Raw genomic sequence first — 72,089 nt, 5'->3', positions numbered from 1 at the left:
CCCTATTATTCACCCCTGAGGATATTGTGCCTTTTAGATAGACGGGTGGTTTCACAGGAACTGCATGGGTTATCTTGCTACAGTGTAACCACAGTGCCAACCACAAAGAAAATATTTCCGCCCGCATGAATATTTAATGCAAGCGTTTTCTTCATGTGGAAGGAAGGATAGCAGGGACCCCTGTGAGACTATCCTGAACCACACCAACTACAGCAGTACCACTTCACTCCAGTAAACGCTGTCCATAGCTGATATCTCTCAGAGGCAAGACTTATCAATGTAAGTTTTATAACCTCATTCAGGGTGAGTTTACTGAAGTCAGAAATTAAATATAAGGACTCCTATTAGTGTGACCTCTCCACATTTTGGGTCAGATACCAGTGAAAAAAAATGCTCTCCCTTTTCAGTCATAAATTATGTGCTTAATTATCCAAATGTCAAACTGTGTTCGCAAATACTAGGAAGGTCAGATCAGAGTGAGAAAGACCTTTGAAAGCCAGTTTGAGGAGCCAGCCCTTTCCACAGCAGACGTGAGTACATTTCAGTTAGAACTCACTGACACTTCTTGCAAGTTGCTTCTACAAGGGCCATGAGCAAGGAAAGAACTTCTCCTCCCATCTGGAAATGTTAAGGAGCCTGGGATACCAGGGTGTGTTCTATGCACTTGCAGGTAGACAGGATTTCAGTACCAGCAGTCTCCTATGTGAGCATGTAACATATGGAGCAGGAGGTAATCAACTGTCTCCCATTATGGAGAGCTGTTCAGACTCCTCATCACTAAATACCTTTCACACTCAGGACAATCTCAAGGGGAATAAACCCAAAAGAGTGTGGAACCAAGGATGGGTTAAGGTACTGAGTGTTTTGTTTGAAGTACCGGTCACAGCAGGAAACTAATAAATCAATATTGAACTGCAAAGGCTCCACACAGGGACCATGGGCCAAATTATCATGGCTGTAAGAAGAGACATAAATAAAATTCTTAAGGGGAGTAAGTATTAGAGCTCAGGGGAGACTCACCCTGAATTTTGCTCTTCATTGGTTTTTTTTATTGACTGTAAACAGGCTGGGTCCATCTTCACAGACTCAAAAGAATGCCGCAGGTTCCAGTATGATTTGGATGGAGGCCAAAATGTTTGTAGAGAACATGAACCTTCAACAGACAAACACACACATTCCCTACTTCTCCTTTCGGCATGATGTACCTGGAAGCAGCTCAGATGGAAACCACTGGTGAGACTCATTGGCCTTGGCAGCAGGCAGACAGCCATGGTCACCACCCTGCTGTAATCCTGGGGAATCAGGACTGCTCCATACACTGGCATCCAGCACAGCTGAACCAAGGAGCATCTGGGCAACCAATGAGGCAGAGATCACATTCACTGTCTGGCAGGGCTGCCAAAAAAGCCCCAGATCTTCCACACACCAATTGCACATTTGTTTTGCCAGGTATGCCAGACCTAAACAAACACTGAAGCCCATCAGGCAGTAAGAGGAAGGCTACAATAAAAAGCTTCCCAGCCTAGATGTCACTGGAAGATGCCAACTTCCTTGCCTGGGTAAAATCAAGCCAACAGGCCTAGCAGCAAACTGCTTTACATCTTCAGAAAACACAGATGCAATTGTTTTTCCACCCAATACTGTTCTTGCTCTCTTTTCTCATCGTGGGGAGGCAGCACTCCTGGTTGTTATTCCATCTGCATGAGTTTTTTCTGCTCTCTCCCAAAGTAGGTCACTGCATAATGTTCTCTACATCTTGAATCATTCACTAATTTTCTGTATAACTCTCCTATTCTCTCCAGCCTGTTTTTTGCCACACTGAACTCAAAACCCGCCCTCTTTGATAGCAAGAGTAGCAGCAGGCCCCAGATGTGCCAACCTCTCAGTATTCATAAAGAAGTAACCCTTGAGCTCTGCATGCCACCACACAGAGGTGCAGAGGTTCCTTCTGCAGAGCAGAATTGGCACCCTGAACAGGACTGTGCCTGTGCCATCTTTCCTCCAGCATCAGCTCAACTTATCCCCACGCAGAAAGAGCAAATGCGGTCTCAGTGAATCCAGATCAAACATCCCATTTCCCAGGTACTTTAAGGGACCACATGATTGACTGAAGGGATTTAATTGTGGCTGAAAGGAAGAATAACATCCCTTTGCCAAGGAAAAGGCACTGCCTTCAACCACTTCATGTGTAAATAGTTGCTGCCTGTGCTTTCACTAAACCTCCAAGCTCATTAGAGCTTAAATGCTAACTCATGAGAAAAGCCCAGAACACAGAAACATGGCAAGGAGACATCACAGCTTTAATCCTTCATAGGATTAGGTTGTTTAAATTTGATGAGATAGAAGGAAAAATAAAGGATACACATGAAAAGACACCTGGTTATATCACCTCAGCAGTTCCATAAGTGTCTTTTCTTGTACTATTTTCTTCCTTTTTTTTCAACATTCCTAGGGATCTCAAGTGAGTCAAAATGTCCTTTACTCTCACGCACAAGAGGAGCTGCAAAACATGTCACAGACGTTGTATCTTTGAAGAGCCAGGCACAAAAACCAGATTCTGCTCTAGCATTAAACTTAAATTACACAGCACAAACCCTGAGCTTTCACCTAGTGCTGGCACCTTTCTTTTCTTGTTTCCAAACCTGCAAGCACTGCTTGGATGTGTTTTGTGCACCTGTCATCCATTCTCTAGAGATAGAAAAAAAAACCCTGGGGCACAAAGGTTCATTTAACAGCTGAACAGAGAGAAGGAACTGGGTGAGAAATGCTGGTGTCAGATGTGGACAAATGAGAAGCCAAAAGGGAAGTATTTTGCAAAGTGTTTTGAGAGGCTGGGAGTGGTCAAAGAAAGTTGTGCAAGACTAGAAGGCAGGAAGAAACATGTGGTCTCTACACATCCATGTAGTGGGAGAGGAAACAGATGATCGCCAAACACACAAACATTCGTCAAATAGAACAACTTGAACTCCTCATTTTTTTTTTTTATATATATAACTTTTAGTTTCCCCTCCCCACCATGAGTTTCTCTATGTGCCTGCCTGTATCACTCAGTCCAAAACCAGAGTGCTTACACCTCACATTTATCTATGTGACCCTTTTCTCATGGATGTTGGGCATACAACTTTCTCTAAAGACAGGCAGTAGATATTCACTATTTGTAACCATTGCTTTTCCAACTAAACTGAATGTAAGTGTTCATCTCTGAAAATTTAACCTAGAGGCTTTCATTCCACTCCCCACCAATAAAATACATATAAGGAAGAGGTTCTTCAGGGATGAGTACAACAGTGAGCTAAAAAATAGCTGGATTTATCATATCCTTCTTCTCTTTTTAATTAGGCAATAATTAGAAGAAAGACACTGGAAGCAAAATCAATTTGCTGCTCTTGATTTGCCTTTTTTTAGTGACAATTTGACTCCTAGGACCAAATTATCTCTGGGGAAATAATTTCTCTTACTTGAAGGCAATTTCTCCAATAGACAAGATGCTTACCTTTCTTTCTTGTGTCAGTGTGATTCCCTCCTTTTTTCTCTGAAATATCTCTAATTTCAGGGCATTTCTCCATTGGCCCTTCAAAGGAGATCTTCAAAGTAAGGAGTATTTGCTCTATACAACTAGGCTTCTCTTCATACCTATAATTTTAAAGCAAATTAGAAATTACTTTGTCAGCAAAACACAAGGGAAAATACATTTTTTGATTATGCAGCATTCCAATTAGAAGAAAGAGCACAGTGACTGATTTGAAGTCTATGTCACAGAAAAAGAATGACCTTCCATCAGACCCATAATTCATTATTATAGTTCCCCCCTTCATCTGGAAGCCAGTCATATTGCTAGAAATATTGTACATCAGCACAACCATTTAAGTATTCTTAATCCAAATAATGATCAAAAAATCATAATTTATTTCTGATTTTTTTCCTTTACCCTACAAGATCTTTAAGTTTATTGGAAACTTATGTCAAAATAAATTTTGAAGACTGTGGGTTTAGTTGAATCCAAGCTGTTTGGAATTTATGTTCTGCTTCTCATTTTTAGCCCTGGCATTCCTCTACAAGATTTGCCACTGGGAACTAACCAAGAAACCATTGCTGGTTTGTTCTTTTTTTGTTTTGTTTTTTTGGGTTTTTTTGGGGCGTGGGGGGAGGGGGTAGGCGTTGAGGATCTTAAAAGTCATGTAAGAAAGAAGAAATGACCATCAATAGTTCCCAAGGGGAAGACTGGAAATAGATCTTAGTGCATCAGCTTTTCCCACACATTCAAAACCCACATGAAAATGGGAACCCACGCAGTAAAAGCCCTTATGAGCTTGTGCACCACTTAAAAATTTAAACAGTCCTCTAATGGAAAAAGATAACCTATTAAAGGCAAGAGTGCCCATCCAACAATGTAATGTTCACACTGCTCAGACTGTTGCACCTCTCTATTTTCCTGTTAAAGTCCTTTTTACTTTTTTCTTTCTGAGTACCAGCAAGTGAGAAGCCTAACAAAGGTGTTGTTTCCTAGGAGATACCTCAGTTCCCTTGCCTGCCTGTACCTAGGGAACTGGGAGGCACACAGTTGTGACTGCGAGGCCATGGAGATGAAGTGCTAGCAGCCTGGCAAAACTAACGGGATCTGATCCACTGGCATTGCGTTTCATAACTCTTCAGTCCTTTGTCATTTGCACATACTAATCCAGCTTTCCACTTCCAGTGTGGGCAGCTCTCTTCTGCAAACTTTGCTCTGATTAGCATCACCTGAAGGCTAACCATGGACCAACCACTATAAAGAAACTTCTGGAAGGACAAAATCCACACCTCTTTTTATCCTGAGAATCTCCTGAAGGAATGCAGTCCACAGCAAGGGAATAAACTGCTGCTAGAGAGTAGTTGCCCTCATTCTGGTGAAATGTGGCTTGAGAGACAGTGGGAACGCTCATCCCAGCTGAACATTCAGGAGAGGATTTCTATGTGAGCACATCCACCTTTCATTCTGGAGGCAGGCTGAGAGGTCGCAAACGGTGAGTTATTGTAGTTCAAGTGACAAGTGACTCCATCTTGGTGGAGAACCAGCACAGGGTGACTGAGCCCATCCAATATTTCTCTGCCGCTGTTGAAACATGGGAATCCCACAGTCCCTACATCACTCCTAGACGCACTGTCTTGTGTACCACCAGATGTGATGCTTGTTAGGAGCTCCTGGGAAATGATACAATCCCGAAATCCAGCAGCAAATTATATCAGAAAAATCAATCTTGTTTTCTTCCAAGACAGAGACAAAGTTGCTTCAGTAAAAAGTTTTAGGAGCTGCAGACTCAGCATGAGACTGCACAGCTGAAAGCAAGAGCAGGAGTAGGGAGAACAAGGAGGAAGAGAATCTCTCCCTTTCAATAGATATAAGTTGTTTGTAAGACTCAGACAAGACATGGAACTTCACCTTTGGCATCATAGATGTTTCCTCCCATCACTAGGACAGAATTCAAGCAGCGTGGTGATGAAGGAAGGGTAAAAATTCTTTGGAATACTCTCACAGAAAAAGAGAAATGTGTATGAACAAAGTTGTCCAAACATTTTTGTGGAAGAAAATTGCAGGGTGAGTATTTTAGTAAAAAAGATATTTTAATCCTTTTCTCATTTTTTGGTCTTTTTTTAAAAATATCTGTTTACCATTAATCACAAACAAACATTTGGCACAAAGAGTTGCCTTGTTAATGATTCAGTGCCTTGATTCTTCCAGTGATAGGAAGTACTGAAATTCAGTGTTTACAGTCTGGATAACAAGCTGTCGAACAGTAGCTGGGAAAACTCCTAACCTTTCAAGGGAGGAATAAAAAAGAGAAAGGGGAGGGGGAAAAAGAAGAGAAATAAATAGATCATTATACAGCACGAAAACAGATCACAAACCTCATTCTTTTTCAGTTCTTTGCAGGTTCCCTTTCAAATAAAAGAAGTGAGTTTTAAAGGCCTGAAGAAGCACAGCTTTGCACTTCTCATAAAGACTTCTAAAAGACATTAAATTCCATGTGGCCCACAGCCTTTTCCTATGGCGAAGACATGAAATGGCTGTTGTGTTAGTGAGCACGGCTCTCACAACCAAAATCTCCCCCTGTAACCAGGCACAGCTGGGTGTTTGCCCAGGAGCAGTGCCCCAGGCCTCCTTTTACCAGTGCCATTGGTGAGGTATCGAAAAGAAACAGCTGCTACCACCACAGCAGTGAAGTCCTCAGCCCTCCTACCTGGGAAACAGGCCTATAAGGGTAGAAATTGCACCACCCAACAGTATATAGCTTCCCATACTCAGGGAAAAAAATCATCACAATGCAAGTCAGAATCAGAGATGGGCAGCCAAGAGTTTCTTTCTGCGGACCTACTACATCATTGTATGATTTCCTCCTCTCATGGACCAAAGACAAGCTATGCAGCAGCACTCAAAGTGTCCATGGTGGCCAGCAGGTATTTATTATTTACTGCAGTCTCAGGAGGTCCACACTAAAAGCAGCCTGGGGAAGCAGGCTATGTTTTATCCACCACATGACCCACTTTCCAGCAGCTCTGTCAAGCACTTCTGTCACCAGCGACCGGGGTGACTAATGTTCAGTGAAGTAGGTGATGAGTTACGTGGAAGCAGCTTCCAGAGGAAATTAATTTCCACAGAGAGGCTCTGGCTACTTGAACTTTGTTTCAAAAAGGCTGTGCTTTGTTGCAGTCTAAGTTAATGAAGAAAGGTAGCTGTCAGGCTGCTGCACTCTCAGTGTTATCTCCCAACCATCTTTCTTGCAGCAGCAGAAGCAGTGGAATGTGAACAACCACTGAAATGAACTTCCATTTGCACTCATTTTAATGTTTATCTTCCTACTGCCACATCTACTGCACTACTATTACCATGGGAAATAATCAAACCTACTTTTAATACAATGCTGTGCATATGGCATCTCTGCCAAGACCATTCTCGAGCAGAGGAACAGATTGCAAAAAGTACCACATGCTCAGCCTTCTGCCTGGGAACTTAGGTAGGAGATAACATCTATATAATGCTCAGCACTCCTTAGGAGCACTCAATCTCAAAAAAACCTTCTTTTTTCCTGCTTTTTTTCTGCCAGACTACAATGAATCTCCCTCGGGGATTTCCATGTCTCTTTGCTCTGTGCTTAACCTAGTCCTTGCATGCTGGAAGATTTTGGAGGTCCTCAGTTGCAACCTTAGTCCAGAGAGCAAGATAAAGATAGTATTAAGTGTATCAATCTGAAGAATGTGTTCTCCATGTAACATCAATACCACAAAATGTATCCTAAAATTTAGGATAAATTACTTTGTGCACACCTGCCTACCTCAAGCCCTGCATTCACACCCAGGTAGGTTAGTACTTCTTAATAGCAATTACCTCAAACATCTCAATTACAACCTCTATTGGTTCTCAACATGTTCAAAAGTATGACTTTCTCTATTTCAGTCATGTGGGATAATGTGGGAAAAATGCAAAAATAATCTTTTACTGTGCAGTGGCTGTTATTCCACACTGTTAATCTTGGCACAGAAAACCAGGCACACACAGCTCTACTTGGGATCCTTTGCATGAACATTGCTGGAAAACACACTTTGGTGTGATCAGATCCTTCACAGTGGTTCTTCACCAAATGAGTTAAAACACAGCACATGAGTTAAAGTAGACCTTGCAGGATGGAATTTTCTTATGGTATTTTATGTTGTTGTTTCAAAGGAAAAATGATGAAAACTTGAAGGTGCTTTAGTTTACATTAGTTTACATTTAGTTTACATCCCTTTGAGGCCACATGTGTTCACAAAGAATCAGGTAAAAGCAGATACAAATTGTAAAAATAATTTTAAGAAACAATGTTAAAAAATACCAGAAACTGTGACATGTTTAGGCATATGCCCAGTCACAGGCCAGAACAAAAGGACAAAAATCTCCCACCTACCATTTAGCTGGTCTAGGAAATGCTGATACAAGATTAACAACTTCTCAGTCTTTATCTATCTTTACCTGCCTCTTTCATACAGTATTTTAAATGTTTGGCTAGATACCATGGAGATGCACTTCATTATCTGAAAAGCTTCTCAAAAGTGCAATGGCAGGGGTTTCTGCAGTAAAACCCAAACGTGCAGCAGCTTTCCTTAACATTTCAAGATCCTCTTATCAGTATTAAACTCATCAATGTCTGCTTCATTGAAGCACATATCCAGCCTTCTCACCAGTACTCCCAAGCTCTTAGCACTCAAAATTAATGACTCAGTTTCTCATCAGACTGCTGAAGAAATAAATCAGGTTTTTTAAACAATTATAAATTCTTCAAATTTTTCATGTTGATGATTTTTGCTTCTCAAACATTTCTATGGGATTACCAGCACCATTAACTTGCTTTTTAAAAACAGACACTTGAAGGTCACATGAAATAAGATTATTCTAGAAGTCTGTGAAATGTTATCAAATTTTATTTTTTTTTATTTGTTAGCTTCACAAACTTTGTACATAATCTAGAGCAAGTAATCTGGACTGAGCAAAGGCAGTCCTTGTTTATTGGAGGGACAGCAGGTAGTGGTGGGATGAGAGACTGATGGCCTCAGGAGTAGGGAAAGCAGCAGGCAAGAGCAGAACTGTGACTTCACACAAGCAGCCCATGGAGGTGCAGGGGATGAGCTGCACCTTTTGCAGCAGTGGCATGAGGTAAATAAACAATACACATGGTCCCTAAATTTCAACTGCAATTAAACTAAAAGCAAGAGCCAGAAGCCACTAAGTAAGGGACAAAATTTTGATTGTCTTCTTTGAGTCTAAGTGGAGATGTACACACAGACCTAGGTCTTGATGTCTCACAAAACACAGCAGATGCACACATAGTAAAACTCTGCTACAAAAAACTAACTTCAGACCTGGGGAAACCTCAGGCTAGTATTCTTCCAAGACTAAATTTATGACACTTATATTAATAAATTAAGTCATTTATTCCTGCTCTAAACTATTTTGGCTGCTAGAAAGCCAAAGGGCAGGGGAGAGCAGAACTTGTTTTATAAAACAAAGAGAAGTTTTCCTTTTCCTTTCCACTTCTAACTAGAAACATTTGACCAGTGTCACTCAAAATAGGCTGTATTCAGTTCCAAGAAAAAGATCAAGTTAGATTTTCACTGGCAGCATAAATGATCTCAGAAAAATACGTGAATGAAAAAAACAAATTAAAAACCTGAAAAGACACAGAGGACTAGAATCAAAATGCTGATGTCGCTTCAGCCTTCAAAGCTTTTTGCTTTCTTTCTGCAGATGCATCTCAATTTTCTCAGCATTTCACTGCAATTGCCATGAAGGTGGGATTTGTTTGTGGGAGAATGGCGTCATGGAAAAAATTATTCCTAAGAATTTTACATAAGATGGGACAAGAGGTGCTATTCTCCAGGTGTAATGGGCTGTAGTCCTGCTGCCTGCCTTGTCCATCTACAGAACAGTGGTGGTAAGACAGCTCCAAAAAAACAGTGTGATTCCAGCTGGGCACTGTAACTAGGCAGGATGCTACCACAAAACAGCAGCCCGGAGTAGAGGAGGGAATGGAAACTGTGCTCTTACCTAGGGTAGATCAGGGGGCCTTTTGTGTCAGAAGGGGGTGGAAGCCCACTGCATGCAGCCATGTGCATAGCCATCAGAAATGAACGTATGTCCTAAAAATGAATCCCCTGTCATAATGAAACAAAGCAGAAGTTCTCGTGTGTTTCTCTGTGCTTATTTCCATAATCTTAACCACATTGCTGTCTTGTGCATCAACTCTGGTCTGCACAGTGGGGGCAGGTCACACAAATAAAATCCCTGACATTTTGCAGCTCCTTTTGAAAGTCTACATCCATGCAGGGATTGTGACAGCTGCTGGACCAACAAGCCTGAAGCAGCATGCTCCAGCAGGTTGGAGCAGCTGCGGCACAGTGGGCAGTGCTGTGTGTCCCCTCTGTGCCAGCCTGATGCAAAGGGACCACAGCAGGGGGGAGTCAGACTTAGAACCAGTGCTTTAGCTTCTTTGCTGAAGGATGCCAAACTTACAGTCACCAATTAATTTCATTCAGGGTCTCTCACGTGGGGAGGGGCAGGAGTCACCACTTCATGTCACCAGCTGGTGAGCAGGCACAGCAAATTTGTACCAGCAGTCAAGAAGTGCAAAGGCAGATTCTGCTCTCCACTGCATGAGTAGAGGACAGCTCTGATCTGCAAAGCAGCCTCTGCCTGTCCCTCCAATTCAAGTAGTTCAGAGCCTTTTTTCCAAGGAGACAAATGTTTCATTTGCATTTCCCTTTCCCACATCGGGAACTAGGAACAAACTGCTGACGGAAATCACACGAACTGTACATCACACAGCACTTCTGAAATCTCCTTTTGTGTGTTTCACAATAAAAATACTATGAAAATCCACAGTGGCACAGGTCATCCTCTAAGTCACAGTATTTGCTAAGTGAAGAAAAGCAGGCAAGGCCTATGGTTGTGTCATCTGACTGCATGTTGGAAGCTTCCTCAGCACTGTAATTGGTAACACTCAAGTTCTTTTACGAATTACTGAAACTGCAGCTGAAATTAAACACATCTGCTAGCAAATATATAAGCTATTTTTGAAAACTCAGGGTATATTACATATCTAGAACATACCACCACTCTACCCCTGCCCTTCTTTGAAAGGTGAGTAAAGGAAAGGGTCAGACTTCCAGATGTAGCCATATAGTGAAGTCTTAATTTATCATGTACCAATCTTCTATTGCTTGATCTGCCTCCCTCAGCCAGGACCTCAAACATCTCCATGTATGAAACCCTGGATCAATCCCCAAACCTCTCTGCACCCCAGCCCTGCCACAGGTGTCACCCCAGGCGCTGCTTGCTCCTCTGGAAGCAGCCTGCAGCCCCACTTGGCTCTCTCTCACAGAGGACAGCTCCTGTCTGGGCAGAAGAGCTACATGTCAATGATTTGAATTCCCTGGAAGCCCAGAAGTAGCTTCTTGTCCACCTTGTTTGTTTTATAAATGCACAGGTTTGAATCTTGCCATCTTTTCATTTGCTTTCAACTCAAAAATTATCCCATTACTTTGAAACCTAATGGAGAAACAGTGGAAGAGTGCAAATATCATACAACCCCTAACATCACATGTGAGCAGCCAGTTGGAAAGGAATATGAGGAAAAGAGATGTTTTGGGCCTGAGAATCTGTGTCCAAGCAAGCTGTTTCCCAAAGGGCCCTCTGCATGCAAGTTTGAAAGGATGGGGCTGAAAATCAGCATAGGCAAAGGAATCTTTTTGTCAGAATAGTCCTTCAGTTGTGGAGTACTAAACATACACTTTTGTGACTTAATTTTCCTGAATACCATTTCACAGGAGGCCAAGCACCCTGCATTTTTAAAGAGATTTCATAGACCGTTGAGCTTAATATAATCTCCCACAAACGTTTATAGGGAGAGTTTTATTTAATACAGTCTGCAATCTGTATAAACATCACCATGGTTTTAGGCTAACCAAACTCTGAGCTGATCTGGAAGTCGTGTGGGAGCTTTATTTGGTATACTAAAGTAGCACAGTTCAAAGTATGATTTTATTTGCAGTCGAGTGCTGGGAATTAGAGATTAGTCATATGAGGATTTTAAGAGTCGTGTAGTTATTAGAGGTGGAATGAATGGCTTTTGTCTTGTAAAATGTCACCAAACTGTCTTGTTACTTCAAATTACAAGACTAAGTAGTTATATACTTAAATCTCCAAAGAAAGACTTGAATTTTTTGGGATAGGGATGGCAGAATAAAAGCACAGAAGGAGAAAAATCAAAAAGTATCTGCAAACAAAATTCCACACTATTCACTGTTCTTACAAGTAACTAGAAAAAATGGCACTATAGCTTCCAAAAGTAATTTGCTCTCATGACCCTGCGTCAGGTTCATTCAGTTTACAAGTCTATTTCCTATTATTAATTGCCAGCCTTGAAAAGTCCACTTGGGATCCACAAATCAAGTTGCATCTCTTCATGCCTCCTAAATCACCAGTAATGAAGATTCTGCCCTTTGTAATTTACCTGTCAGTGCTTTGGAGATCCAGACTCAAATCCATCTTACTCCTGCAGTGCCTGCATGTGCTGGCTCTGGATCTTTTCTAAGGAAGCACTTTTGTTTCAATGTGGAGGAGACTAAGACAGACATTTCCCAGATTGCCTCACCTTTTTTCCTCTACTCTCTGCAAACAACCTCTATGGGTTTTATGTATATTTCGGGGATGCTCAGAATATTTGCAAAAGATAGATCTTAAAATATTGGAAAAGATAAACTAAGTGAAAAGTGAGGTGTGATTATCTCTTGTGTTTCCCTGATGTATTTCTTGATGATTTCAGTAGAAGGACAGGCAGAGGAGAAAAACAAAAAAGGATGGAGACAACTTGACCACTGTAGCAGAGTTTCAGTACACCCTGCATTCACTAGGTTTTATGTCATGGGCAGACAGGAACACAGGTTTTTGAGACATCAAACTGCTGGACATTTTGCCACCAGTATCAACAGGGAGCACTTGTCCTATTTAGAAGTCCATCCTTCTTCACTTTCTAGACTTGGTGTTGATTTAATTTGCCTGATCATGCAGTTTATTTAAGCTTGTACTTTTAGGAAAGTGATAGTCCTTTAGATTAGGAAGTGTCACTTGGTAGATTCACATATGGCAATTGCATGGTGAGTTGAAAGAGAAGCAATCAAGGGCTGTATGTGGGAGTTTCTGATTTGTGCCTTGGAGTTACTGCCTCTCTGCCAGGTATGAAGGCAGAGACAGAACAAACTCTTCTAGCAAAAATATCACTATTTTTGGCTTATCTCACATAACCAAGATCAGAGACCAATCGTGATATCTTAAGCCAACTCTAGACCCAGCATATTTAGATCTATGTTATTCTGCCTGCACTTCAGTTTCCAGCAGGTAATCCTGCTGACCTAGAATAAATTTCCAGATGGGCAGAGGTAATCCAAGTCCATATAAATTAAAAAGTCCATATAAACTTATTTTTTTTTATCATACCACTTTGGAGGAGGGAAAAATGTCAATGGTCCATGACTTCATTCTATTCATTGATCAAATTATTGGGATGGTGGAGCCAGGAGGAAGAAAACCACCTTGCAGACATTAAACAAGTATGACGGAAAGCTACAACCCGTTGAGAAAAGTTAGCTATATACAACTTCAGCAAATATTAAATGTAGTTTATTCTCTACTGACGCAAGAGTCTCCTTGCAAAACCACTTTCTCCTTAGTATGTTGCTCAAAAGTGAACACTATACATGATATTTAAATAGTTGCAGGACCGAGGCCTCGAATATACTCTTACCATCTTGGCTGTATCTAATTTTTTCCCAGCCCTTATTTCCAATTTACAGGGCTCTAAAATTGCCACTGTACTTGACTAAGTAGAGCAACTACTTGTTACTTGTGTAACTTTAATCTCAGGAATTCCCAAAGCACCTGACTTAAAGAATGCAGGGGAAGTGTGTCAGGACATCAACCTCTGACACACCATGTCAGCTTTCATTTTCTCAGTCTCTTCAAGCAGGTACAGTTATGATGATACTCTTCCTCTGTGATAAAATACACCTCAGCAGTAGTGTTTTGGGTCTACACTGTGTAGAACTTGCAGCCACATATAGAAACATCTTAGTACCTACAATGTCCTTGTGGGTTGACCAGCGATGCCACAACCACTCCTAGAAGCACAAAGGATAATAATCTGTTATTCCTGCTTTGAATAACCCAGTCTTACTTTCTTGATTTCCCTTAATCATTGATAAACAAGCATCAAAGTAACCCATGTCCTTCTTTTAACTCTTTTTAAATTTTTGGACTTGCCCACACACTGTGGCAGTGAGTTCCACAGCTTATCAGGAGGCTTCTGAGAGGAGGCTTCTTCCTTGAAGACTTCCAAACCTATTCCTTCAGGGAATTGCACCTCATCTTCTAACATTGTATCAGCCCTTAGCAGTTCCTTACTCACCTTCTCCATGCTGTTCACAGCAGACCTCCATGGCAGCCCTCCACCATCTCCCCACAGACTGGAGAATGTGACTTACTCTCATGCCATATAATCCACATCTATCATCCTTGCCCTTCCCTGAGCATTTGCCAGTCCTACTGCATCCTATTTGAGATGGTATGATCAGAACTGCATAGATTTGTGTAGGGACATAATAATGCTAGATCTCTATTCCTTCTCTGATCATGTCTAGCCTTCTATCATGAGGTCATGAGGGAACTGAAATGATAGGTTTTAAAATACAAAGGGAGTCTCTTCTGTACCCCAGCTGAAACAGCTTTTGGTTACAGGGGATCCAGGCTCAGATGAATGAGAGGAAGCCACCAATAAAAGCAAAAAAAAAAAAACCATTAGATAAAATTAGGTGTTCAGACTAGAATTTATTTTGAAAGAAAAGATAGTGAGATTTTTTTAAAAAGGAAAATGTATGTAAGCTTTCTTATCTCAGTGTTTTGGAGGGGTGAAAAAAAATCGTAATTTATTTTCAAGCCATGTTTTGAAAAAGCGTCACTGAGGAAACCATAGCAGAAATTTAGGATATGTCTATGCTGCACAATGCTAATTTACCTAGCTGAGCTCTGTGCTAATGCAGCTATATTGCTTACTGTACTTACAGCTAAATAGTTTAGCGCTCTCTTTGAAATCTGTTCATCAAATTGCACTGTGCAAGGGAGAAATACTTTTTTTAGCCTTCACCACTGCAGGGCACCTTGGAAAGCCAGGTGTCACACTACTGTGTCCTTCACACAAGTAGAAGTGTGCTTGTGCTACCCTTGCAGACTTAGCATATTAAACATACCTTGCAGAAAGACCACAGCCAAGACAACTCACATAGCTTAAATGTGCCTAGATGAACCTGCCTACAAATTTCAACAGAGATGCTCTCAGGCACAAGGTTAAATCCAGGAATATGGGTCTTCTGTAGCAGTAGGTCCCAAGACCAGTAACCCCCCCATTTCAATGAAAATCAGCCCTTCAGCAGAGCCTATAGAGAAAGCTGTGCTACTGAGATGACATTGCCACACACAAATGGGTGTTTTACCTTGGATATAGCACCTGCCACACACTTAAATGCACCTTACTCTACACAGGCTCAAAACAGAACAGCTGGACTGTGTCTTACCCAGTCAGAAACTCCCCTAGAGCAGGGAGACCTATGGCTTTAACTCTGCTCTAGAGTTAAAGCTCTTTCTGTCCATAACAACACCAAGTTGTGCAGAGGTTGGTACTTTGGTACTCACTGAGGGCCAAGGTCTTTTTCCAGAGAGGAGTCCCATGCTGTTACAGAGTTGTTGCTGCTTTTACCTACAGCCCTTGGTCACACACAAGCCCATAGGGGCAGCTCCACTGCCTCGTGTACAGATGTCTGGTGTGCCCCCAAGTCCGCAGGGAACAAAAAATCCTCAGGTGCCAAGCCCCCTCTGACAGCATGCAGCAACACTCAGCGGTGCTTGGAAGGGACAGACACAAACAATTCCAAGTAGCTCTTCACTGAAACAGGCACCAAGGAATCTCAGCTCCTGGACACCAGAGTAGCTATCTCCAAGTGCTGCTCTGGGAGAAATGCAGTACTAAATTAGCAGCTACCCATGAAACACGCAGCTCACACGATGCCTGATGTATTTTTGGCCTGATGTCTGTCTGCCAGCACCCTTTAGTGAATTTTCTCCTTAGCTAATTTTAACCAGATTTGAAAGGAGGGCTGGACTATCACTGATAATTATATTTTTATAAGTTTCAGGGATCTGACAGCTGGAGAGAGAGTTAAGACCAAAATTAGTGCTTTCTATCAAGGGAAAGCAGGCAAAATTCAGCCACTATATATTCTAGCAAGTCTGAGACAGCCAACAAACCCATACACGTTTGATGGCAGAGTAGCATTACTGGCATTTGCTCTTTCCAGAACTGGTAGTTTTACAGTAGTGCATGGTTTAGGACACAAACTCTTCAGTGTCCATGTTTAATTATATCTGATATTGTCATAATAGTTTCTATCATTTTGTTGAGGTATTTCTAACAGCAGAGCATCAACTCAAATTAGGTTGATTTGTGAGGGAGCAGTCAAAAATATCTATTTTATTGTAGGGAAAAAATGCAATTACAACACCTCAGAAATTACTTTTATTCCTCTTGAACAGCCTGTTGTTCAACTTTAATCTTGCAGTTACTAGAAAGTAAGATTGGACAGTGAAATCTGTATTTATTAGAAAAGAAGCTCAAAGCATGTCAGGCCAATCTTCAGTTATGTGTCAAATTAAGGGAAATTGTGTTTTGCCTCCAAATTAAAAGAAAAACAATTCTTGGGGAATAAAAATGTCATTGTTCAAGGAACAGTAATAAAGTACGAATGCCTTTCCTTCAGCTGGCTCTCTTTGTAAATGAGCAAGAACACAGAGGTCAATAAATTGTCATTACCCAAGCTTCATAAATCCTCAGTGGCTGGATTTTACCATGTAGTTTAGGTTACAAGACCTTATGAAGGGCCAAGAAAGATTCATTTGGAGTATTTATAGGCAAAGACGAGGTCTCCAAACTTTTGTGGTTGTTACTTGCAGTGTCAACACAGAAAAAGTTGCTTGTCTTGGAAACTGCTGGTTCTAAAACACAGCTCTCTGCACATGAAACCATTAACAGAAGCCTATGGCCACCGGGTAGAATTAGAGCGTTTACATGTTTATTATCAAGCACAGCTTTGCTAGCAGATCAGTTGCAAAAGACAAACTAATTTCCTATTTCTTTTTTGGTTAAAAGTAGGGCCAGGACAGATACAGATAGCAAACATCCCTGAAACCTGAAGCACAACACAGAAAGGAAAAAGCCAGAAAGTTGATTAGAACAGGAAGTAAAATATGACAATCTATGCTCTAATTTGCATGAATCTTACAGGGAGCTACCCGAAGACTGCAAATTGGTTCCTCTCATAAGGATTCAGTCCCTATACCAAAGAACATGTTGAGCTGTAAAGGATATATAGCAGCACAGTTTGAAAGGGGAAAACCAGAAAAAAATCCACCACAGAATGTCTAGCATGCACAACAAAATTAAAAGACTGCTGAAAAGCACTTTCTGCTTTGTGGAAACAAGTCTCAACTTATCTGAATTGTCTTGTAACTAAGGTGTGAAGGAAATGTGTCTATTTGGGTACAACAGCCTGAAAAAATCTGGAAGTGTATGTTCAATTAACTATGAGTAAAATTTGGGCTTCTGCTTACCCTAACCTCCTTAAATTCGAAGCTTGTGTTACTTGCACACTTCAGATGATCTTTACTCCTTCACTCCCTTAGAGTGAAGTAAGCTCAGCATGTCAGGCCCTGTCTGACATGTTTCTTTCTGTACTGATCCCAAAATACAAGCCATATCTTGCCATCCTTCTCCAGCAGGACAAAGAGAGCAGCCTCTGTGGTAGTGTATAAATGTGAGAAAGCCACCATGACTGAGCTCTGAGCCAGACCAGAGGGGGACAAGTGACCATAGGAAAGCTGTTAATTAAGCACTGCTTCTACCATGAATAGGCTGATGGAGGGCATCATTATCAAAAGGAAACATGCATCTCTTCAAACAAGCTGTTTCTTGTCCTTGCTTAGTTAACAAAGAAGCCATTTGAGTATGTCAGGTTAAGATTACTGTACACACTGCAAGTATGGGAAGTCCTTGAAAGCAACAACAACAGACAGCATGTGATAGCATTCAGAGCACAGCTTTTACTGCTCCCATGCCTTTGTGAAGCTCTTGGTGACTTTGGATATTCTGAGCAGGGACACAGGAAGTCTATTAAAAAAGAATTATTAAATATTGATTTATTTTTTTTCCCTGGCAGTGAGTATCAAGATAAATGCCAGAAATTCATCTGTCCTGTTGAAACTGACCCAGAAAAAGTGCTTCCTCAAGTTCAAGTCCATGGAAAAGGAAACAGGGGCAATGATGCAATAAACTTTTCTATCTTACCTTCATAGATCACTCATGAGAACCCATGAAAGTGGCCTGAATATTGAGATTACAACATTTGGCAGAAGGGACTTTGCAAGTGCTCAGGAATTTTGCTGATCCTACTCCTTGCAGTTGTCTGTCTTCCCATAGAGTTCTGGCCATAATCTCTCAACCAGGAATTCCTCGGTTGTACCCAGTAGCCTGTGCCATCTTTCCACTCAGCTGGCATACACCGCCATTTACCCAACTTGCAGCTGCTTCTGCAAAGACTCAAAAGTAAAATATTTGCATCATATCTCAGTCAGAAATCCTGAACTGTCCTCCCTAATAGCTAATAAAGGAGTACCATTCAGCAGTTTGTTTCATTCACACCAAATTAACAAAAACTCCCATGTTTCTTCCAGAGTTCAGCACTGGATTTTAAGGCCAGTGTGACTTTGTCCAGAACTGGAAGAGCTCCAGGGCTGACGACAAGGAGGGTGCCAGCACTAGTGATGGCATTGAAGCTCAGCTGCAACTCGAACTAGGATACAGTCTTGCTGGCACCTCCAGTGCTACCAGATCCACTTTTCGGAGAAGGCTGGAGGACATCTTAATGAGTTATTCAGGCCATAGTCAGGTTGTTCTCTGCTGACAGTGCAACACACTCCTTTGAGCTAGGGCTTCAGCTTACCGGTGTTTTTCCAGAAAATTTGGAACAACTGACCTCTTTGGAAGAGTAGCCCAAGGGGGTTGTGAAGCTTTTGTCCTTGAGGATTTAAGGACCTGACTAAGTAAAACCCTTAGTAACCTGGTCTAACCTCACTCCCCATCCTACTTTCAGCTAGAGATGGGACTACAGATTTCCCAAATTCAATTCCAACCTGAATTGTCCTATAATTTTGGAAAAAACATAGAAAACTTGTGGATAAATAGTCTTCTGCAATTTTTTTCTCACATAGAGTAAGAGATGATATCTTTTTTCAAAACTTAAGTCATAGAAAAAATTCCTGTTTGCCTTGTGTCTTACTCAGAGTTGTTGTTATGGACGAAACAACATTTGGCTAATCCAAAGCATTGATCCTCATTCCAACCTCTTGAAACCTAAGCCAATTTCTCTGTTTCATTTTGAAGGTTGATATAGTGCTCATTGGCAGTCTGTTTAGGCCTGGTGGCCTGAAACTTTAGGGGGGGGGGGGGGAAGAGGAGCTAGCTCATCAATTACATGATGAAAAGAGAAGAACCCTCTCTAACAAATTCCCCTTAGCAACATTTGCCAGAGGGAGAAGCTTTCCATGGGAATCTCTTGAGGGGCACAGAGAGATACCTGTAAAGGTCTTTGGCTGAGGTATGCCTAACTTTTTATGTGTTGTCATGTACATTTCAGTTTCTTCATTAAAGCAGATGTTTTCAGCTGGAGATGGGTCTTAAAACCATTTTCACATACAGGAAGAAAAAGGCAAAACCAAAGTTAATTGTGCATGGGGTGAGAGGTGGAAGTTTGCACAGCTGTGGCAAATGGATCATGGTATGGTGAATATTGAGGAAGTTTTGTTTCTGAAAGGAATAAAAAGACACTTTCTTGGGAGAGTTTCTGATGCCTTACAAAAGCATAAGGATTGTGTAAGACACTTGCTCAAACTCTTGCACAAAATCATGGAATCACAGAATAACAAGTACAAAAGAACTTCTGGAGGTGTTCTAGTCCCACTTCCAAAGATGAGATATCACAGTGTTTCTGAACAACTTCTTCCAGTGTTTGGCCATCTTATCTGTGAACATTTTCTTCCTTACATCCAGCTGTAATTTCCCCTGCTGTGACTTGTGTCTGTTGCCTCTTGTCCTTCCTCTGCTACACCAAAATCTAAACTATATTTGATGGTTCTCACAGTCCAAGCTTCCTTAAGAGATGGACATCAAGAAAAGACATCAGCTGGCAGAACATACAGTAACCGTATCTGGTGACAAAAGTGACTAATGGGTGACACAGAGAGGTGCAGCATCTACTTTTTAAGTAAAAAAGTGAAATCTGCTATATTTATATTCTTTCATGCAAAGTCTGAACTTACTTAACTCATGGCTGAAGTACTGTAAAATCAGTGTGAAATACTGGGAAATGTCAGCTATGCTGTGAGAAAACCTACCCTGAACCAAAATTTAGACACTACCTTAAATAGCAATTTCCATTGTAATTGTCATCCCTTCACCAAGTTGCTCAAGGATGGCAAACATTCCTCTTTGTTCTCCTAGATCCTAATACAAGTTCATTAATTTGCTCTCCACTTTGGAAATTAACCAGGTATTACTAAAAATGACCATTCAGGTACAATTTCTGTCACTTGCATTTGTAGCAAGTCATATTTTGCCCTATGACTAGTCCTGTTTATTTCTGGGTTGACAGAAGTGGCAAATTCTGGCCCATAATATCTGTGTGCCTCAAAAATAGAGAATGGAAGAGAGACAGTGAGAAGAGATTAGAGTACCATGTATGCTCAGTGACCACCCACACATGCCTGCACCCCCACAGAAAAAAAGTCTCACTCTACAGAAAGTTATTAATTGTATTTTAGAGATCGACAGGTTAATTGAGCTGTTTTGGGGAAACTGACTACAGAATCAGTTTCATTCTGTCATTACATTTTGTCAAATTAAAAATCCAAGTATATTTTTTTTAAATCTGTGAGCAAGCCCAATAAAGACTATGATGGAGTCTAGGACACCCTCACATTCTTTTCCACACTGCCTGCTTTCATTGCATATCATGAATATTGGCATCAAGTTCCCATACATCTAACTTCCAGACATTATCCTCCTTTTACAAGCTGGCTTTCACTGAGCACTTTGTATTTTAGGGTATGAGCCTGAAAAAACATGAAGAGATAAGTCAAGTTTAAAGAGAATAAAACACAAACAAAAGCCTTCCAAAACATACTCATAAAAAGTAGAGATGAAGCACAGAGGGGTTTAAAGGGTTTAAAGATTTATTTTCCCAGCCATATTAGTGAAGCGTCTGGCAGAATGGTGATTAAAGTTTGCAGTCACAAAAAGTACATCTTGCCTAACTCTATTTTTTCAGCAAATGCCTTCACTGTGTTTGGGCCCTTTTGAGGGGAAGGAACCAAGCGACAGCTATGACATTGTACCTAGGAGAGCCAGACCTCTCTGGGGGTTCTTCCAAAACATGCAATAATAGAAGGCATACTGTACTTCTATACCTACACAAGCAGATATGAATAGCACAGTGGTGGGCTGTCCATGCTCTACAGACTTCCAGTCCCTACAGACTTCACAAAATCTTGAAAAGAAAAGAACCAAAAAAAAACCCCTAAAGCAAAAAGCCTTCAGATCATTAAAATTAAAGCTAGTTCCAGGTAGTTTGGTGCTGTGGGCTAGTTTATATACCAAGAGTACACAGTAGACCTCTTTGAATAGCAGAGTCTAGACAGTGTCACTAGCACAAAACTCAGTCTCAAAATTTCCTACCTCTGTTCTGCACAGTGTATGGCAAGAGCTTCACACAAAGCAGAGCATTCAGGTTTGTAGGACCTGGCTGCTGCAGTGCAGCATCAGGTGGCCTGTTACATAGGCACACACTGTGCCAGGAAAACTGCAATATTGACATATTAACATCAATATTGATATATTAAGATTGACAAGCTGAGATGAAAGAGTGAAAAGATGAGGAGTCTATCTCATTTTTCACTCAGAGGAATTGTGGAGCTTGGTTCCAAACTACCAGCTTTTCTCCTCTGCATATGTCAAGATGACCCCCTACTTCCCACACAGCTACCAAATTTTGTGTATTCACAACTTCCCTCCTTCACTTTAGCTCAGAAACAGCAGAAAATGATCCTACATTAAATAAAGAGCAGGCAGATTTTGCAGCCCATCCCTCGGGTCTAGGCACCAGAGAGAGGTTTCTGAGTGTACAGAGATGGAGACAGCTTTCAGGTACACCCAGCCTTCTGTATCTGACATGGTCACAATAACCGTTGTTCCTTCAGGCTCCTTCAGACTCACCATCAACAGCACCAAAGGAGAGGGCTGAAGAAGCATGGATGGTTACAAGGCCCTGTTGGCTGGATTGTTTTTTCATTAGTGTAACACAGCACTCTACAGCCCTGGTTATTAGTGTGAGACTTCAACCATCATGAAAGCCACACAATCCAGAAAATCCAGGAGTGCAATACTGTTTTACACTGGTGTAAACACCACCATTACAGAGAATGCCTTCCCACTGGCTTTTCATCAGTCAGCAAGTGAGGAGGGAGGTGTTGCTATCAGCACATCTGCATCATGCAGCTGGGACATTCTGCTGCCACTCCACCATCAACAGAGCAACATTCTCCCTCTCAGCTGCAGGGTAAACTACCTTACACACCCCGCTGCCAACCTTGGTACTCTATCCTAGACTCTGATTTTTTCAGTTGGTTCAGCAATAAAACACCTAATGATGCTGGTGCCTGAATCATCATTGGTCTCTGAGACAAATAGCTTGGGTATCCCTCTGCAGAACGATTGCTCCAGGCTCTTTGCAGTCTCAAGCAGGCGTTAACACAGGCATGTGTCCCCTGCATGCCGTGCCCTGCTTCCATTAGAATGTGTTCTAAAAAATTCCATTTTTTGCAGCAAGATAAACTGGTCTCACCAGCTCCTCTGCTGCAAGTGCCTATTCTAAAGAGGGAGTCTCTGATTCCAGCAGAGCCTCCCTCCCGGAGGTGTGGCACTGCGGGAAGGAAAGGAAGACTGGGGATTGCACTCACAGTGAATGGGATTAGATGGCTGCTCTTGCTATTTTATCGAAAGCGCCCCTTCTCCAAGCAACACTGATTAACATGGATATTTAAGTAGAATCAAGGTGAGATAAAGAGTATTGTGTTAATACATATATGTATTCCTCCCTCTTCCAAACGTCAGCAGTTAGCACACCTGATGAGAGATGCTGCAAAGAAATGATTTCAGGTTGAGTGCATCACATACTGACTCACTGCCATGAAGCTCTACACTTCAACAGAATTCCTGGTGAACAATGATGAAATATTCATCAGTTCATATTTGTAAATGGCCCAGCAACATACTGAGTAAATGACCTCCAATGAAGTGCCTCGCATTAAAATGGAACAGCAACCAGCTGAAATGAGGGAACTACAAACTATGCATGTGTTTTGTCAGCACAAACAAGCAGCAAACACAAACAGAAAGAAATCTAGTTGGACTCATCATCCTGACAGTGAGAAACAAATGAGAAGCCAGCCTGTTCGCTTCAGCAAGACCCACTGGTGGTGCTGCCTGTGGCAGGAGCGAATAGGGCAACCTGAGCTAAACATTTGTTCCTGCCCTCTGTCACAAGTAGAAAGTGAACCAGGCAAGGCAGGAGGTGGAGCTGCTTGTTCTCCCAACATGCTGGTCCTGATTGTTCATCACCTCAAGCACTGCTAGTCCTTAACTGCAGGTCTTGTCCCTAAAGTGGAAAGCCCAAGCACATACCCTCCAGAAGAACTGGGAAGCCTGCCCCTCCCCAAACAGATACATGATGCTGGGCAGGAGCATCCCCACACTTAGCATTTCTTGCCCTGCTTGCATGATTTGATGGGAGCCCCTGCAGAGAGCGAGCCAGGTTTGCAAGGGGGGCAGGCTGTGGGCATGGAGGTGCCACTCAGCACTGCTCTTTGTCTGGGGTGCTGGTAGCCAGTGCTGATTTAAGCAGCAGAAGGCTGGATTTTCTGTCCTGCTTTCAGCAGTCATCATTATTCAGGATGCGTGTTTTCCAGGGAGGTTGCCAGAGCTGCACTGCACCGCTTGTGATGGTTAATCCTTGTACGGGAAAGCTCCACAATGGAAACTGTGAGGAGAATGCAAAATAAATTAGGAAAACCTAGCAAGCCATCATCAGCCTTTACAAAACACAGAAAAACCCAGGTCTGGCCTCCCCCAGACCTTTTCCAAGGTACTTTCTTGAAATTTATCTTAAAAACCCTGCTGCCCCAGGGCCTCACAGAGAGGTGAGCTCCCACCGCCAGAGCCAGGTGGGGGATGGAGCCCTTTTTTTATCATTTATTTATTAATTAAATGCACGGTGATAAGGCAGATCTACATGCAGGTCCACACACAGCTCTGCAGGCTCGCTGGGGCCTCGGCAGCCGGGAACTTGAACAAACAGCACCATCAGGTGGCTCTCCGGGAAATAGATGTGTGGAAGCACCCAGGATATCTCCAGGCGGACCTGGCCATCCCTCCGCTCTCCTCTTCCAACCCTCCCACAGCCCCTCCTGGCAAAATCCAAGTCCAAAATTGTTAGAGAAACCTCCAATGGCAGCAAGACACATTCAGAATAAGTGGTAAGGGAAAATTTTTGATCTGCTTCCTTTCCCCTGGCATGGAAATCTTTTACGTAGTGTCCTTTCCATTGCTGTAGGCTGTGTGTATCCCAGCTCTAACTACATGGTTTAAATGACTCCTTTACAGGCCACCAGGCATCCAGAGCACCCATCTGAGCCTGGTACAAAGTTCAATTCCTTCCCTTAGCCTCTTCAATTTTTGAAGGCACTGGTAAATCAATGTTTTCACCTTGAAAATGGTTCCTGGTCTACAACCCCCATTGGGGCACTGCTGGCATCCATCTCCCCCCACCTGCACAGGGAAGGAGGAGGATGCCTCCTTCAGCCTCAGGCAGGTGTCCTTTGACCAGAGACTGCCTTTGAAACACTTGGCTCCTTCAGCCTGTTTGCTGCCTTCTCCTGTGTCTCACATATTTGGTGACTGCAAAGCCTTTCCCACTAACTAACCAGAGCAGCTTTGGTCCCCTGAGAGTCACAGAGCAGAGAGCACCCCAACATAAAGATAAAAGATTCATCTTCTAGAATCCAGACCTCAGCCATTTCACAAACTCTGCTCTCAGGCTCCTGCTTGTCACCTTTACCTATCCCCCTAAATAGAAAAGAGCAGTGGGTAAGACAATCTGAAGGAAAGCAAAATGCTCTTGCACCCACAGTGTTGCAGCGACTGCAGCCATACCTATTCTATTTCCATGATTACCAGAGGAGGGACCTATGCCATCAGTCTCAGAGTTGCTTTTCTCATACCGGGATTTTAAGAGTTTTCTTCAGGTTGTTCTCCACTTCAGTGAATAATTAGATATTTCTAATGGTCTCCTGCAGACCTAAGGTAATTTAAATATTAATGCATATAAATAATATGTTTAGTTGTTTGTACTTATTTGCTTATGCACACATGTTTCTATAAGTAACTATATGTATGCCTTACATTTATATAAGACACAGAAATCAATAGGCACATAAACACACACACAGTCACATTCACAAACCTAAAGGAAAATTATTCAAAAGTGTGGTTACTCAGCTCCTCTAGGAAACACTTTGGTTCACGGTTTCAGCCTTGAGTGCCCACAGTCTGAGCTTACAGCAACAGCCCTGAAAATCAGGACCTTCCATTGTTATGTTTGTGCTTATGCATACAGAAGGACTGATTTACATACCTAATTTCAGGCCTCTAATTTTCAAAACCTTGCGGCCTGAAGAGACAATCCAGTGTTTCCAGTTATACTGCCTCCAGGGGCACTTCTGTACAAAACACATCATCCAGTCACCTTGAAGGGATGTCAAAGCATTGCAAGTTGTTGACAGCCCATCTCAAAAACCTCTGCCTTCTGTAATAAAGAGACCTCCCAATTCCCAAATATGCTCAATGCAATAAAATTTTTGAACATCCCATATAAAGTTGATAATAGAGCACCTATCACAAAAGACAAAAAAAGAAGAGGAAATGAGATTATATTTCCCATCATGGCATCTGCATTAAGCTCAATAGCTGCTTATTTCTACTATAATTGTGCCAAAGTCATTTTGAATTTCATTTTCTTCGTGCACCTTGCTCTGAAGCTGAGATATTTTGGGAAAAACAATGCACAAGACAGTACTTAAATGCAATGGCAACATCTCACCAGTTGCTACTAATGATGTCAGAGGAGGTCAGGTGGGCACAGAAGTATGAATTGTCCCTACATTTGTACACTCTTTGAGTGGCTAAATAGCACCCAGGAGAACTGAGGTCTTCCTAGGACAGCCAGAACACAGAACTAAGACAAAGGAATGTCTTTTTAACTGCCACCTTAATTTTCTTTGCTTTCAGGCTCTCCCTCAGCCCTTGCCTCCTATTTTTCTGCAAAAGAAGAATGCAGTGCTAAGGGAAGTCAGCTTGCAGCAGCATTGGATCATGGGAGAGCCTGCACAAGCCACCTCCAGGCACTTGTATAAGTACCTCTTTTCTACACTGGGCTGTCAGTTGTGCTGCTCTATTCTTGCAGAGCCATGGAGCAAGATGCTTGGGGTGGATTTGTTGGCAGATCAGTAGGGAATCATAATATTCCTGCCAAATTCATTTTCTCATGTGACCTGATCTTGACTTAGAACATGGATTTCCTACAGAGACAAGTTTGAGCAGTGCCAGGAATTTGAAAGCCAGGTGGTCTGCAAAAGCTTCTCCCCAGGCTCTGAGATCCTATTTCCTCGCGTCATTCTTTCCAGACAGCATGGAGTGCGGGCTGGGGTGCTCACAGCAAACCGAGTCCTCAAAACCAATGCAATTGCTCCTTCCACCACCATAATCCTCTGGAAGAGCCTGTGACAGAAGTGGGAGGAAAGATGAGCACGTTTTCTGCTAGGAAACAGATTCAGACAGGCTTTGACCAAGAATGCTAGTGAAACTTTTCTCTGCCAGAGGAAACTCTAAAAAAAAATCCCACTTTTTCATCTCGGCAGCATCCAAATCTGGCTTAGCTAGTCCAAACTGTCATGTCCTTGCTAAATCAGAAATCCTATATTTGCCTATTTGGAAGGGAAAGCTATCAGGCAAAGGCAGATAGGCTTTTCTGAAGAAAGCTATCCATAGGTTCACTGATCTCGTGGGACAAGAAGGTCCATATATTAATTTTAGATATCTGGCAATCTGCATACTAGAAATACCGTATGGCTCCCATCCATACTGACTTCTATTAAGGAAACAAAAGCTAGAATGAGCTGGAATCTCTCCCAGATGATGATCTCTGAATATCCATTGAGAAAAAGCAGCCTACCTTAATATATTACTTACCCCATCCCTAAGAAACTCTCATAAAAAAAAAAAAATTTGGCTTCCTGAAGAGGAACAATAGCAGTGTTACAATTGTAATGGGATATCAGACCAGGACCTGGACCAAATATCATGGTCACAGAATGGTGAAGGCTGGAAGGCACCATTGGAGGTCATCTAGTCCAACCTTCCTGGTCAAGCATGACTCCCTACAGCACATTACTCAGGATTCTGTCCAGATGGTTTTGAGTGTCTGCAGAGAGATCCCTCAGCTTTTCTGGGCAATCCGTTCTAGTAAAAAAAGTAAAGAAGTTCTTACTCATGTTAGGTGAAACTTCCTGTATATCAGTTTCTGCCCATTGCCTCTGTCCTTGGCACCCCTAACGCTGCTTTTCTCACTGTTTTGTCTCAGCGGGAACCAGGAGTAATGCACAGATTACAGCTGTCTGCTTCTGGACTTCTTAATCTTCTTGTACAGCTCCAGAAGGATCCCTGACACAGAGCAGGGAGTCGCAGCATCATCCTAAAATGGCTCCTGTCATTCTCTCTAGAAACATTACAGAAATGGCAATGGTCCACAACACATATAATCCCATATCTATAATTGCTGCCTTGTTGGCAAATTCCTGTCACAGATTGCACTCAGTTCTATCCCACCCTCACATCAGATGCAATCCACACCAACCTGTGCCTGCTGGAGTGCCCATCTGAGGGAGCAAGATGGAGAATAGCTCACTGGTCTGGCACTCTTGGGAAACAGAGAACTCAGACTTTGGCAAGTCTGAACCCTGCACCTCAGCTGAAGCCACCCCTGTATCACCTCTGCTTCCTGAGGGCCCAAGGAAGGGATGGATGTAGCGTGTCCTTCTCCTCCACTCTCCCGCTCCCTCACTCCTTTCTATCCACCTTAGATGCAGTCGCAGCAGCCAAGGTCTCCATGCACAACGTGGAGGGAGTGATATCTTCCAAAGAAGCAGCATTTGAAAAAGCACAAGTCACTGAGAAAGCAACCTCCCTGTTGGCATTGTGCTGATGGCTAGGGGACACTCAGAAAAACTGTGTTTCTACAGTCAGAGAACAGCAGGACAAACTCAGGAATAGCTTTGCTGAGAACAACTGCAAACTTCCTTAACACATTTCTGGAAGAATGTAGCTGGGAGAGTGTCAGCAGAAGCTTTGAAATTCATTTGCAACAGACTCACAGCTTTCTGGCAGTAGGCTGACCAGTCTGAAATTCTTTCCTTAAATCCATGAGAATCCAGTTTAGTCTTTCTTCAGATGTAGTTCCTCTGCCTCCTTTTTTAGTGTCCAAACAAATCCAACATCTCCACCCATCAGTCAAAAAGGAGAAGAGAAGCACAGGTTAGGGAACACTCAGGTACCACAAGGAGCAAATGGCATAGTACATCAATGAAATCCCAAATTATTGTCTAACTTAAGCCTTGCTTTCTTTCCTGGAAGGGCTGAGCTGCTTGTTCACAATGTCTGCTGCTGGTAAGAGAATTCCACTTTCAATTGCTCTCCTTTTTACACTTCTCTCTCTGAATTGGCACTTCTTTAGGTATCTCCCAGCACATGATTATGAGACTATTTTTAAAGATTGCACATCAGGCCTCTGTGGAAATCAATTAGATCATGTTAGGGAAGGAAGACTATCAGTGCCAGGTGATCCAGAAGCACAAGGGCAGCTATTTTAGACATTTATCCCTGCTTGCAGATGGCTGTTCAATCCAAAACCCTGCTGAGCTGCCAAGTTCCCCAACATAATACTTGTGTGACTACGAAATTCCACCACTGCAGTGTGTGCATTGGCTGTAGATACCTGATACCCATAGATATCACTTCCTGCCCTGTTGGGTCACCTGCAAACAGAATTTGTCTGTAGAGCCAGGAACTCTGCTCCTTAGATCAAACATTAACTAGTCCTTGGCTGAGTCTGCTCTGTCACAAGGTCCCAGGGCGTATTATGAAAGGAGTGTCTGGACACCGCTGAGCATTTCCCAGGCAGGAAGCTGAGCTTATTCTACAGAGTCACTCCCCCATGAACACAGAGGAACCTGCATTGGCCAAGATGGAGAAGCACTTCTACCAGGAATGGCGAAACATTTCCACCAGAGTTGCAAAAATGGATGGATAGCACATGACTCAATGCAACTGTCCTGGTGTGCTGTTCCTTACTGCCTAACATGCACTGATCTGCATTGATCCAAAATTACACTCCAGCACCTCAGTGTTGGCAAACAAATTCAGTCTGTCCAGGAGGGCCACTGGGTTTTGACAGAGACCATTGATCCACTGTGATCCTGATTCAACACCAATTTAAACATATTGCCTGGCTGAAGACCCACTCACGAGCACTGTCATGAGGTAACACATAAGAGACTGACTTCTGACATAATGACACCTGCCAAGTTCATGCTGAACCAAAGGCTGTTTCCATGTCTAATTGAAGGTGCCTCACCAAAGCCATGCACTGAGAGGCAGTTCACAGAAAGGAGAGCACAGCAGTGTGAAACACCTTTTCTCACTCCTTTGAAGTTGAGGTTTCAAAGCTTCTCCCATTCTGAACTTTATCTGAACAGGATGTCACCTCTAAGGCAGATCAGAGCTCTTAGCCCAGGAGACGTCCCCACGTTTTGAGCTCCAGCTCTCAAGAAGTAAAAAAGTCTGTTAACCTATACAGGCTACTCTGGAAGTGGAGTGTTCTTCTAATTGCAGTGCTTGGTCCTGGTGCTGAGAAAATTCCTCTTCTGATAAGGCATATTTCCACAATGTTGTAACAGCTCTTTCATAAGAAGCTTGGAATTCAGTGAAGTGGTATTTTCTAAGGAGAACAGTATCCAGTAGAAAATTCCCACCCACCTCAAAACCTAACTCTGCAGCCATAATTCTGCACAGCTACAGAGACTGGTTGGTGGAATTGAGGAGAGGAGAGACAGAAGTAAATGAACACTTTTTCCTTTGCACCACAGCAGTTTTTGCCACTTTTATCCTGGCTATGATTTTGGAGCCCACATGACTCCAAGGCCAGAATTTCTTTTCAGCTTTAGACCACATACATTTGCATCATGAACATGCAATGTAAACCTCAAATAAATGTATGTGTCATTGTCTCTGCTCTGTGTTACTAAGTCTGCTTTCCTCTCTCCCATTCCCTTATGCAAAGGTGCACACCGAGGACAAGTTGACAAAAACGACAATGGTAGTCCAAGAATAACATCCCAAAGTCTCAGTCAGTCTCACTTTTCATGGACATATGGGACCTTAGGCACATCACAAGCATGGCTGTCCTCTCCAGACAGCACCAGAACAAACTTATCCTACATTTTCTCGTTGCATGCAAACAAACGACAGAGGGATAGTACATAACACTCGCCTTTCTGCTCTAGGATCACAGAATGGTTTGGGGAAAGTTTAAAGTTATCCAGTCCAACCCCTTGCAAGAGGCAGATAGATTTTCAACTGAATCAGGTTGCTCAGAGCCAGATCTAACCTGGCCTTGAATGTTTCCAGGCTCTTTGGGCAACCTGCTCCAGTGTTTAACCAATCTCATCATAAAAAATTTCTTCCTTATACTTAATCTAAATTTACTCTTACAGTTTCAAAGCAATAACTCTCATCTTATTCCTACAGACATTAATAAAAACCCTTCCCCCATATTTCTTGTAAGCTCTCTTTAACTACTGAAAGGCTGCAATAAGATATCCCTGGAACTTTTTCTTCTCCAGGCTGAATAATCCCAACTCTGTCAGCCTTTTCTCTCAGGAGAGGTATTCTATCCCTCTAATAATTTCTGTGTCCCACCTCTGCAAATGAGGAACATAGCTGCTTCATGACAGCAGCCTAATTTCACCATTTTTCCATGACTGCCCACCAGTCCGCTCCAGGGAAGACTCGTTTTTAACGAGAGGGAAAAGCTTTACACTGCACACCTCTATTACAGCTGCACAGCCTAAGGTGTGTATGCTGGTTCAAGCACACTCCCTCTCCATTTGGCAGCAGATGAGCCAGGAAACTTTAGCCTGTCACACAGGCTGTAGAATCCAGATGGAGTCCTGAAAAGTTGTAACAACATGAAACTGAACATTTAATATAAATTATAAAGAGAAGAAAGCTCTTTCCTTTTCTCCATACTACTGACTACTCCCTTTTCCTTAAAGCTTTAGTTCTAAAATGAGCTGGTAAAATTTAAAAAGTAGCTGCCACAGTAGTCTGCTACTACATAGTAGTAGTAGTATAAAGTAGTATAAAGTAGTACAAAGTGAAATTAAAACCCGATGTGTATAAAACCATATAGACTTATCCTATATATTCCAAATAGCACCAGTGTTCCATGAAGAGCAGACAGTTCTGAAAAGCAGTTCAGTCCCAGGCAGCCACTAAGGGCTTGTACTGAGAGCATACCACGACTCAGCAAAGCTCAGCTTTACAGCGGTTACAAAAATCAGAGAACATCAGCCCCATTTGCAAGTCCTGCTAGCATCAAATTTTGTTGCTTTGCAACACTCTCAGCCCCTTGGTTTGGTCTTGGAAAGACAAGGGGTGACTGGAGTAGCTGGGTTCCCACCCCAGGTGCTGGGTTGGCAGCCAAGGGCTGGTGGATCCCAGAAACTTTCATGCCCTTCAGAAGGAAGAAGCCCTGAGGGCCTCAGGCTCCACTGCTCTCTGCTCCTGGCAGGGCTTACAAGGTGCATGAGTCCCATTAGGCACACTGCTGAGAGCACAGCACCTCAAACATCCCCAGCACTAGAAATCACAGAAAACAAAACTCAGGCACAGCTGGAAAGGGAGTGAGAGGGTGGCACATCAGCTTGTATTACATTTCTGGGTGCTGTTCTTTTTGAACTAAAATACTAAACACACTATTACAGGCACAGTAGGAAAATTTTACTTTTATTGAGAGAAAAGGTATCACCTTTGGAAAGTCTTGTTGCTTTGCTGAGAAATTTTCATTCATTGTCTTTGACTAGGAGGAGATCCATGCTGAGAAATATAATGCAGAAAGCTTTTGTTCAGAGTGAATTGCAAAAGAAAGTAAGATAAATCAGCAAAGCTTTTAATATGTAGTTTCCCCTCTGGAAACATTTCATTGTATGATACGGGCACGCAAAAATGCCAAAGGAAAGAAAGAAAGATTTTGGCTTGAAAGAAGGTACTTAAACTTTGGTTAGGACTCACCTGATACTGGACTTGCTCAATAGAGAAAAAAAATCCTTAAATAAAACAGGCTCTTAACAGGAAACCCCACTGCTGAGGTGAAGCACTAGCCAGGTCTACACTTGAAAAAGTTTTGCAAACATAAGTACTTGGCTGGGAGGATATGAAAAACAACATGCCTATAACTAACTTGGCAAAAGTCACAGTGTAGGTGCAGCTGTATGAGTGCAAGCAACACAGCAAGTAAAAGGCCCCTTGACCACCAAGCCCTGTGACTGGCTAAGCCTCTGCAGGGAACCCAGAGAGTAATTAAACAATTCAAGGGCAAGGATGCTGTATGAGCACAATCCATTTGGGGATGGGGGGTGAGGGGGGTGATTTGCTACGTCAGCAATCTTTTTTTTTTGGCGGCCTAAGAAGTTACAGACATTAATGTAACATTATCTGCTTACCAGTGGGCTCTGTACCTCTTTACTCTTCCCAATTACATTACAAATCTTCTTGATAGGGAACAAGAGATTTTTTTCACTCTTTAATATGTCAAAAATATCTGATCAAGGTCAAGAGTCCTCTAGGTATATGAAGCCACTGCCCCTCAACATCCTTTGCAGACATTTTTGAGCTGTTTATCTCCATGGTCAAAACCTTCAGTCAGGCAGATAAAGAAACACACTTGTTGGCCAGATAAGCAATGTGCCAAAACAGAATTCCCTCTTCCAGAACTGATACCATTTCTTTCAGATGTAGTTTCTCATCCCACAGGCTTCGGCTGTCTGAAGGGAAAGTAGTTCTCAGAACATATGGAGTTGGTAATAAAGCTCTTTCTAGGAGATACAAGGAATGAAATGGCGAAACAGTGTCTGCAGCACATGCTGTAAAACCTGAAGTAAAATTCCATTCCAAGTAAAATTCCCTTCCCACTGAGAAAGAACAACATGGTGGGACAAAGTGGAAGTGACAGCGTGGCTTTCCAAAACATTAGCTATATCATGGCTGTTTTCCCTCAGAACATTGGCTACCCAAAACCTGCTTGAGACACACATTCCAACCTCGCACTCACAAAAAAAAATCTTGTGACTTGTCATTTTGAGTCAGTGTCAGGAGCACTGCCAAAAAACAAGGATGAAAAAGCTGTCTTGAAAGAGCAAGAGAGAGTCTATGCACCAGAAGGGGAAACAGTGCCTGTGTATATCAGAGTTCCCAAGCTCAGCTACCAAGTTGTATTTGGTTTCTGCTAGATCTACTCCAGGCACCCTAGTTCCAGTGAAGCCAGAAGACTTGTATCCCACAAGTCCAGTGTTGTTTTATGTTCCCAGGCTTAGACCAAAATCTCTACAAGGCAAAGCAAAGACACTTAGATGCAGAGAGGTTGCCTTCTGCCAAGAGGACTGCTTGGAGTCAGGCTTCGAAAGCCACAACCAATGGCAACACTGCTCCAACAGGATGGGCAGGCAGAGGGAAGGGTGGTAAAGAAAAGCCCATTGTCCAGGAAATAATTCTAGTCCAGATAAAAGTTCCATTTAACCCATTAACTTGTTCCCAGTAGTGTGGGCAAGTAGGCATGGAAAGAAGAATAAAAGTAGGCCAAGCCCATTTGCTTTCTCCCATGTATTTTTGCAACTTTCAGCGATTCTTATCTCAGGGGAGGTCCTGGTCCTGATTTGGCTTGTTTATTGAATGATCCCCAGGAGGTCTCTCTTTGAAGCATTTATCCTATCTTTTAATTTGCTTTGTTCATTGCTATTGAGCATTAGCGTAATATTTTAAGTGAAAGATCATGATGGTGTTTCCTAAAAAAAAAAAGTTTTGGAAGTTACATTCTCAAGGTCCTGATCTGAAGTACTTTGTGTTCTGTAATACATCGCTATATACAATTTTCACTATCTTTATAGACTTTTGTGCCAAGAGACTTTTATTTTATGTGATTTTTGTTTAAATGTATTACAGTAATCCTAGACATTGTCTCTCCCTACTATTCCCATTTCAATTGCTCTTGCTTTTGTCAACTATCTGCAGGGTACAACCTAAGTCCAGTCAAATCAGATCTGTAATTCAGATCTCATTATGTGACTCATATATGTTCCATGCCTAAGGACAGTTGCCTGGATTCTCACTCTGGCCATGGACATAAAATTTACCATTATGATAGCATCCAAAAATATGAACCAAGCTTGAGCCTCATTATTTAAAGCAAGGTCTCTAGGATTGCAGTGAATTGGCTTTTAAATTTAATACATCACGGTTGAAATCTTGGCTGTCTCCTTAATCTGTGGGATTTCTTTTATTACCTTCATTGAGGCCAGGATTTTGCCTGAAGAATAGCCCTACCATTTAGCATTATTTCATAATTATCTTGTTAGGTGCTTTCCTGTTTACTAAACAACATAAGTTTTCCCCTGTTCAGCTTTACTTAGAGGCAGAGCAAATGATACTTACAGCCTTCAAAGCAAGAAAGACTGAAATGGCCAAAGTGATCTTTTATCCAACTCTGTTATACTACAGAGCCAATTTCTCCTTGTCTTGAGCTCAGAGAAGACTATTGCAGACATTTGCTTTAGGGTTGAATTCAGCTTGTAGCATTTTTCCAGTTGGTGCTCTGTCCAGAAAAAGACCTTTCTGGCAACTGCAGTTTGAAATTCTATTCCAGCCCTGGATCTTAAAACTGAATCAGGGAATTTTACTGGAGATGAAGGAACTCTCCCTCCTTCCCTCACTCCTTCCCTGCCATCTGCACCAGCCACTAATTTCTGCATAAAGCACAGCTTTAAAAGAGCTAGTGCAAATGACAAATGTACATTTTCACTAGAGAGCTATTAAGTAACCAGGCAGACAGGAGGAAAAAAATTAAGTCTAGGTTTATCCGACTGGGTACACTGCTAAATTGTATATTCCCAAAAAACACTGAACAAAATCAATGTAAATGAAGGATTTAGCATTGTCAAGCAGAAAGAATTCATTCCCAAAAGTTTCAAGTCTTGCTTATGTGGCGTCAGCTTTATCAGACACACCTCCCTTCTCTCCAGACGACAGATTTGTTACTAGGAAAAACATAGAGACCAAACTGTTCATCTTCCAAAATTTGGGCTGACTTTGTGTGATTAAGATGGGGCAATTTGGATTGCAACTTTTTTCAGCCAGAAGGCTGCAAAATAAGTCTGTTTGAAGTTTTGTCCCAAATGCTTTGACTTCAAGAGAAGAAACTGGCAGCAAGAGCAGAAATAAACACATTGCTGCATTGTTCCAGCAGGCACCAAGGCAGGACTATGCTGGGCAGTGAGTAGGTGTGATTAGCTCATTTGTCATTAGTTGAATACCAAGCAGAAAGCAGAAGTTGAAGTACACGGAAATAACACCCTCCAATTCTGATTAGCCTCTTGTTTATAGCGCATTGTGGGAAGCTGAGGCTGCACTGGCTCGCTTAACCCTTTTGCAGGCACGAATGTTGTAAGTCCTGTGTCCCTTGGAGAAAGGAAGGAACACCTCCCTCCGGAGTGTTAGCAAGAGGCAGAAGCGATCCTGCAAACTACCACCACCCACCATGAAGACATCAAATGCTCTTCTTTTCATCTTAGTCCTGCTTTACATCAATGCCAGCACACAATGGCCTACGCACACAGTCTGCAAAGAGGACAACCTGGAAATATATTACAAAAGCTGCGGTGAGATTTTTTTACATTTCCATTTTCCTTTCAGCTGCTCAGCAGAGTTGTTCTTATACGCAGTGAGAGATGCTTATAAAGCCAGGCAGTGAATGGAAGGGTTACACTCCCAAACTTCCACTGGGTTTCACATCTAAAATATTTTTCATGTTTCAAGTACAGCTGGTTTTGGTTCACACACACACAAACCTAACTGTATTTATAAGATAATAAAGAGGAAATAATGTAACTTAATTCAGAATAATAAACCGCTGTGAAAAACCCAGTTTAGCATGAAAGAGATTACTAAGATCTTTATCTTGAAGTTAGGTTAAAAAAAATTTAGGAAGACCATAGGTCTTTAACTTTTTTACCCTTGGGATGAAACAGGCTCTTCAATGCACTGATTTGCTGCTTTCCTAATGTGCGATGGAAATGTGGTGATGTGCTTTCTGTCCTCCCACTAGGAATGACAAGGGACCCAGTGTGACAGTGGGAAGGATTCATGTTCTCTGCCATTGCCACTGTGCTTAGTGAGACTTCAGCAGTGGCCCTTACCAGAGGCATTTCCCAGGGATCACAGGGTTTTGTTTGTTCTTTAAATCTGTAGAGAAGAAAAGGAGCAAGCGACACTGGAATTGACTGAAAATGAATTCACTGAATGGTGCCTGCTTTCCACCTCTTGCTTTGCTGGCCGTGTGCCTCGCCTATTGTGCGGATCTGCTTTACAACTGGGACAAAGGGAATTAGATTCACAGACGCCTCATTCATTTTCCGCACGTGATTTGAAAAGCGATTCATGGCAAATGAGCACCCTAGAGTTTGTTTTTCCAATTCATCCAGTTACAAAGGGTTTTCCCGGGGGCTTTTCCTCTCCTGTAGCTTTCATGCGTTTTTGCACACCCATTAAAATAAAGCCAGTGAGGGACAAGAGAAGTAAATAAATATTTGTAATGCTATTCTTTACTGGCCTGCTCCCAGGGGACTAAAGTCAGGCTTCACGTTCTATAAATGGGTGTAAAGCATTAAGAAAATATTTAATTAGATATTGAATACAGACTTTGGTGTTGCCTTCATTTTAGTAAAAATGTATTGCATAAGAGAGTTCTGTTCCCTCAACAGGTCTCAGTCAGCATGAGATGCCTTGACACAGAGGCACAGGCTACACTCTGAGTGAATTCAAAGTATGATGAATTTGTCTGCTGGCATGTGCCAGTTAAATGTTGCTTCTTACTGTGTATATCACTGGCCTGGCTAACAATATGCATTTGTTTAGAGTCATTTGTTTGTCACTTCCTTTGGTTTGCCATGAACAGAAAGATAAGAGGTACATTCATTCAGGGAGAATTCACAGCTAGAGAAGCACGAGCCAGAGATTATAAGGTCAGGTCCCACCACTTAGAGTGGTCTTCTGTTCTTCTGGGCAGAGCTATGGGAGATGAAAAGATTACATAGATGTGGTAACAATGCAAGAATTAAATAAGATTCCTTGTTTGAAGTCAGGTTCTATTCTCCCTTACTGCTCTGTCAGATTAAAGTTGAGGCAACTCACAACTGCCATCACAATGTCCTGCCTTGCATTTTTCCAGAGGCTATCATATGTGTAGCATCAGCCCAGGATACACCATCTGCATTGCTGCTGATGCAGTTCATAATCCAGCAGTTTGCATAAAGGAGAAGAATTTAAGGAGCTTGGGGTCAAGCCCCACAATCCACAGGTCAGGAGGATCAATGCAAGTACAGTAGTCCACATCTGCTTCAGAGAAGACCCTGTCCTTACTGAGCTCACTGGCAAGCTGACAGTGGCGCACAAGGTGCTGATCACCCTTTCAGGAGAAGGGGAGCTTTCTCCCTACCTTATTTCACTGTAAGCCATGACTAGATGGGCAGAACATAACTCCATTTTCCATGTGTCCTGCCAATTGTTCTCACCCAGGAGGACACAGACTTGTCAGTGTTTGACAAGACCCTTTCCCATCCAACCTTCCCATTACAAATTTGTAATGGCAGCAACCACAGAGTTGATATTAGGCAACTTCCCACACTCTTTAGGTATTTCAGAGGAATACTGCCCCATATGTCCCTCCAGTCTGAGAAATCCCTTTGGTATTTCCTGCTCCAGTGAAGGTATCAGAGGATGTGCCATTTGGAGGATAACAGGAGCCACAGTGAAGTAATAAGTACAAAATCTTAGGTAAAGGATTGCCTATTGGCTTCAAGAGGGTGAGGATTTCACCTCTAATGTTGTTACTATAGACTCAAGGTTGCTATCAGGGAATTAGGATTGAATCAAGTAAAATATAAAGATGTTAAAAGATTTTTTTTATCAAGTACTTCACAACTTGTTTCTAGAGCTTAATGTCCTCTCTCAAGAAATTATTAGAATTCAGTTTGAGCATTTAAAGAGGAGCCAAGTACCCATGTTTGCTTTCCTGTTTATCAGATCCTCTCCTATAATGCAGGAAAAATCTGACTAAATTCAAAAATATGGGCTAATATAACTGTGATTAATGCAACAGAGAAATTTAGATGGATAATTGAGAAAGGGAAGCCATCTCGTGTACCGAGGAGTAAGTTGCAATTGTTGGTCACAAGCAATTGTTCTAGCTGCATTTTGGTCCTATAGCATGTAAGATACAGGCATGCATCAGGCCCTCAGCCTCAGCCCATGCTCTGGATCCTTTAGAAAGCATCCCCATTCCCACTCAGCCACATCAGACCAAATGTTCTGTAACCAGGACTCCAAGTCATGCATCAAAAGAAGGGGCTGGATAAGATCCTAGTGATCGGTATAATGCAACTGTAAAAAAGAAATCAGACAAAAAATCTCAGCAACAAGTCCATGGTAAGAAAATCAAGCTGAGAGGCAGGTGGTCTAAAAGTAGAGTAAATAGACAGTGTGCTGCCTCTTCTGTGTAACCACAGGAGACATAACACCGAGACAGCCTATAAATAGCAAGACATTTCCTATTAGGACCACTCTTCCTCCCAGGAACAAGTGACAAAAATGAAGGAAGATTTCAAATGACCACAAATCCCTTTAGAAACCTGGGCAGAGATCCTGAGATAAAAGCAGCACAGGTTAACATCTCTGACTGAAAAAAGAGAACAGTAATTGGCAAGTCTATGCACAGACATGAAAAGAACCTGCTACATAAATGGCCAATTTCTACCCCTTTTAATTTTACTGTAATAATGCTTTTGATCTTTCTAGCTACATTATAAAAGGGAATTGTCTGGGAAGGGAAGGGCAGGTAGGCAATGATAACAAAGTGCCCTAGGCAGATTCCAGTGTTATTTGAGTAATAGGCATCCACTTGGAAGTGCAAAGTGCAATGCAGTCAGAGACAACAGAACATAACTCCCTAACACGTCTACCAGCACCTGCTTCTAGATCATTCATGTAAAGCCTAATTGTCTTAATTAGCCATGAAAACATTCTTAGTATGTGATGTTCAAATGGGACCCCCTTCATAAGGGAAAGCAGGTGATTGCTCCTGCAGACACACAAAAAATATTTTCCAACTATTTTTACAGCTCTTTCTTGAAATGTTAGGTGGGCCTGTATTAACACTTTAGTGCTTCAGAATGCCTGCTTTTGTTTCGATCAGCAAACTTGCTGATTATTTATTTAAATTATTTAGATAAGGACCTGGGAGCCCTTAGAGCTGCTCACTGCCTAAAACTGTAGGTTTCTTTACGGTGCAGAAACAAACACTGATAAGACAGAAGGTTCTAAAAAAGAGTATGGACACTATCAACCATTAAGGACTCTGTTTTCTGTGCACAGGAATAAATAACAGGGAATTTCAGGGAGCTCTTCAGAAGAGCCAAAGCAGTAGTATTCAAAGATGACATCTTTAGAAATATTCCCTACACTCTATAAAAGATTGCTTAGACCACATGAGATTTTTAAATATAGACAAACATTTTTTCCCAGTTTATATCTGATTTTGTTTTCTTTTTCTTCTGTTTTTCATCTGAAGGAAGGTTAAGAGCCATTAAAGTTTCAGGAGAAGGAGCAAACAATCAGTACTCATTTCAACCTCCTGAATTAAATATGAAATTGGCTGCACTCTTCATAAGTTTTATATCTGTATATCTACAAATTTTAAAATAATAAAGCATATATAGAGATATGGGTAAACGTTTGCTATAATTCATGTCTTCTACTACACAAAGTGCCAGGGCTAGCTGGTCATCTAGGAAATTATTTTTTACATGACAATGCCTCTTCCAAAACAGAGGAAGGTCATGCTGAACTTATGTCCAATGAGCTCCATGTTTGCTTGCACAGTTCTATGTCACACTTGAAGCAGTGTCATTTCTATAAACCTTTTTCCTGGCCTCCAGTGGCACAACAGGAGAGAGTAGCACTGCCCATTTCAGTACACACTTGCATTAAATTGCATTCGTAGATAGAGGAACTCTCATTTTTTTGGCTTTTCTTTAAATGTGTGAGCTCAGATTTGGACCTCTGTCAAAATGGCCCCTTGAACTCAACAGGGTGTAGAACCCACTCTGGTCAGACAGAGCATTACAGACATGCTCCTGTTAAACTCTGTACTGAGGGAACTTTTCAGTGCTTAAAATAAAACAAGTGGAGGCAGAGACCAATTAGCTCACAATTTCCTGATGATTTGTCAGTCCTTTCTGAAGAGTTTCAGGCTTACTAGGGTCCCCCTCACACACTCATTATACTTTCTCCTTCATACTGAGAGATCAAAGATACTATTTTTCTTAAATTTCACTTGTTCCTTTTTTAAAAATACAACTGTAACATCAGATGTATTTTTAAAAATACACCTGCTCATTCAGCAATACCAGCTTGTAAACAGTACTGTTAAATTGGTGTTAATTTTACAGCATATCACCTTCTGTTCTCTATGTCAACCAGTCTAACTATTCCTTTTCCCTCCTTGACCACACACTAATATTCTTTACTTAAAGGATGTAAGTAATCTGATAGCTTCAGCTGGGAAAGAAAGGTCTGCAAAAAGTTCTCACTCATGCCGCTTCAGGGCAAAAATTCTTCCAGACACTTGGTAAAAAGAGGTTTTTTTTCCATTATTCTTTGGATTTTTGGCAGACAGATTGAGCCAGATGCTTCTCTTGGACTTATTTATTTATTTCCCTCAAACAGTCTCCAGCAATTGCTTCTGCTTCTAAATTATTTAAAGCCACACGACACCAACTCCCCTCTGATTTTTTGTTGCATAGATTGCTAATGGGCAAACAATCAAAGAACTTAAGAATTCCACTTGAAAACAATTTTTTGTGTGTTTACTCTGTCCAAGCCATCTTACTGTCATAGCTTTGCTGTTGAATTCATCTGGTATAACTTACTTATTCCAAGGGGAAGACCAGATGTGTACATGTATATTTCTGGCACCAGATCCTAACAAACTGAAACTATCATCAGAATCAAGGTAGCATAGTTATGAGTGTGCATGCAAATCTTTTTTTAAAATTTTTGTCCCTCCATGACTTAAAACTATCCCATCTATTTCATCCTCCACATCTCATTAGAGGATTTAAACTTTCTTTTTTCTATGTGAACTCTTGAGGTGATTCTGAACATCATTTTGCCCTTTGTTCAGGTGAGGAGAGTACTTAGTAAGTTTTAAAATGTAAATGACATTGAGGAGCAGGAGACAATTTCATACCTCCAAGGTACTCTGGCAAAAACATTAGATTCAGTACCTAGACTTTAAATCTTTCAGTAAAATCAATATTAATGCTTTCAGTGAGACTAGTAGTGGAGAGAATTAACTTGAGCTGAACTTCTCCCACCAGGCTTTAAATTCTCCCATCTAATTTAGTTCTCAGTGGTTTCCTCACAGAGCCAAATTCTTCACCAAATCAATTAAGGTCCTGCACCATGGACTGCAAGAGGGTTGTTTATGTTAAGCACAGACAGCCTCTCCCGCTTATCTGCAGCTGATAAATATAAAGTGGTTGGCATGTTTTCCACCTAATCACTTTTGCCTCGTCTTTGGTTGCTGTAGCCACTGAGTCACTCAGGTAAATGTAAGGATGGGTGGTAACAGTTCAGAAAGCAAGCCATAGAAAATTATGTTCTATCCTTTGGAAAAATATAGGAGAGACATACCTAAAAGGTATATTACATCACAGTCAAGAAATACTGTGGGCAAGGAAATATTGTCATTTGCTATTGGATACTGAATCTGAGCCTATGGAGGGAGCACTCTAATACACTAAACAGGTGAGTCACAGCCATTTTAAAAATTTGGTAAAATTTGAGATTAGCTCCTGTATTATATAAAGCAGAAATTATCAAAAGGCTGTTTAAAGTCAGGTGCAAAAACAAACCACAGCTGATGATAAGTGCTCCTATGCAAAGGTTTCTTTGTAAGCCTCTAAGCAATAAAAGCATTGCTACGCTTTCTTGACATTGCATATCATCTCATCTAAAGCTATCATCAAGGCCTCAAAATATATCTGGACGCTATTATTCTTACAGTTTAGCAAAGAAAATAGAGGCAGGAGATCAGACACTCACAGCAATTTAATATCCATTGGGAAAAATATCCAAAGTATCCTAAGAAAAATTAACACCTCAAAAGGAAAAAACTACATTAGTATTATTGTGTGTTGGTGTCACTGAACCAACTTTAAGGAGGCAACCTAAAACTAGGGAAAAACGGTAGCCATCAGGGACAAGATGCCAAATGGCCTTTACAGATTCACCACATACCAAATCAAAACCCTTTGTTCTGTTCCAGATGCTGCTTTTAGACTCAGGAGAGCTTCTAGTTGCCAAAAGCTAGCATTTTGAAAACTACTACAAATTATTTCAGTGCTTCAGTTTCGTCTTCACCTGAAGATAAATGGCTCCTGTCAAATGATCCAGCAGTGATCAGGCAGGTGGGAACCCAGTTAGTTTCCTCAGCAGAGGGAGCATGCCATTCCAACTGTAGCTTCCTGCCATGCTCCTGTAGTGGATTTAAACCCATCACGGGAAAATGGGAACATGTAGCCCATTTATATGCTGCTGATTACTGTTTTGTACAATCAGCGGTGTAGCTGCTCTCCCAGAGCATGGCATGTGTCTGACAGCAGGGCAGTTTCCAGCAAAGTTTGGTTCTATTTCTGACACAACCCTGAAAGTCTGTTGTGAATCCCCAGTCCTTCCGACAAGCACTGATGTCCAGAGATCTCAGTCTCAAGTAGGGCACTATGAAAAAATTATTTTTAAAAAGCCAACACATTGAAGAGGGAAGAGACAGCTCTGATTAGGAATACAGGCAGTTACTGTAAGCATTTTATTCATCCAGTGCATGGTGTTTTCTTACCAACAGAAGAACAAAGACTTTCTCTCTCTAATACAGTCCCTGCTGGGCCCAGATTAATGCAGTATTTTCTTGTTACACTGCTGTAGTTGAAGCCTGCTCTGCCTGCCTTTCTCTCTCAAGCTAACTAGGACAAACCAGGATTATCAAGTACAGATCTATATGTGCTATCTCTCAAAGCCTGCATCTTTCAGTTTTGTCCTCTTAAACAGACTTGGATAAAGCTTTGTCATACCACACAAAGCACAGAAACTCCCCTTTCCCAAATACTACCTCTGGCAAAAGCAAAGGAGGAGGAAAGAGCCTTCAGATACTAAGCCTCCCCTCAATCCTCAGCCAACAGATCTAACAAGCTTGCTCCTAGAAAAGGTGGTTCAGGCAGGAAAAGGCAGGGAAACTCAGGGCATGTCTTTGACAAGGCTGCTTGATGCATGCCAGTGACACTCCCATCCCCAAACACGGCCCTGCTCAGGCAGAGAGCCCCTCACACCTTCTGTCTTCACAGGGGCTTCCCTCCACCTCATCACATCAGCCTGCTGCCAGAAAATCTCTTCCTCTCCTCTCCACCTGACATTTGGAGAAGCCTTCTAAGTTACTGTCTCTTAATATTTGCACATTTGGACATCATTTATACTTCCCAATGAGTTTTATTTGAAATATCAAAAGACAAAATCTTTGTCTTTTATTTAAACTAACTTTGTAAGACACTGAAATCACCTTGCTGCAAAACTAAGGTCACAGGCATCAGCCAGTAATGCCTGTGCCTCAATCTAACCAAGAAATATATAAATGCTCTATGCATTACCAGTGTTCAGTATTTTTGGGAGAGGACTGGAAATTATTTAACTTGTATAAACCTTTTTTTTTTAAGTTACATTTTAAGTTTCTTTTGCTAGTGTCCTGTTCTTTTTTAGTTTATAGATTATACTGAAACCAAATCTTCAGGCTTCCCTCTACAGCCATGTAGGTTTTATCAGAAAGGAAGCAGAGTTATTCACTCCATTGGACATCTCCAAAAGCTTTGGAGGTTTGGGTTTAAGCAACCTCAGAAACCACAAGTTGATAGTACTGTTTGCAAAGGGGAACTCCCACAGTCTGTAACCCCAGGACATTAAGCATACACAAACTCTAATATTCTCTATTCCTTCTCCTCTATGTTGCCTAAGCAAGCCAGAAGAGTTCAGGTGATAAAACATACAGTGACTTCTGCAAATGAGGCCAGAGTGACTGAACTGAACTAGGCCAGAGTTCCAATCTGAATTAGGCAGGAGACTGGAGCTGGTCATGGCTAAGTCAAATGTCTTAGGATGGAGTATTCTGATGATAAAGTAGACACAGCCAGTGTGAGTCTCACAATTTATTCTGCTCTTCTCTGAACAGATGGTCACTCTGCCCTTCCCAGTCACATCTGGAGGTGGCAGTGGCATGCAGTGAAGGCAGGCCTAAATGGAAGTTCATTAAACTGAAGGTGCTCAGGGAAATGCAGATGCATAACCAGAGAGCTGCTAATTCACCTGATGCTTCTTCCTCAGTAGCCTATAAGTAGATTTCAGTGTCAAATATAACCTTGAGCATTCAGGTTAATTTATTTAAATAGGCATTAAAGGGAAATTGTTGAACGAATACATAAAGTCTGAAATCCCAAACAGTTCCTCATTCTTTCCCTGTCCTTTCATCACCTTGAATGTTGTAAAGACTAATGATTTAATTTTATTAAGAGCTTTGAAGGCAAGGAGTATTGGGTAATTGCTAAATGTTTCTTCCTTGTGCTAATTTCCATCTCCTCTAGCACCAGCTTGTCCTTACCTGACCCTAGCCAAGTGCAGCTGTGCTATTTCATTCCATTCTGTGCCTTATCTGCTCCTAAAAGTATTATTTTGAAACACTCAAAGCTAACCAGTTTGGAGGGTCTTCTTACCTCTCCAAGGCTTACAGATGTGGACGTTAACAAGCAAAGCTCCTCTGCTTGCTGCTGCTATTCACTCATACGACTGATTTTCATGCTCATATGGAAACAATGTGATTTTAGAGCAGATTCAGAAGAGAGGAAAACCAGTACAGGACAGTAAAAAAAATTGGGGGGGGGGAGGGGGGAAGGGAGAGAGAAGAATAAAAGACAGAGGCTGTTGAGCACGAGCACAGCAAAATTCCTAGAACAGGTGCTTCCCATCTGGCCATGCAGTTTCTGTAATGCCCAGTTAGTCATGTAGCAGCTCAGTCTCTGAGGGACATTGCCACAGTGGGTTAGCACATTATCATTCCCAGCTGTCCACTTCATCCTGTGCTCTGGAGATCCCCTCCCAGGAGGCTGTAAAGGCAGCCCCAGCTCACAGCCCTGCGCCTGTGTGCACACCCATGTTCAGCAGGGGCAGGAGCCACTGGCCCCACAACTGCAGTAACCAGGGCACACAAGGGACTTCCCACCTGTTGTCCTTGTCACTGAGGTTACACTGCTGTAAATATGTCTGAGCCAATCTACCTATGAACCTTCTACTAAGAACAAAAGCAGGGGGGAAAAGCTCTAGAAAGAAGAGTTCAGGAACTCATCTGAGCTTCTAGGCTGTACTACACACACCTGCTCAGTCCCCTAAGAGAAACCCAGCCAAACCAATCACTGTGAGCACCTTGAATAGTAAGTCAGGCTGAAATCTTGCACTGTGGTGCCAGTGCATGTGGAAAACCTCATCCCAAATCAATACAGGAACAAATCTTCACCAGGGTACTTGGGTAAGGGCGAAATAGGTGGTGGGATGCATGGTCTCAGCTGGCACTAAGCCATGTCAGGGGTGATTGGCAGCAAGATGCCAGGTACATCCCAAATTCACCTCTCACAAAGCAGGATTGTACTACAGAAGTCAGTCTTCAGCGAAAGCTGGACATTCAGTGCTAGATACAGATGGGAGCTCAGCCTCAGGCACAGCATCAGGTTCAAATAACAGGTCTGGAAATCTTGGACTGCATGGACGGTTCACAAAGCCAAAGGCTTTCTCGTTTCCCAGAGCAGTTGCCCAAAATTAAGTCCTGCCTAGAGAGAAACTTGAGTCAAAATTCTGCTTCCAGACACTTTTCATGCTAGCTGTAAATATGTTGCAGCCTAAGTCCTTCTCACTAGATACACAAAAAAAAATGCCCTTTTCCCCCTCAGTAAGCAGATTTTCACTGATAAACCTCAATGTGTTTGCAAAATTTCCAACAACATTGTGAGTGTTGGTGATTTATCAAAGCTGAACTGGAAAAGCAAAATTCTGCAACCAGTTAAAGAGTTTCTAGCTTTAATTATGGGAGACGGAGCAGATTGAAGGGAGTAGGTGGAGGGAAGTCTGGGAACATACAGTACTGTGCACCATGAAATGTTGCAGGGAAGTGGAAGCCTGAAGGGCAGCCCCACGTAGTTTAGAGATCTAACAGTAAATGTTATTGCTCTGCACATGTGAAAGACATAACATGTATTTTTTTCAGTCTAACCAGCTCACTTCAGATTGAAGCAAACATGGAAGAATAAGTATTAAACCTCCATAGGAGATACACAGTGACTCACAGCCGTACATCTGAGATGAAAAACAAAAACGGCAATTGCCTTGAGTTGCCTTGGCCACAGGAGGCACTCCTCACGATTTAAGGAAAGAGGGGGATGGCACAATCCCTTAGTGCATAAAGCCCAGCTGAATTTACAGATTCCTTCACTCGTCATGCAGCTAAAACCCAGAAGTTTAATTAGTTTTGTTATAGTAGCAACGTTTCTCCCTACTTGTTTGGGAATCCAGACTCCCTGGCACCATAGTTTTAGCAACACAGCCATTCTTTCAATTGATTTCAGCAGGAGGTACCCATATATGCCACAGTATCTAAGATTGCAAAATTGGATTGCTAATTCTGAGCAGAAATTTCCACAGAGATGGTCAGAAAATTAATTTGGGTTCTTTTAGCAGTGGAAAATTTTACATTTGTCAGCAACAGAATAACAACAGAAAATTCAAGTGCTCCAATTCACAAAGTTTTCTGGAATTCCTCATGTGAGTGCTTCCACACTCTCTCTGAGGACCAAACAGCACCTCCTGGATATGTCAGGATCTATGCTGCATCACAAGCAGTGCAGTAAAAGACATCCATGGCTGCAATGCACTATGAAATGAATCATCTGTCAAAGGAGCTCAACCCATAGAAATAAACAGACATCCTAAACTAAAATTACCCTGAGATCAGGGTCATTGTAAGAAGCTTTCAAAAAAATCTTGGTTTCATGAACATACCCTTTCCACTCAGTGCTGAGAAATTTTAAACTAAAAGTTCAAATTCTAGCTCTAACACGACAATTTAGTTTGTTCATTATAGTACAGCCTTTGAAAAGAAAAGGACATTATGTATGTTCTACTGCCATGTTTGACCGTACTCCCTCTTGAAACTGCAGACCCAACAATTTTAGTAACCCGACAACCAGCACTATTTGTAGGCATCAATGCCCAAATTGCTCTGAATCTGAGCAGCTGCTTCCTGAACCTTATCACCACACCACACGCAAAACAGAAACAAGAGGGGCTCTAGCAGAAGTCCAGAGGAATGCGGAAGCCAAGCCTTGAAAGATGGTAGAAACCAGAGGGGAAGCAGGAGTAACGGCCTTGGAGAAAAGAGAAGTTTGACATGCTTTTCAGCTGGAGCAGGAAACTGCTCTCCTAACCGATTCCAACAGCTTCTGAAGCTGCAAAAACAAAGCTGGAACTGACAGGAATAAGAAAAAAAGAGGAAAGAGAACCCTCTGACTGTGGCCACACTTGAAAAACAACTGCAGGCACTAACTTTTTGTCCTAAGCAGATTATGCAACTGCAGAGACTGCTTTAGTGGTGTGGAGGACAAAATCCAGCACAAGGACACAGAGCTTTAGAAATATCAGTTCTTTTTATCTCCCTCCTTTGAACAGTCATTTTAACTTGCCCAAATTAAGGGCTCGGCTGTTAGCCCACACTGATAGTCTGTGGGCTCACAAATCCTGGCTTAGTTAGAGCCCTCCAGGTCCTCTCAACACTTTCATTCATTCTGTGATCTCCTCTAAGCAAGCAGGTTTTGGTCACACAGGCTTGCTGATTGCCAGCTGCTATAGCTGTGGGGCACTGCTGCTAAAACAGGGTTAGACTGTGAGGATGCTGGCTCAGCCTCACAGAGGACACTTGTGACTCAAGTTTCACCACAGCATCAAAGGAAAATTCTCCCAACCTGTTATTTTCAACTCAGTGAGAAGATTAGTTCAAGAAACAATAACTTAGAAAGAGAACTCAGTTCCCAAGTCTATATTTGTCACTACCAGATCTGAGTAAAACAAGGAGCCTATGGCTGCTTCTGCACATGCCACAGCTGCTTCTCTTTTTTCCACAGAGAACTACGTTGGATGAACAGGCTGGCTGGAAAGCCATAATGAGGGACAAAACTATGCCTAAAGCAAGTTTGAGGCTCAAGGTATTTTTCCAAATTGGCCAAATCTTTCCCCTCCTGCCACAGCTTTGGAAAACAATTGCACATTCTATTGGTTGTGGCAGCTGAGCTGTCAGTGGTTGCTGCTGCCTGTCACCAGAGAGTGACATGTCAGCAAGCCTTCAGGCACAGCATCAGATCTCATGGAGGCTAGCAAGGAAGAAGGTGGAAGTGGTATAAAAAACAATTATGCTTTTACAGGAGTTTTAGAGCTTTTTGCAGAGAAAGGGATACTGCAGGAATTGGAACGAATCACGTTCATTATAATTATCTTTCAAAGGGCTTCCTTTGGCCCCACAGCTCTGCTCAAGTCTCCCAGAAAACGAGAAATGTAGAATATTTTCTGGCTTAGAAATATCACAGGATGATGGACCCAGAAAAAAAAGTGCTGCAGTATCTCACTTAACACAATTTCATTTTCAGTTTTGGACTTTTCATCCCACTCCAGAATTCACTTTCCTAAATCAGCTTCACCAAGCCATCTTGTGAAGCAAATTAATTAATAAGCATCTTCATAGCCAATTGCTCCTCAGTGCTGAGGAAGGAAAGGCAATGTGTAGAGTCTGGGAAGAGCAGTTGTGCTGAGATTTCACCATTGAATAAGTATTGGCTACCCACTACTGTGGGGAACTTTCCTTCTTTAACCTTTGTTAATTTTCCCACACAGTAGATTTTAACCTCACACAGGTGAGCACCTGAGTGCATTTCAGACTGAAGGGGCAGGAAGGACACAAGTAGCTATTGAATGCAGGGTATGGGAGCTCTAAGCACTTCTTGGAGAACTTTTAGCAAATATGTAATTTATTTTTTATAACATTTCTATTATTTTATATATTATACATACAGTCTCAATAAAGTATCTCATTAAACATCCAACTTGTAACCCACTACTTTGTGTCTTCAAACAGATCCCCAGCAAGATTTTGCTCTCAGCATTGACCATTGTCCTGATATTGCAACCCACACCTTTAACATCAGAGGTACAGCGGTCCTAAGTAAGTGGTATTGCTATTTTCTCATGCTGTACACAGGTAATTCATGTGTGAGTGATGGTATTAAGAAGTAAGCAAGGCTTACAATCTCCTATAAAATATGAAGGGGCTTCATTTGTTAGAAATTTCAAAACCTGTGCAGAGTTACAAAAAATGTCAGTTCTGTTATCAGCTTGGCCTCAGACTACATCTGTCACCCTAAAGAGGTCATATCAGCTTTCAGCCCCTATTCTGCTCCTGCTCTTCATTTGTACACATGGAGAGTCAAGGAGGGGCTGCTCTAGAGCTCATTATCTTCATAGCTAAGTCTTCTGGGGAGAGTCTTGCTGACTCTCACACACATTCTTATGTCACTACCTCACCAAACTTCCAAGGCTGTGACCCTTGCAGGCAGGGGTCTGAATGGACTCCCACAGCACAACATGGGGATACCCCGCTGTCCCTCCTGGGTGTACAGAGAAGTGTTCTGGGAAAGTGCTGGCCTGAGGCAGCAGTCACACCATCAGTTTGCCACCTGCACTAGCTGAAATTACACCCTTCAGCACCTGACTGATTAGCAATAAAAGGTAAAAACTGGGTGCACGCTTTAATATTAGCCATCGCTTGCTTTGTGATTTTTTCATGGGAAGGTCACATCTTGCAGACCTGAGCCCAAGCTCATCTAGATCCTGTACTACCAGAGCATAAATATGAAACAGCAGCTGTATGCTCTTGGTGTTGAAAATAAATTTGTGTGCCAAGTGTCTTTTGGCACCTGGGAATGCTTCCTTGCATGCAAAATGTCTCCCTTCCTGTCAGATATGTGGGCTATTTGTCCAGGGAGCATCAGTTTTCAGGTGGCTGAAAAGGTAAACAAGCCTGAAAAAAATCACACTACAGACATTTGCAAATAAGTCAGAGTATAGGACCTCCATCTAAATCCAGTAGCCTCACTGGCTCTGCCTGCGTCAGCAAGCCAAGCACAAGGAGGCAACCTCCTAGAACTGCCAAGCTGCTGTGCTGGTCCCTGGCACAGGTTGGGCTCAGGCCAGTTACTGTTTTCCCAGGCAGCAGTTTGAGGTCACAGGTTGCTCCCAGGGGCCCATTGGATATGATCCCTCTGCTAAGAACACAAGAAAAGTTTAGATATAAGGACAGGAGACTTGCTACACCACTTGACCTCAGAGTCAGAAAAGGGTCATAAGCCTAGTTTATTTAACACTTAAGAGAACTGCTATTATGTCCCCTGTCATATACCTTGAAGGCCTAGAGACCTCTTCCTGAAGCACAGATTTCTATGTATCAGGAGTCCCCTGTGAAGAGAAAATGTCTAATGGCTCAAACAGCAGGGAGGAAAACATAGAATCCTTTTTAAAATAAAGTTAATCCTTACACTTTCTCTGAGCTCTCTTTCTCTTTGTGTATAGGACACAGCATCAAGGAGCTCTATATCAAGCTGAACATGATCGTAAACGGAAGGACTGTCCTAACCTACTCCGAGACGCTTTGCGGGCCGGGTCATTCCAAGCTTATTTTCTGTGGAAAGAAGAAAGGAGGTAATTTAGGTGGCGCTCTCAGTGTTTGATGGCTACTGAATACTCCAAGCAGGATGTGCCTGCTGTGCTGTTGACTGCACCAATACATTGTAATGTTCTGTTTACTTCACCAGCATGTTAATGGTGACAGGAACGCAGTAGGACAGAGACATTTTAATTTAAGGGCCTGCTTTTCCCCCCAACCTGTTTGCTTTACTTTTAATCACAGAATATTGCACACCCCTGAGATTTCAAGTCCATTAAAAGTAACTGTGGTTATGTGACCCCCATGCACCAGCAGGGAGGTTCATAAGCCCTATTTAGAGGCACGTGCTTGTCATGTGAGCAAGAAGTATGACAAAAATAAAGGCTACTTCTGTAAAAGAAATGGCTGAGCAAATAAACAACTATTCTGAATATGTTCTTCACTATTAAGGAAGTCACACCTCCTGTCCTTAAAGGCAATTCTTAAATCACTTTATGAGGAAATATGCTTGAATAAGGATATTTGGAACAAGATACTATTTGCTACCATCTATGGTTTGCATCTTTCAGTTCAACATGTGCCTATGCAGCAGTCAGATGAATTCAGCTCATGCCAGTCACACTGCCAGCTGGCAAAGACTTGCTCTAGTTGGTTTAGAGTGCTATTGCTTGCCCCCAGAAAACCCCCCAGGCATCTTTGGGCCCAGGCGAACCGGGGCACCTCAGGGCCCCTTCTGACAAACCCAGGCTAGGTAGTGCCAAGTTAGCTGTGCCATGTCCAGAAGAGCTGTGGTCATGCTTCTGGACTTCAGTAGGCATGTATCCATTAATTTTTAAATCATCCTCATATCATGATCATCTATTTAGGCTGATTTTATAAAAAATCAAGTAGAGCCACAGAGCAGTTTGAATTGTCAGAGCACCAGCTAGTTACAGAAGCTCTGCTTTCCTTGAGTCACTGACGTCTTCAAGCTGATAACACTGCAATAACTCATGTGCAAGGGCCATGAGTTTAAAGACCATGCACAGCACTACTGCGAAGACAGTTCCTGGAAAATTACTAAGACATTTCACACTGCACAAAACTATCACAAAGAATAATAGAGAAATGCTGCATGAGCAACCAATTATGTAAATCATGTAAGCCAGATAGACAAAAAAATTAAATTCAGAAGTTTCTTCAATTGTGTATTGAATCACAAGAGGAGAAAACCCACCCACAGACCTACTGAAAAACTATCTTATTCTGATGAAGTACTTAATAACATCCTTCAGTGAATACATTAAGGAGAAGTAGAGTTAGTCCTGAGCTGAGCACAAACTGCTATTCACTCATTAAGCTAGAAAGCCAAAACCTCCTGGGGTTTCCAAGTCTCTTAATCTTAAACTGACAGGCAATTGTTTCTGTTAATTGAAGTACATTATGACATAAACACATAGTTGGTTGTTTGAATAATACTATATATCTTCATTTAGAAGTACTCTTACTTCAATGCAAAGACATCTGCCATGCACTTTTTAATATACACCCTCTCATCCAGTAGCTGTTTTTATTTAGTAATTAAGTCACAGTGGGAAAGAAGTGAACTTTCTCAGGTTCAAACTGAAAATGGGGTATTTCTTAATTAGTTGACAGTTGAATCTACCCCATATTTTAGGACAGAGAATTGAGCTGAAGACAAATTTAAGGCAGTTCAGGCATAATTTACCATATTAGCACAGCTGTAAATCTGACCTAATGCCTGTGCAGGAAGGACAACTTGTGAATGGCCAAGTATGCAGACTACTAAGACACAGGAGAGCAGAGAGCCCTTTCAACTGAAGCTTTTCATGGAGAGCCCCTTTTTCCCTTTTGTATGGGCAACATTTCCCACATCTGGCCAGACCTGACCTGAGTTTAAATGTAGTTTCACACAGAATTTGCTTGCCATTCATAAGGAGGCCAAAAATTGCCTGCCCCTCCCTCTCCCAAAATTAGACAAAACATCATCCTTCTACAGGTTTGTTGATCCACTTACTTGTGGGGAAAAGCAGAGCAGAAGTTACAAGAAAAAGAGAGTTTTAAGAGCCGGATGTGGCTAAGTCTTCGTTATTTGAGGGAAGTTTACTTTTTTCTTTATTTATATTTGCTCTCCTAAAATGCTACAGGTTTTTCATGACTAGAAATACTCTCTGTGCTGGAAAGACTTAAAATAGCTGGAGATTTCATGTTCATCATAATCATATAGTATTTACTATTTTTGTTAACCAAAGGTCATGTCTGGCACTGCTCACTCAGGCTCATAAATAGGATTCCAAGATCTTTTTCTTTGAGCTATGTGTCTGTTGTGAAGTTGTTAGCTCAAAGTTTGCAAGGAAATTTGCCATTACCTATTTAGGAACAATAGCAACACAATTGCTAAACTCTTTGTGGCATAACGTGAACTCAAGCCTTCCTCTTTTTTAGTAGAATGTGCTGGTTATTCCCCATTTCCTCCAAAGAAAACAGTTACGTAAGATTTAACACATTTCCCAATGCAATCACTAAAATCAGAGTGGAAGATCTACCAGGGTAATATTAAGCAATGTGCCAACAACAGCTTGCAGGCTTAAGCAAAGCCACCTGACAAAAAGATAGCTACCTCCTCTGCAAATTTTCTTTTGGGCTCGACTGACATAGGCACCATCAGAGCACTTGCACAATTCCTTAAGCACACACCCCAGACCACAGAGAAACCCCCACCTTGCTTCAGACCTCCAGTCTTTTACATTATTGTCCCTTTCAGCAGGTGTTACAGTGAGCAAGTTTCTAAAACAGCACTTGTGAATAAAAGTAGGGAACATAACATGAATTAAAAGACTGGCTATCACATTAAGAATGTTGGTTGCTGTTTCTGAGAAAGCAGCTATACCACAAAGCTAGGTCTTTGGGCTGACACACAATGCCATCTTGCTTAGCCCCTTCACCTCACCTTTTCCTCACCATTAAGAGAGTGAATCTTTCTCACCTGGCCATGTATTTACATATGTTTTTTCCCACTCAACTAGACATCTATAGCTGGCAGTTATTCACATCATTCCTACATCCATAGCACCCACAGAAGCTTGTGTCAGTTGCATCGGTGCAAGATTGTGTCCTAGAAGAACTCCAACATGGAGCATTGAAGTTCTAAAAATATTTAAAACATAGAAAAAGGAAGAGGTGGGTGCAGATGTACAGGGCCTTTATATAGTATAGGAGTGTGAGAACGCATAAAGATTTTCAGTGAAGGGAAGATTTGAGAAAGAGGAGTGAGAATTTCATTATAGGTGTTTAGTCAGGAAGGAGAGGCATCTTCATGACAAATGATAACTCGTAATTTGAAGTAATCCTCAGGAAGTTCTTACTTACACATTTGAAAGCTCTGCTTCAGACTGGAAACCACTAAAAGCATGCTCACTAGCAATGAAAAGGGCTAAGTCCCTTTTGGTAGAAACAACAGTGAAAAGCTGATACAAAAATACAGTAGTATCACCTTGATTCAGTGGTACAATAGAAATATTTTCTAGGCAGTTCAACAGAAATCACTTTCAGATAAATCTATAAGAAAAAGGGCTGAAAGCAAATCACTGATGACAGCATCCTTGACAGGTACCATAAATTACCAGCAGACAAAGAAAAAGGGGAATATTTAATTGAAAAAACGCACTCATAGTTTATGCTCTTCCAAATGTGTATGCATTTTTTGCAACCATATTTGGGCTTTTCTCTAGGAAGACCATAGAATTCTTTCAATAAGATAGGCTCAGTGTTTGTGACAGTTATACTTACTGCAGCAGATGTGTTCATCCTCTTTTAATGGAGGAATGTAAAAATGTATGAATATGTGGAGAAAAAATGTATAATCAGGATGCTGTGATAAACTGCAGTCCTTCAAGCCTTGGAGGATGTTTACACTTCTGGAATTATAGTAGAAATCCCCATGCAACTGGAACACTGAATGGTCTTTGAAAAGCCTGATCCACTAAAGTTTCCAGGGTCCAAAGTGAATATCAATGATAAAATTCAGCAGATTTATGAATCCATAATATTTCCTGACAGGTCTCAACTAGCTGAAAATGAAAGCTGCCCTTGCTTTCCTATTAGAACATACTTCCAAAGCAGCATAGTTTCCTCCCCCCCATTGAAACCAGGAAGGTTACAGAAGTTTTCTAAAGAACTGGTTACAGAACACAGAATTGTTGAGGTTGGAAAGTCATTTAATTCAGTTCCACATACTTCAAACAGGGCCGTCTGACAGCCAGTTGCCCAGGACCATGTGCAGGGTAAGGCTTTTAGATATACCTAAGGATGGATGCTCTACAACCTCTCTGGGCAACCTCTGCCAGTGCTCACTCACCCTCACAGTAAAAAAAAAGTCTTTCTTGATGTTCAGGAGAAGCCTCCTGTGTTTTAGTTTGTGCCCACCGCCTCTTTGCCCTGCCACTAGGCACCAGTAGAGACAGCCTGGCTCCATCCTCTTTTACAACCTCACTTCAGGTATTTGTACATATTGATGTGCTGTCCCCTAATGTTTTTGTTCTCTAGGCTGAACAGCTCCAGCTCCTTCAGTCTCCTCATTGGAGAGATGTTCCAGTCCCTTCATTATATCAGTGGCCTTTCACTGGACTTTCTCCAGTACCTACATATGATTCAGCTGAACCACTGTTTAAAAAGAGCTAAATAAGGGTAAAACTGAAGCATAAAGCAGTAAATGCAGACCTCAAACTGGACAAGCAGCACCTGCTGCTCCACATTTGAAGGCTCCCTAAAAGATAATACAGCCCATGACAATGATTTCTTTGATAACAGAGCAAAGGCATAGCTACAACATATCAGAGCAATCAAGGAAAACTTCTCAGAGTGGGCTGAGGCAGAGCCCTGAGACCACATTCATCTAGTTACTTTATCACAGTGAAGTGTGTGGGGAAAAATAGCTTCTACCTACACTAGATGAGAGATTAGCATTGCCATAATTTCAGAAGCAAATTTATGGCCTGATGACACCTACTTCATTTTAAAATACAGGCTTTGCAGAGCCTGAATGCTGCATCTATGTTTTTAGATTCTGGATGGCTTTCTGAGAGCCTAGATGAGATCCTAACAAGCCACGTGATCCAAGAGAAGCTTCCATGTCCCCATGCAGAAGGCTTTGGGTGATTGTTTACAGCCAGTTTCCTCTCCACCCTCCTCTGCTGTCACCCAAGATTTGCTAGGCTGTGAGTTGGCTGAAGAAAAGGCAGCCCTGCAAGGCTCTCTGCTGAACAAAAGGACACGCAAAGCACGAGCCCCAGCACTGCATGGCCCACACCACCCTGAGGGGGCAGCTCCAAATATGTCTTAGATCACATTGACACACACAGCTCCCAGGGGAGGCACTCATCATTATGCAGCCTTCAGTGCCTTTAATTCTCATTTAGAGTCTATTAAAGCTGTGAACCAAGAGGTGGGCTGTACTGTATTTTTAAAATTTTTGAGTCACTGCTCACTGCAGTGGAGATGTGTCAGACTCCTGGGCTCTGGCTTCGTGCACAGAAGCGAGTGGTGATGGCGACGACTCTCTGAAAACAACAAGACTTCTTGCTGTCCACACGAATTAGCCAGGGTTGCAGAGGGGAATGACTACAGTACAATTGCTGTAGCATAGCTGATCAGTTTGAGATTGACAAACCAAGACGTACTTATTCTGTTCTCTGTTTTGGGATTAGGTTTTTCAGGGCAACACTAAGTTGTTTTGCACCTTCTCCACCTCCCAGGATCATCACGGCATTACATGAAACAAACTTCTCACTAATGCAAAGGTGTAGAACACTGGTGATATCTCAGGTTTCTCCTTTTCCTAGTTTATCTTATTGTCATGATTGTTTCATATAATTTTGTTACAAGACTAACATTTCATGTAATTTGTGGGAAAAACTTTTGTGGACTGTTTTCCAAGTCCATGTATGGCAAGATGGATGGACCATACAATCTAAAGATCTTTTATCCAACCTTTCACAAGAAACAGTGAGACTAGACTAAAACTCTCTAGAAGTGACAAGCATCAAAATGCCAGCACATATTCATATAAACATGATGAAACACTCCTCTGTCACTGTCAAAGTAAGGAATATTTCATGACACCTACAAAAAAGAATCCTTAAACAGTTCTTAGACTTTTCCATGACTTGTGTGGGGCAAGTTGTGCAAGAAATTCTGAAATAGTGAAACATCTACAAGTTTTATTTTCAGTCAAGTCTGCACAGTTTGGCCCAGTAAGCTATGAAGAAGTAGGAGGAACTGCAGAACAGCTTGCTAATTCTCTCCATTAATGCCAAAGTTGCCCTTTCTTCAACAGCCAAGAGCAAGCATGCCTCGTACGATTAGGGAGATGAGGATTGGAAGGTGGAACTCCCAGGCTCTATTCCAGTCACCAACACGGTTGTGATGGCTTTAATACCTCATATAACTTCTTGCTGAATGCTCCCTCAGCAGAGAGACAGACATGCTTTTATTACTTTAAAGTCATGTTCAGCAAGCAGTCAAGAGTACACACCTACAGAAATACTCAGCTCAGATCGGTTTTTCTAAAAGTTACCAAAACAGTACTTTTTGACTGCTGCAGTTGCAGGTGTTTGATAGTTCATGCTGAAGGACTTGAGCCTGGCAGTCCCCCCCTCCCCTTTCATTTTCAGGATGTGTGATGACATAGGTACTCCCACCTGGTTGTGCAAAGATGTGCCCCTTTTCCATTCACATGGGCTGCAGATGCTGGTTGAGCCCAAGCTCTGCCTTGCTTTCCCCATAAGGCAGTAGATATCCTGATATTTCCCCTAAGGGGGCTGTTGCAGGACTGTGTATGGAGCATTTTGCAGTTCCATAATACTTGTCACTGGAGGCTCTGAAACGCCACTACCAAAAAAGCATCTATGATCAGCTGACTTTTTCCTTCCCATGCTGCATGTCTAACCATCCGTCACCTTTGTTGCTTTCCAGAGCATCTCCATTATGAGGGGCCAGTCACACTGGGAATCAAAGAAATCCCTCAGGTAAGTTGGTTGCAGCTGTGTTCCCAAGCAGAAGGGCTTCCCAGATGAGGTATGGTCAGAGGACTACCAGCAATCACCCCAGCACATTCCAGGCTTCCCCAGCTGGCACACTGGATCTGATAGTGTTTTATATGAATAATCCTCTTCAACATGAAATTAAGTTGCTTTGCTTATAAAGAGTTACAGAGGCACTACTATCCAGCAACAATTTTTTTTTCAGGATAGCAGATGTCTGTACCAGCATTAAGTCAGACAGCCATAGAGTTCTTTAGTAGCTCCCCCTCTCTTACTCTTAAAATAGCAAGAAAAGAAGCAGTTCCAGGGGACTCCCAAGAGACCAAGGCTGCAATTTTGCTCAGCCCTTAGTGAACTGAACAATTTGGAGAAGCTCATTCATCCTGTCTGGCTATAAAAGCATTTTAGATAACTATTGCAATTGAAAGTGTTCCACTGTACGTACATGGTGTCAGGCAGAGAGACCAAGGTCTTCTAGGTGGCAACTGAAGGTACAAGTTATTAGGTCAAGAATACTTTCTCTGAATTTATGGAGCCTTAAAATAAGAAAATAATTTCTTAGGAAGGTAAGAAAACAGGCAGTACTCTAGACACTCCTCTGAATTTCCTGGTCATCCATTACAGATGCTTTTTACTCCACACACAGCTAAGTCTTCTAGAAGCTCAACCAAATCACACTGCAAAAAAAGATAGATTCAAATGCTGAATGCAACAGTCTCTTAACTGGGTGCAGCATGAAGATATATTTGATCAGTACATAACAAAGGATTTTTTAGAGACATACAACGAAGAGACTGGATTGAAGGGAAGAAAGCAAAGTCTTTGATTATCAAGGCATCTTGTTGAGAATGTAGCAAAGAAAGGATCACAGGCACCACTAGAAAAGCATAGAGTTCAGGTGGTCAGTCAAATACCCCTTAGATTTACTTGGAGAAGCACAGCATGAGCTCTCAATTCTTCAGCAGCAGACATAAAATATATGTCAGAGGCTCAAAGATGAGGTCTGGGATCTGCTCAGTATTGGATTGCTCCAGGCAGGAAAAGAAAACAGGATCAGAACAGGGATACAGAACAAAGACATGAGTCCCAAAGAACTGAGCTTGCCAAGACCTGCAGAGGTGATAACAAGGATAGCTGGCTTCTGGGAAGATCGAGCCTCCTTAAGTGCTACCATCTCATATGTCTCAATCTTCCTTTGGTGATAGCAGCAACCAGGGCCTTCATTTTCCCAAAGCTTTCACACAGGGAGCTGGACCCCCGTTATGCAGGCTGTTATCCCACCCTAACCAACCTGCTTCCCTAAAGGCTACACCCACAGAGGCTGTGTTGAGCATTGCCTTTTGAATGTCTCACACAGGAGTGCCTGAGCTCACATCAATCATCATCCTGCTCCAGGAGCAGCTTTACTAACATACTTTCGTAGTAAAACCTCAAGACAAACTGAAGAATAGGTCTTTAAACCAAGGAGAAGCCACAGAAACATGCACACAGACCAGTAAAACTCCAGTTCTGGGCAAATTAGCTGAATTTTCAGCTAGTTTCTGGAGCCAGAAACTCCAAGACTGATCACAAGCCTCTTTTAATAACATTTTTCACCACAAGCAAAAAATTATTCTGAAGGAGAAAAAAGAAATCTAACCACTAATAAGCAATGGAAATTAGTTATTATGAAGTCTCTTCCGTGAATTAAACTATAAGCTTTTAGAGAGTTAATATACTTGTGAGAAAAGGAATAGGAAGCCTCTTTTGTTAATTAATCAATCAGGCAAACAACACCACAAAAAGGAATTATTCCATACAGCAATCATCTTCTGCTCATTGCAAAGAACAGCCTCATCCGAGAAGCCTGAGGGGTGTTTGCACACTCCACACAGGAATTACAACCAGGCTCTATTCTCAGGAGCAGGTTGCCATTGGGCCTCTCTCTAAATTTAGGTTTTACTCTTGAACCTCTCTATGAGGACACAGACCAGGTATTGCTTTAAAAATCCCATTATAAAAGGCAAATGCCAAGAAGCCTGACTCATTTCAGCCATTCCTCCTACTCCACAGCCAGAAAGGCTCTAAACAGGGCAGGAGCATTCTGTGGTTCAAAGCGAGGAGGTCACTGCTGCCAACCTCTCCTACCCCACATTTTGCTCTCCCCTGTGCTCCAGCAAAAAAATCCAGAAATAATAACTGCAGAGCCAGCAATATACCAATATGCCAGTGAATAAATCTAGTTCACCTCTTCTTCCAAATCTGCTAAAGCCACCTTGGTCACCTCCCCGTACAGTGCTTCTCCAAGTGTCTGGAGAGAGCAATCTTGACCTATACAAGATAGCCATGGCTTCTTTAAGGCTCAGATTTTTTTTTATTTTTTTTTGGTAATGATATGAGTTCTCCCCCAAAGCCTGAATTCATCCTTTCAACTACACAATTGGAAATCAGACTACTTCTTGTTTTATTATATAGGAATTCATTATAGATTGAGTCATCTATACACACACTTCCCCCAGTGCACTCTGTTATAAAAATTCATATCACTAACACTGAACAACAAGATCCATGTAAGAGAAGTGCCAGAGAATTGACCACCTCTTTTTCCAGTTACTAAACAGCACAGGCCATATTGTGCTTGCTTATAAGAATCATGAGAATTTACAGATTTACGTAATTTATAGATTTGAAGAGATTTTTTAATGCAGCAAAATATTTCATTCCCCTTGCACTGTTTAATTTTCAGTTTGTGCTGTCAGCATTGATATCCCTGAGGAGAGTATTTTGGCAGAAAATATGGGCACATCCTTTACCACCTATGAAACATTTGGAGCAGGAAGGTTTTGGAGAAACTTGATGGGAAAAGAATTGTCCTGTTTCTAAAAAGAGGAGTCAGAAACTTAAGCAGTTATATAGTACTGATGGGCTAATCTCTTGCTTTGCATTTTTCTCATACAGGGAGACTACACTGTTTCAGCAAAGCTGACTAATCAAGATCACGTCATTGTCGCTTGTGCTGATTTTACTGTGAAAAATTATTTAGACTATTATTAGCAACAAACCGATTTCATGAAAGCTACAGACTACTATTCAAGTCAATTAGGCTGCTTGCATGCTACAATGATTCTGAAGAAAATAATCCTCACATGGTGATTCTCATGCTGTTCCCCTTTATAAATTTGCTATTTTCAAGAAGTTACTAGATCCTCTAGTGGTAATTTTATCTCTAAACGCACACTGTAGCCTACTTTTTTCTTCTAATATATACAGCTGTAAAAAGAAAGTATCCAATACCAACACTTTCATCTTAGGATGAAAATAGCATGAGGCAGAACAGGCGAGAGCCTAAACACTTTTTGCAGTAAGTTATGGAGGTATCCATTTCTAACACAGGCTAGAAGATGACTTTCACATATATCACATATTATGCAGTTACAGAACTCAACATCTTAAATCTTCTCTGGAGCCTGTCTGGATATTCCACTAGCACAGCTTTTGTTATAACTACAAAACAAAAGGAAATAGGATGAACATGCCTTTTTTCCAGTGATCAATTTCATGTCACTGGATTCATATCATTCTAGTCTTATGGAGTCTACCTGGAATTTTTTGTTCTGTAATGTCTTTTAATGGATGCGTGAATCATTCTGTACTTAGGCTATGTGCTCTTCTTGCTTCTTAATAAATTCATAATGAAAGGCTGTTTTTTCTCATTTTTTATCATGATTCTCAGATCTCTCCAAACTTTAAGGGGGGAAAAGGATGATGAGGGAAACAAGTTCAAAGAGCACATTTTAAATATGAAGTATCAGTCATATTTACACATATTTTATATTCACAGAGGAAAAACTGTTCCTTGCTTTGAAGCCCCATGAGAAGTAACACAAATTATATTCCAAGTGCAGCACATGCCCAAACCATCTCATTCCAGGAGCCTTTGTGGCTGACATAACTGATGGGTAGATAGATAACCAAGCACAGGGCAGCACATGGGATTAGGATCTTGGCTTGGAGAGTGTAGAGACCTGTTTGGGATCCTGCCATGGAGTAGGGTTGAGTTATGATTTGAAAAGGTATAGGCAGGAATCAGGGACACAGGAGGCTCCTGGAGCTGAGCACAACTTTACAAAGGCTGGTCACAAGCATTGGACTGCATTACTCATGTTGGAGAGGTTCAGCATGTACAGCTGGGGCAGCTGTGGCTCACATCTGGCCACCCAGAAGCTCTGACATATGGCCTCCATCCTACACACCCACATTCTGCAGCTCAAACAAATTCCTGAGCAGCCAAAGGATCCCTGGTGCACAGATGACCAACACCTCAGAGCGGCCAAGAGCTAGCAGCAAGGGAGAGTCTCTTGTTTTCTTCTTGTGCAGCAAAACTCTCACCTGCTATCCCAGCAACAGAGAGCAAGTCTGAGAAGACCTGCTCACACAGGGAGGTTTACCCCAGCTGAATGTGAACCAGCAAGCACACAAGAGGAGACAGAGCACATTAAATACACTGCTCTTTCGGCCCATTTCTACTACACCCTGGTTTGGAGAGGGGAAAAAAGAAAAGAGGAAAGAGAGAAGGCCAAGGTGTTCATCACAGCTTTGACTGCCACTCCCCAAAGCAGGTTTCAAATTATACTGTTTTGGAAACAATTAATCTAAGACATCATCATTGCTGCCTTTTAGGTGACATAAACAATAAAATAGTATCACTATACAGACACAGGAATCTTCTTTTTCTCCTCATGCCAGCAGCTCTTCAACTTCATCCAACCCCCATAATTCCCATGAGACATCAGAAGAGCCATACCTTAAAGAGAAGCTAACAAAATTCCATCCAGCAGCAGCATTCATGAAAGAGTCCACTTGCTCAGCTCAGTTTCACTGCAATCACACAACAAAACCATGACTAAAACCCAAATTCCTGCCACCAAGCTTCTTGGTCTGTTATCTGATGAAAGATTCAGCAGATTAAAAACAGACACAGTGCTAGTTCAAGCACTTGTATTTGAAACTGATCCTATAATAGCCAAGATCCTCTTCGACAAATTCAACAAATTCTTCAGATGTGCCCTTATAGCCTTGGGCACATCTGAAGGAGCCTGCAGGCCCACAACAGCAAACAAGTGAGCTTTTGCCTCCACACAGTACAGAGGCTCCCCCAGAGCATCTGTACCAGAATCTGCAGCAAGAGGTCTCAGCTGACTGAAAAATAGGAATTCAATCTCTAAAGCAACAAACTTCTGGCCCTTGAGATCTTCTGACCCTTCACTGCCCACCTCACACATGAACCTTGCAGAACCTCGCTCCCAGCACCAGCTGAACAGCATTTGGCTTCCTATCAGAAACCTGCCTGCCCATTTCCATGGGAATTAAACTGAAAAAACAACACTGCATCTTAAACTCAACTCCAGTTTAAGTGGTTGAATGTTTCTCCATGGCAGGAGAAAGGTGTGTTTGTCATACCACAGAGATGGGGAGATGTGTTGTCTAAAGATCTTTCAGGGGTTGGAAGATCAAGATCTCTGCTGTTCTCTAAATTAAAAAAGGCCTTTACTCCTTCAGCCTAAGAATTGCCTTGGTTTCTTCCTTGAATTCCTGTTTCTAATCAGACCCCATGTTGGCATAGCCAAGCAACAAAACCAGAGTTCATCTTCACTGATCCCAGCACAGCAAAAGAATCCCTTGCTGTCCCAGAAGATCTATGGTATATTCGTGCTAGCACACCTGAATTCTAGTACATCTGGCAGCTACTGCAGTCATCTTTCTGAAGGAGCCTTAAAAAGCTTAATAAGAGCTCTGTTGCAAGAACCAGGCTCTGAACACAGCTCAGCTGTGCACAGGTAAGAGCAATATTCTCCAGGGATGTGCAGCCTGAGCAAGAAGGTGGTGGGATTTTGCTAAAACAAAGATCTGCACATTTCCACACAGATCTCCTTGAAGTGAGGGGTATGAGGCACAAGTGAAGTCAAATTCAGGGCCAGAATCTCAGCTCTTGCTGGCAAGATTGCCTGAATTGGAAGTGTCTTTATGCTATTACTTCTGTTATGTTGAAACATGTTACTCTTTCCATAAAAATCCATTGCTTAAATTTCTCATATACCATCTCCTATGCTCTCCAGTGCAGCTCTAAAATAATCCCAGTGTGGCTGCATTTTGTTATTTTGATGGTGTTCTGCAGCATAAGAAAAGAGAGTAGGGGAAGCAGGAACATCTAAATGATGCTATTGCAACTGAAATCAAGTTTTTGTCCCAAAAGACACAAGGGAAGGTAAAGTATCTTATCTTTAGCTTCAGCTCTTCTGTAATGGACCATGATGAAGAATCCACCTAGAGCACAAACTCCAATCTCTTTCATGGATCATTCTGAAGTACCCTTCCCAGGACTGACAAATGCTTCAGTGAGACAGATGGGATGGGAGTCTGCTCCCCAGGAGCTCCCACAGGGCTCAGGCAAACACAATGATCAGTGCGCTACAAATACACTCATACACTCACTGATCAGCTAAAGCTGAAATAAAACAGCTACTACAATGTTTCCACCAAGTCATGCACACTCCAGTCACAGGGACTTCTGTGTCCCAGCAGGCAAAGTCCCAAACTGCCCGACACGAACAGATCTCCCCCCACTCCTTCATCCCAGCACATCCCCAGCTCAGTGTGAAGGTCCACCCACAAAGCCAGCTCTCACCCAGCCTCCTTACAGGGCTCTATCTGCTGAGACCCTCATTTCTGTGCAGCAGTAGCATGGAGCATATGCTACAGGGATCAAGCAGCTGAGAACAGGAAAGCCCTCCCAGACCTCACATATGGATGCAGGACCTTCCTCACGCAGTGCAAGAATGCAGACTGTGGCAGATATGAGGGCAGAAAGTCACACATTTTACCCTGGGAGGGCAAGGGGGAAGTCTTGCTTGAATTGCTCTGTCAGTCTTACAGATTGCTTCCGTTTCCCCTCAACACCCACACTGCCAGGAGGCCTCAAAAACAAGTACTCTGGCCTAGCATTGGCTGGATAATGTGGAGCCATTTAAAAATAAAATTGTAAAAAATATATATTATGAAGCAATCCTTTGCAGTCTAACACCCACAGCATTAACTTCCTGCTGCCTGCTCTCTTCCCTTGCTGCTCAGCCCAGTCTCCCCTTGGAGGCAGAGACTCTGGTGCTTCAGCACTGCCCTGACCAGGAAGGAATGCTGTTCATATCACGAGAGCTACATGCAAGCCCAGCTTCACTCTTGCCTCTCTAGTGCAAACATATTATGAGTTGGCCTTAAAATGAATCTGAACTCAAGCACAAAGATGTCTACGACAATCTCCCAAACAGAGTACAAAATAAATAAAAGAAATACAGAATGGACAAAACAGATAAGAAGAAAAAAAAATGGAAAGAAAGTCAGAAGTAAAGCTGCTTTTGTTCTGCCCTTAGCACAAAGTGAGATGCAAGATGTTTGCATAGAAAGATCCCAGCATTGAGGACTTAAAAACCTACTCCTCCCTCTGTTTCTCTCATGAGAATACTCTGTTTCTCACCCATGTACCCCCTCCCAGAAACTCTTAAAGTATTTCCCCAGCCAGTGAGACTGAACAAGAACACCACATTCAGCAAGTGAGCCCCCCCCCACCAGACATCAGCCATGGAGCCTGAAAGGATCAGAGAGGAGATGTTTGTTTCAGTCAAGAGACTCATTGCCAGGAGGGATTCAAGCAGCTCTTGTTGGAGGAGAGAGGGGGAACCCCGACCAAAGAGATCAGTCAGAGAAGAGGCTCCGGAAGGGAAGAGCCTGGGGCTCAAGGTGATTTCTGCCAGCAGGCTATTTTGTTGATAAGGATTACACAGCTACTCAGTCTGCCAGACATGAGCCTGCAAATGGTAAAGCATTCCCTGTTGGCCCTGTGATAATACCTATGCCATCTAGTTATACAATAAGCCTCAGGTTGTTTTCCTAAACCAGGCAGTTGCTGGCAAAGCTAAAATATAAGCTACTGTTGTCTCACAGTGCAGTAAAGGAGCCTCACAGAATTTCCCTCTCCCTGCTGATACTTTCTTCTATACAGCTGCACAGACGATACTGACACCATCAATGCAAGATCAGGGCACTCCCAGTCCAAGCAGGGAACAACTTAAAAGAGGTTCAAACTCCAACCACTTTGATCAGGGGAGTGGCTCCACCAGAGCCAAAATAAATGTTTGCTGATAATCCCATGCCCTGTTTGCTTGTGTGGCTCCCATTTTATTAGCCTTCCTATGGTAAATTTTACAGCTGGGGTTAGCAGAGTGATAAAATGCACAGATTATATTCTTCACTGTTGCTGGTCTGCTTCTCCCCAGTTTAATGCAGCTTTACCTTGAAAAAACAAACACTTTGATCCAGGATGCTCTCTTGCCCCTTGCAAACCTTCACCTCCTTCTATTACCTGACAGTCATCAGTTTGGAGAACAACTGCCTGCTCCAGGGTGGGAGGAGAGCAAGTCACAATCAGATTTCCCTACTGAATGCTCTTTACAAGAGCACTCAAATCAGAGATCCTCCTCAATCACTGCACCACTGACAGTGATTTACCCCTCCCTCCCTGCAATGTTCCACCTGGGCTCCAACAGGACCCCTCAGATGTTGAAGTACAAATAAATGTAGGATCCAGACCACGGAAACTTATTGGCATCCTATGATTTGATTTCTCACAACGTCATCACTGAAGCAGAAACTTCAGGGTCTATGCGGTAAGTTTTGCCCCAAACAGAATACCGTAACTTTCATCTCCTCATTCTTGATTTATTCAAGTTATGCCCCAGCTATTTCTCATTCTGAAAGCCAACAGAGAAGCCAGCAGAAGAAAGGGACCTGCTTTGCCTTTATTTTTCCAAATTCAAACTCCTCAGATTGAAAACTGTACTAATCCGCATAATTTAGCTGGAGATACCTTTGTTCTATCTGTATAAAAATCAAAGATGAACCAATTTATTAAACTGTGACACAACAAAAGCTGAAGAAGCTGTCAGCAGCTCTCTAGTCCCAACATGGAATTCCTATTGCTTTGTAGCAGACTAAGAAATTACTGTTCAGCCTTTAATGTTGAATTTTATGAATGGAAAATGGTTTTGCCCCAGAGCTTGTATTTATTATTCATAGCTTGGTCTGCTCCCTAAAAACAGGAAAGCAACATCAAATTCAAGGCCTCCCTGGATTCCTAGGGAACTACACACCAATCCAGATCAGGAATACACAATATTTTTCCATTCCTAACTCTTTTGTCAGCATCTCCAAGGGTAAACAGATAACAAGAAGCATTAGAGTTCAGAAGAACATTGGTACCTTGTGGATGATGCATACAAACAAACAGGCCTAGAGCCACTACTGCAATGAGCTTTGGTACTGCAATTGCAGAAGGTGGGAAGCAAATAATACTGCAGGATTCCTTCACCTCCAAGTCACTGCTGCTTGCTCACACAAGGGAGGGCTGTCTACAGCAATTCTTCTATAGTGCTGTCTACAATAGCAAACTGCTCCCACTGGCCAACAACAAAAACAAAAAAGAACAATATGAACAAAAAACCCAAGTGCAGCCAAGCTAAGAAAAACACTTGAGTAGATTCTTGGGTATCTCTGAATTTAACCACATCAGAGTATTCTATAGGGGGAAAACAAATTTTTAAAGATCAGTCTTAGTTCAACTGTGATAACAATTCAGGGAAATTTTTCTATGTTGACTAGACTGAAATAAACTGTCTGTGCAGACCTTCATATAACTGATATCAGCCTCAGTATTGAGAGGTAGTTTCTCTGCTAATTTTCTGGGGTTTACTTTCCCCTTGAGATGAAACCTCAAACACAGGTGAGACTGAGACTGAGCTAACAGACAAGTATTAAATTTTGAAGATTTTCTGCTTGAAGTCAGGGGACGCAGCCAGGTCAAACAAGGTACTTTTGTCTGGAAAGACCAGTGGCTAAAGAATGGATTAAATGGAGGAATCTTCCAGACACAGACTGGGACCACACAGCAGAGAGGACTGGTACAACAAAAACTCACCACAAGCTATTTGAAAGAAAGTCCAAAACTATAAAGTTGTACCTTTACAATATGGGCACTTCAGCAGCAAAATTGGCTGAAGGAATTCCTGTTTGTGTCAAGACACTGGACTTGCACTGTAGTCTTATTTACTTATTTTAGGCTCAAAAAATTCTCTGGCCTGGCTCATACCACAAAACCTTCAGCTGGGCCAAAGGATTGAGGTGCCAGGGTACAGCATTGCTCACATCAAAACCATTGCTCAGGCTTCTGCATTGCCCCACTGCAGTGCTGCTCAGGAGGCACTATCACACTACCACAGCAATTTCAAGATGTTCCTGCCTCCTCTCCTTCTTCAAGAGTTACTACACCAACAGGAAACACCACAGAATGAGATGAAAGGGAGGAGGATGGGGAACACTGTGAAATCAGATATAAATCCAAAGAACTTTCCAAAGTGGTACATCAGAGGGAAGATTAGAAAGCCAGTCTGCTGTATTGCATAAGTGATTACATTTTGTACCATCTAGAGAAAAAAAAGCCCAACACCCATACTGTTAGTGGAATGTCTGCAAAGCTAAATTGTTTCTTTAGAGAGGGAAAAGCTGTCTATACCTATAATGTCCTGTACATCTCTAAGTGCTCTTGAGACCACGTTGAAGCAGCTGATGTGCCTCAGGAAGCGCACACTGCTGATGAAGGCCTGCCCCAGCTGCAGTGGGGGCCATCACAAACAGCATCTGCAGCGAGCAGAGCACCGAGGCCCCTGGAGCTGTGCTCATCCCGTGCCTCCTCAGCTGTGCACTCCCTTTCCTTCCCTTGCCCCTACACCAGGTTCATTCTGCTCTGCTGCACACCTGCTCACAAACTACAGCACCAGAAAGCTGTTTGCCTCTGCCTTGGCTTTCTTCTTGGACTGGCTCTGCAAGGGTCACATAAGTTCTGTAGCCACGAGTGGGGAAAAAAGGTGGGAGGTTAAGAGATGGCTAAACTGCTGGGGGACTGCTGCTCACATGCGGGGCAGTCCTGAATCCTACTCAGCTTCGTGGAAACTCAAGTGCAACAGCAAAAATAATTTTGTGAATCCAATCCTCTAGGGAAACCAAGGTGCCCTCCAAAGCTGAGACCCTGTTCTACTGGCATCCCTAAGGGCAGCTTTTTCCACAATATCCCAAGCTACAGCTTCTTGGTCCCAGGCAAGCCCTAGCTCTCCAGCTGATCCCTTCCCCATCTCGAGGAGGAGCCAAGATGTCACCTTCACATCATCTTGGCTCAGGAGATATTTGCAGCAGGACCCAGTGCAGCCCCAGCAGGGCTGCCTGCCTACATCCCTGCTGCCTTGTGCAGCAGGCCCTGGTCCTGTGCTAATCAGAGGCCAAGAGGATGGGACAATGGCTACCCCCTTAAACCAGGAAAATCTGGTTCTCTTCTAAGGAGAAATCTTTACAAGAGTGCCATAGAAAAGGTGATTTCATTTCAAAGTACCTTCTTTTTTTTTTTTTTTTTAATTAGCATGAAATTTAAATGTCAGCATTTGGACAATAGATCTGACCTTACCAAAAAGAATCTCTCCTGTCATCCCCATCCCACTGTGAGTCAAAACATTTTATGTTCTGAGGTCCCCCATCCCTGGGGAAGGAGGTGCCATCAGAGCTTCTTTTCATCCAATGCAACAAAAAACCTCCAAACAAACAAGCAAACAAACAAAAAGATGTAGGTGCTTGCATAAAGTGGAAAAATCCTGTTTGGGCCAGCCTACGCACACCAAAGTCCGTTCTGGTTTACTGCACTGACCAGGCCGAAAGCTGCAGATGATTTTGCCCTTTGCAGCCCTCAGCGTCCATCGCTTGGCGAGAAATCCGTGCGTGGGGCTCCAGGGCTGCCGCTGGTAGCGAGTAGGTGTGGGACACGTCAGTGGGAAGTGGGACACCCCTCCCTGCCCGGGCCAGCCAGGAGGTGGCACTCTTAAACTGCTGAGCCTTCCCACTACACTGGATTTTTGTCGGGTTTTTTCCTCCACTCCTACCTCCCCCCAGTAATCTGTTTTCCTGCCTTGAGGATGGCGACACACCATAGCAAAGACTCGGCTAAAAAAAAAAAAAAGGCTTTGTGATTTTACGATTGTTCCCCTCTCGCATAAAGGGCTGCCCGGCTGAGAGGAAGAGGTTTACTCTGTGTAAGGTGATGTTATACAACTTTCTCCCCCTAGCAAGTGCCGGAACTGTTCTGATTTAACCCTCTGACACCTTGACCCAGCCCATTCAAAGTCCCTTTTTAAATTTCTTTTAAGCGGCCTACACCCTTAACGCCCAGCAATGCAGAACACCTAGCGAGCCCTGACCCAGCAGGCAAACAACAAAAGCGCTTTATCTCGAGGGACGCGTTATCGCCCGGCTCCCGCTCCCTGAGCAAACAGCAGCCCTGGCCGGGGACAGCCCGGCTCCTCTGCCGGCTGCCCGGGCTGCTGGACACTGGGACAGCACTGACCTACCCCCTCGGCAGTGTGTACCACCATTTGCTCAGCTGGGGGGACAGTCTTTCCTCATGGGACTCAGCAAGTCCCTAATCCCCGGAGAGGAGGCAGCGGTGCCGCAAGGTTTTCCAGAACGCACGTCGGCGCTTTCATGTCCCAGCAAGGCCCCGCGGGAGCACGGCTTGTTCACTGAAGGGAGGTGACTGAACAAGCTGCTGCAGTTCACAGCAGTGCTTTGACTCTCTGTGAATCTGTAATAAAGCTCCAAGTGGGCAAAACATTGTCAAAACTTCACGAAATTTTCTCCACTCACACTTTGATAAAGCAGACACCAACTTTCTTAGACACCCCTCCCCATCAGCAACATTCACTACAGTGCAAAGCCCCATCATGCAGGAATTATTAATATTTCTGCAACTTTTTCATCATCTGTTTTTAAGAGCAAGATGAGAATGAGAACATATATGCTGGATTTTTACTTCTCAAACTTGTTTAGCAGCCGTGGAAGCAACAGGTGGGAAGTAACTAGCCAGCCGTGACCTGCTGGCTCTCCCTGAGCTGCATCTGGCCGTGGCTGGAGGGAAATCAGTGGTCAGAGGCTCAGCATGGGAACTGCTCACCTACACCATTTCTACTTTCAGAGCTTCAGAGAGTTCACAAATGAGTGCTGCTCCCTTGAGTAAGGAGGTCCTCAAATGCTCAGCCTGCCTTTTTCAAGTAACAGCCCAGATGAGTCATAGCAAAGATTGCAGTGTCTGTGTCTTTTTTTAGTGAGTTAAAAGTTCTCATGGCCACTTTTTTCTTCCCTAACTGCAGAAACTACCAGCAAATAGGGCTTTGTGAGCCAGGTTCTCTGGGACAGCAGTGGCTAGACAGGCCACAGGTTCTTTTCACCACATGAGTACCATACACCTCCCCTTTCCTGAACATCACACGTCACACAGATGGAAGAGCCAACCTGTGTATGTGCAGACAGCTCAACACTTCCCAGAAACACTGCCTTTTTTGTAGGCACCCAGACAAGCCTGTGCCCACCCTGCTTTCCACTAAGGCCATCAGAATGGTACCACCAGCTCAGCATCTGAGCTGGTGATAACAGAAAAAATAATTTTCCAGGAGCTCCTGGGATTCATTATAGAAACTACCCACAAGCACTGATTTTTCTGGAAACCAAGCCAATTGCCAGCTTTCCTGAGGGCCTGGCAGCCTCTCCTCTCCCACTGAGAGAGCTCACACCTGGTCTCCTGATACAGAAAAAGACCATCATGAAACACAGATGGGGCTGTAGTACCTCAGCTGCAAGAGCACTGCCAGGACACCATTTAAGAGTAGCCCACTGCCTGCTTTGAAGGGCTCTCTAAACAGGTGACAAGGACCGAGCCAGAAGCCTTAGAAATTGCCCCACTGGGACCTTACGTGTCAGAGCAAATCTAGTGTCGTACACCAACACAGTCCAAGTGTCTTGCAAATAGAAAGTTTCCAGTTAGACAATCATCTTGATTTTTATCAAAGCCACTTTTCTAGGACT

General features: G+C 42.4%; 1 protein-coding gene across 1 annotated transcript; it reads left to right on the top strand.

The window, feature by feature from the left end:
* The first annotated feature begins 35,464 nt into the window (after positions 1–35,464).
* Positions 35,465–61,786, top strand: LY86 (lymphocyte antigen 86). Its single transcript, XM_064703422.1, has 5 exons — positions 35,465–35,818; positions 49,483–49,569; positions 50,973–51,101; positions 58,039–58,091; positions 61,044–61,786. The coding sequence occupies exons 1-5, from the start codon at positions 35,698–35,700 to the stop codon at positions 61,137–61,139; spliced, it is 486 nt and encodes a 161-aa protein (XP_064559492.1). The 5' UTR covers positions 35,465–35,697; the 3' UTR covers positions 61,140–61,786.
* The last annotated feature ends 10,303 nt before the right edge of the window (positions 61,787–72,089 follow it).

This window comes from Zonotrichia leucophrys, chromosome 2 (genome assembly GCF_028769735.1).
Source record: "Zonotrichia leucophrys gambelii isolate GWCS_2022_RI chromosome 2, RI_Zleu_2.0, whole genome shotgun sequence".
Classification (NCBI taxonomy): domain Eukaryota; kingdom Metazoa; phylum Chordata; class Aves; order Passeriformes; family Passerellidae; genus Zonotrichia; species Zonotrichia leucophrys.
This window is presented reverse-complemented; position numbering and strand designations above follow the sequence as displayed.

What these genes read in the sequence shown, in the direction of transcription:
- LY86 (XM_064703422.1), top strand. Translation starts at nt 35,698, where the DNA reads ATGAAGACATCAAATGCTCTTCTTTTCATCTTAGTCCTGCTTTACATC. An exon ending in CTGTGGAAAGAAGAAAGGAG is followed by an intron (nt 51,102 to 58,038) that starts GTAATTTAGGTG and finishes GTTGCTTTCCAG; the next exon opens with AGCATCTCCATTATGAGGGG. An exon ending in GAATCAAAGAAATCCCTCAG is followed by an intron (nt 58,092 to 61,043) that starts GTAAGTTGGTTG and finishes TTTCTCATACAG; the next exon opens with GGAGACTACACTGTTTCAGC.